Source organism: Schistocerca americana, chromosome 1 (genome assembly GCF_021461395.2).
Source record: "Schistocerca americana isolate TAMUIC-IGC-003095 chromosome 1, iqSchAmer2.1, whole genome shotgun sequence".
NCBI lineage: Eukaryota > Metazoa > Arthropoda > Insecta > Orthoptera > Acrididae > Schistocerca > Schistocerca americana.
In genome coordinates, this window is record NC_060119.1 from 186,435,556 (window position 1) to 186,507,644 (window position 72,089).

The window sequence follows — 72,089 nt, forward strand, 5'->3', positions numbered from 1 at the left end:
GTAGGTCTGCATCTTTGATGACCCACCATCACCATTATTTCTAGAAGGACTACAGTGGGTCTACACCTTCGCTGACTCACCAGTACCATTATTTCTACAATGACTGCAGTGGGTCTGCACCTCTGGTGGCCGAACCAATACCATAATCTCTACCAGGACTACAGTGGGTCTGCTCTGTGATGACCTACCTACCAGTATTCTTCAAAACTTCGACTGACTCTGCTGTGGGTTGCTCTGTTGTGGCCCATTACCTGTGTGCATGTCAAGAGTCAGTACTGTCTTCCTGTTGGAAGGACAACACTACTTCTTCAAGATTGCATGGAATTCCACTACTTCTATGTGCATTTTCTTTTAAGGCTCAGACTTTGAGAAAAACACTGCAATTTTACTGTGATGAACGATCAGCACTGTCTTTATGGACTGTGAGAAAATTTTAGCTTTTGACCAACATTGTATCAATAAGTGTGTGCATTTGATTTCTTTGTTATTGTAATTGTGAACAAATTTTAACAAATATGTATTGGCCAGTGCCCAAAACAATTTGTAAAATTTTTTGTGGGGAGCATGGGGGCTATTTAAGTAGGCTGTTTAGGTTCTTATATTGGTAACGCCACCACCACCTAGTGCTCTGTATGAAAATCACTAGCTGTGCTGTGTGCAGTCTGTGGCTGGGTGGCATTGTTGGAATTTGCTATTGTAGTGTTGGGCAGTTGGCTGTTAACAGCATGTAGCATTGCACAGTTGGAGGTGAGCCGCCAGCAGTGGTGGATGTGGGGAGTGAGATGGCAGAGTTTTGAGAGCGGATGATCTGGACAGAGACAGTAAATTTGTAATATTGAATATCATGGACTGATATAGATATTATGACTTTTGAACAGTATTAAGGTAAATACATTGTTTGTTCTCTATCAAAATGTTTCATTTGCTAACTATGCCTATCAGTAGTTAGTGCCTTCAGTTGTTTGAATCTTTTATTTAGCTGGGAGTATTGGCGCTCGCTGTATTGCAGTAGTTAGAGTAACAAAGATTTTTGTGAGGTAAGTGATTTGTGAAAGGTATAGGTTATTGTTAGTCAGGGCCATTCTTTTGTATGGATTATTAAAAGTCAGATTGCGTTGCGCTAAAAATATTGTGTGTCAGTTTAAGCACAGTCATGTATAATTTTTCTAAGGGGACGTTTCAATGCCATCATCTAATGCTCTCTATTTTAGGAGGATCCACAACATACCTAGTACGAAAGCCATGCTGAACAGTTATTACTGACTTGCACTGTACGAAAAATGGAAAAAAAAACGCTTTCTGTTGTCCTGACACCACTTTTACTAGAACTGAAGTGGTCATACACTGTTGCTACCTAGTGGGAACCATGAAAAAATTCTAACAGTATGTCGTTCGTGCACATATTCTCAAATAACATTGCAGTTATTATTTTTTAAATTGGATAACTCTTTTTGATACCATCATAATGAACTTCATTTAACAAATACCCTGTTTTTAGTATTACAAATTGAACAAAATCTTTCAAATCTTTGTCCTCCATTTTTTGTTGTTGTTCTATGTGGGTGATGTGTTTCAGTAAATTCACTGCATTGTAAACACTGAATATAATTGAAAGATAGTTCAAAATGGCTCTGAGCACTATGCGACTTAACTTCGGAGGTCTTCAGTCGCCTAGAACTTAGAACTAACTAAACCTAACTAACCTAAGGACATCACACACATCCATGCCCGAGGCAGGATTCGAACCTGCGACCATAGCGATTGCTCAGCTCCAGATTATAGCGCCTAGAACTGCACGGCCATTCTGGCCGGCAAAGATAGTTGAGGTTATTCATGTACATAAGATGAAATTTACCGAATAAAAGTATTGAACAAATCCTTCAAATCTTTGCCTTTCATTTTTTGTTGTTGTTCTATCTGGGTGATGTGTTTCAGTAAATTCATAGCGTTGTAAACACTGAATATGATTGAAAGATAGTTGAGGCTATTCATGTACATAAGATGAAGTTTACCGAATAAAAGTATTTTCACTTCTTGACGATTAGTTTTAACTTCATCTTTTTACAGTTAGAAAATTTGATTTATACAATATTTTGATTGGTTTGTAGACAGTAGTTATTTTGTAAAAGTTATCAGACACGTTTCAGGAAATATAAAAATCATTAAGTGACAGATCTATATTTTTAACAATAGTAACATTTTCATAGGTAATTATGTACTCAGAATTATGTGTTTTTGATCATTTCCAGTAATATGAGATGAAAATTCAGATTTTTTTATACCAGAGCTTATTTTCTAACCCATTACACTAAGATATAACACATTTAGATAGTGTACTGATATTATTTATTTTTTATGATAATCTTCTATAGCACTATTACAAACTGTCTCTCTTTCAATAAAATTTATTTACATATTTTTAATTATTTTTCTAAATATTATTTGGTGACATTTATTAAATTCTATTAAAACATTCATAATTCACTTTAGAAACAAAATTTCTAAATTAATTTTCTAAATAATGTTTGGTGACAGAATCATAACCACTAATTAGATCACTCACTTCTACGAACTTTTATTTCGAAATGCAACATAAGTCTCAGTTGTTTGAAACATTTTACCTAATTCCTTTTGAGACTTAATATATAATTAAATATTCTATTTTTAGACCTATTTCATTTTTTATTTTTGAAATTTGTGCTTATTAATTTTTGTATTAATTTTTATTCTAGTTCTCCTAATTCCTGTTTATTAATTTTTGTAATATTGGTTATTCAATTTCCTATTCTTGTTCAGTTATCTTTTCTGTTATTAGATCTATCGCATTTTTTCCAATTCATGTTATTAATTTTTGTGTTAATTTCTTATTCCATTTTTCGTAAATTTTTCAATTAATTTTTGATTTTGAGATTTTATGGATTGTCCATATACTATTTTTATTTTATATCCAAAAATGTCCAGTTATTAAATTTAAATATATTAAAATTTACAGTAATAGGATAATAGTTATAACACAAATTAACTTAAATGATCTCAAATTAATTCACAAAATTTTTTTTATTTTTGGAATTTTATAATATGAATCATTTATCCCATATAATTAAGTAATTCTTCTGCTGCGTTTTCACCAAATGAATTAAAAACAATATTTGTATTATTTGTATATCAATATATATAATACGTAATTTATAATATCAATTATATCTATAATATCAAATCCAGTGAGTACCAACATTATAAGAAATACCTAAACTAACTATACCGCATTCAGATTGTTTTGATTTATTTGGCAATTCATTGGTCATAAAAATACACATAAAATATTTCATTATTGATTCCTTTGCACGATTTTCAGTAAAAATTTTTATAAATTTTTATCATTTTTATAATTTCTTGATATTTTCTTACATTCAGTTCCTTTCTTTTGCATTGTTAAATAAAGTCTTTGTGTTGTCAGGTTCTTCATCTTTTTATATTTTATTTATAGTTGTGTTTGCTACTGCACTGGCTTCTGTACTAGCAACCAATAATAATAGCAAAATCTATCTTCATGTTTTCTAAACCCATATTCGGTTTTTTCTTTTTTATAAGGTGTTCAATAATTCTTTTCCCAGTTATCATACCTGATGTTACAAGTAAATTTCTACCAGTTTTTCTTGTTCTTTATTTTGTCCATCAGTTAAAAAGTATCAATACTGTAATTGTTAATTACCTAGTTTAATTTTAGATTTTGTTATACCATTCAGTAGCTAAGACTAATCAACTGCAAAATTATTCATTTATTTGGCTTAACATTTATTAAAATTTTGTTTAAAGGATTTAGAAAAGAAATTTTATTCAGAAAATAGTTTAATAAACTTTGTTTGCAATATTTTACAAAAAATATTAAGTACAATGAAAATTTGCCAATTTTTTGTTAAAAATGTATAAAAATATTTTACTGAATTTAATTAAAAATTAATAATCCCCAAGTATTATCATCAAGACCCATTCCTAAATTTCATTTTCCATACATTGTTACTATATATGCTGTTGGTGCTAATTTTTTCCTAAATGAATAGTCTGTGCCAATCATTTGTCATTCATTTTAATTGAAGCTCCATGTCTACCTCATCTATTTTTTCTAAATATTTATTATTTCTATATGAAATATCATAATTTTTCTGAACTGTGTGTAATATGTAATGGGACATCTGCCTCTAGCTGTACTTTTCCTCAATAGTAGTTATCGATACCAGTACTATATTTTGGGCAAATCGATATTATATCAGTTGCTTTTCTCAAAACACTATGTCATATTTCAAGCTAAAATTTATAAAAAGTAATTACTTTATAAAACGTTTTTGATTCGATGTTATAATTGTAAGTACTATTAAAATTATTTTTAAGAAATATTTGAAACAAAAATATTGGCACACCTAAATTTTCTATTGTTAATTACATAATCTGGTACTGTTTACCACATTTATTTCTGGATTCATTTGTGAAATAATAATCGCAATTAATAGTGTAAAAGAAACTAGTAGAAATTCATATGGTAATAAAAATTGTGAACTCTTTGGAATATAGCTATTATTTATGAGTGTGTGAGTCATAAATTTGCCCCAGAAGTTACTATTTTTGTATTTTTGTGTGAACAATGTAATTTTGTCTTTACAATGTGAAAAATTAAAAGACTATGATATAGTAAAATGTGAGAAAATATACTTATATAAAAACAAAAATCCTTCAACAACAATCTTCAAAATTATTTAGTTCAGTCCAACTGTGAGGACCTAAGATGTCAAATTGTCAGTGTCAAGCATCAAACCTCTAGAGAAGAGGAACTGGAGCCATCTCAACATGACAAGCTAAGTAAACTAGAAAGTTGATTGAAGTCTTCATTCCTCTCAAATTTTCATAAAAGTCTTTCCTCATTATTTACTTGGGCTTTACATTATTTAATGTGGACAATAGATGGAAGTAGGAAGGAGAGGGAGATTATTACCTCAGCTAATATTTTTTCTGATTTTGTTCCTAAACTGTAATAGCTGTTTCCAGGAAGATTCTTTTTTGTAGGTACTTTATCAATTAAAAAAGTAAGTAATCCTTTTGTATATTTTTCTGGCATCCAAAATATGTGTGGTAAATTATCCAAAAATTTAATGAAAGTAGATATATCCCTGAATTATTAAGAATAAAATTAATAAGTTTGTTTTTTGGTGTTTTTGGTATTCCAACTTTTTCAGTACAGTAAATTTTATTTCCAGCTAATTCTTCCTTGTGAACTATGTTTAATCTATCGATTAATAGTTGGACATCATTTGTCCTAATATATTTGACTGGTTTTATTGTAAATTTTTAATAATACTTTGGCCAACTATTGATCTGACCTTGGCCTGAATCTTTATCTGCTGGTATTTTTTTTTTTGAAGAATTAAGCTCGATGATTTCTTTAATTATATATTTATAGTTCTTACCTTCACTTGATTTTATTTTATTAGGATTATTATGAGAATACAATGCACCTAAACTAAATAATATAGCTGCTTAATTTGATATATCAACAGCATATTTATTCAATGAACCTTGTTTTTCTATTTCACTTAAATTGTAACCTATAGCATACTGCTTGATTGGTGGTATATCATTAAATTCTTCAAAGTAAATATTGGTTTTCAGCTGCCCCCTTTTCTTCAATTGCTTTTTTATATTATCGCCCACTTTTACAGTTACATTAATAATAGGTTGTTCTACTTTATTATAGTATTCTTATTCGGCTCTAAATTGATTTTTCCATTTCTTAAAAACCCTCTCTTAAGTATTCCTTTATCTTTGTAATTCATTTAGCTATTTAACTGCTTCTGGGTCATAGTTTTCAAATATTTATTAATGATAACTCATTAATGACTTACTTTTTATTGTTTTTATCTACTGACTATGGTGCTTGATATTGTACTTAATGTTTTTTGTTTTGTTAATTTTGTTAAAAAAGTTATATTTAATAAGGAAATCAAGAACTTTATTGTTTTTATTTTTATCGTTTTATGATTAACGAGTAGTATAAAATTCTTTTACATTTTTTGCTTTGTACAAGTTTTGAAAACTGTTATTTCATATTTGTTGTTTAAAGAACACATTACTCTAATTTATTTTTCCCTTCATTAGGTTTGTATTCATATCTATTGAAATAAATCCCAATTTATCATTATTTTACTGTTTAGCACATTTTTTAAAAATCATCAGTTTTTAATTGCCGCTGAAAACTTCATGATATGTATAAACTAAATTTGTATCGTTCTATCTGAAAGTATTTTAATGTTAAAATTGTATCTAATTAATTTATGTATATTTCAATATGTTTGACCTAAATGAAAACTATCTATTCCTTTATGTCCACCCTTAGCAAAATATTCCTTAACTGTATATTGATTTTCAAGAATACAATCATCAAATAAAAGAACTTAACTATCATCACATTCATCTGATTACCTGCAAATAAGTCAGCGCTTTTTCCATTAATCAAATTTTCAATTTCTTGCGCCTTTTTAAAAATTTTAAGTATTTTGATTTTCAGGAAATATATAAATGACTAATAATAATACCAATTACCCTTTAAGCTGCTAAAATATCTTTATCAGTCATCAACATCATTTCCCCTCGATCACCTGGGCCTATTATTGCTCATCAATTAGAATATAGTAAAAGGTTATCATGATTATTTTTTAATTTTTCTATGTAATTCTTATTTTTGGTTCCCAATTCAGTTTAAATAACTTTTAATAATATTAAATGAGTTGACTATTTTGGTTGAAATAGTGATTCATCAATGCTCAGAGAAAGATTGACTGTTCCTATAAGAGATAGCAATAAAAACGTTACCATACTTAGCTTTTTCACTTCAAAAATAATAAATTATATTGTGGTGTTAAACTATAATAATTCCAATTCATCAATAGAGTTTAAGAAGTATAGATAAATTTATTCGTTCAAAAAAGTAAAATATTCACATTAAATAAAGTTGTCACTGAAAGTGCTGTTAAAATACACTCCTGGAAATTGAAATAAGAACACCGTGAATTCATTGTCCCAGGAAGGGGAAACTTTATTGACACATTCCTGGGGTCAGATACATCACATGATCACACTGACAGAACCACAGGCACATAGACACAGGCAACAGAGCATGCACAATGTCGGCACTAGTACAGTGTATATCCACCTTTCGCAGCAATGCAGGCTGCTACTCTCCCATGGAGACGATCGTAGAGATGCTGGATGTAGTCCTGTGGAACGGCTTGCCATGCCATTTCCACCTGGCGCCTCAGTTGGACCAGCGTTCGTGCTGGACGTGCAGACCGCGTGAGACGACGCTTCATCCAGTCCCAAACATGCTCAATGGGGGACAGATCCGGAGATCTTGCTGGCCAGGGTAGTTGACTTACACCTTCTAGAGCACGTTGGGTGGCACGGGATACATGCGGACGTGCATTGTCCTGTTGGAACAGCAAGTTCCCTTGCCGGTCTAGGAACGGTAGAACGATGGGTTCGATGACGGTTTGGATGTACCGTGCACTATTCAGTGTCCCCTCGACGATCACCATTGGTGTACAGCCAGTGTAGGAGATCGCTCCCCACACCGTGATGCCGGGTGTTGGCCCTGTGTGCCTCGGTCGTATGCAGTCCTGATTGTGGCGCTCACCAGCACGGCGCCAAACACGCATACGACCATCATTGGCACCAAGGCAGAAGCGACTCTCATCGCTGAAGACGACACGTCTCCATTCGTCCCTCCATTCACGCCTGTCGCGACACCACTGGGGGCAGGCTGCACAATGTTGGGGCGTGAGCGGAAGACGGCCTAACGGTGTGCGGGACCGTAGCCCAGCTTCATGGAGACGGTTGCGAATGGTCCTCGCCGATACCCCAGGAGCAACAGTGTCCCTAATTTGCTGGGAAGTGGCGGTGGGGTCCCCTACGGCACTGCGTAGGATCCTACGGTCTTGGCGTGCATCCGTGCGTCGCTGCGGTCCGGTCCCAGGTCGACAGGCACGTACACCTTCCGCCGACCACTGGCGACAACATCGATGTACTGTGGAGACCTCACGCCCCACGTGTTGAGCAATTCGGCGGTACGTCCACCCGGCCTCCCGCATGCCCACTATACGCCCTCGCTCAAAGTCCGTCAACTGCACATACGGTTCACGTCCACGCTGTCGCGGCATGCTACCAGTGTTAAAGACTGCGATGGATCTCCGTATGCTACGGCAAACTGGCTGACACTGACGGCGGCGGTGCACAAATGCTGCGCAGCTAGCGCCATTCGACGGCCAACACCGCGATTCCTGGTGTGTCCGCTGTGCCATGCGTGTGATCATTGCTTGAACAGCCCTCTCGCAGTGTCCGGAGCACGTATGGTGGGTCTGACACACCGGTGTCAATGTGTCCTTTTTTCAATTTCCAGGAGTGTATATATGGGTATACAAGATAGTACTGAAAAAATTTTGTGCTGAAATACTAACATTATTGATAATGAAAAATTGTTGGTAATAATTTACCAAAAATGGTACTTTTTAAATTAATAAATATAAATTTTAAATTAGCTGATGTAACATTTCTAGGAAGTGACATTCAGATCTGATAATTTGCTACACATAAATGAAATCATTTATGGAGATGATCAACGATGAAAAAACCGTATTTTGTTGAAAAAATTCGTGAGCTTGATTCATTTCATTATATAATATTATTAGCTATGTATATCTAAATACTAGATATGGTGAAATAAACTGTGGAACTTGTTGGATCTTGTCCACTCATCTATTATAATGTGCCTAAGGGATGCTGCATTCTCAGAATGCTATACAACAATTCAAGCAAATAACAATAGCAGCTTCATTTCTATATAGCAAATTGACAGTACTTAATTTTGGTGTTACATCTGTGTTGCAAGTGACATGCAAACAGTAATTTTTGGCGCTATAGATGAAGTCCAAGGTAGGAATGGATATGGATTGTGTCTCTCTCTTCTAGGCCGCACTAATGCTGATCTGAGAGTTTGAGGCTGAAAATAGTGGTGTGTATAATCACTTCCTGCAGGTGTCTCTCCTGTCATGGGGTGGTCCAGTTCTCTACACCACTGGATGATGTCAATTCACTGCCTTCTCTGGTTTTGTGTTCATCATCTTTGTTCCATCGCTTATGCTTATGCCTGAACAAAACTCAATATTGTATTTAAAATTATTTTGCCTGATAGGTACAGTAAACTAAATAGTGGATATGACTTTAATTATTTTAAAGTTGTAAATATGAAACTAAAATATAAAGGTATGGTAAAATAAACATTAATGGTATTGACAATCTTGTGTCTTTAAACTAAAAGACTCTCATTTTAGAATTGTAAGTAGCTTTTATTTTCAAAAAAATCAATAATTTTTTAGGTCATAATTTAATCCTACCAAATCTCATTTCTACATTTTTACATAAGTTTATGTTTTAAAAAATATAAAGATTTTTTTATAAATAACGATTGAAATAAAACTGGCTGTAATTTGTTTAAAAAATAGTGAGCTTGAATTAAATTCTTTATGCAGTAATCTTAACTGTATGTATTTAAACACTAGATATGGTGAAAAAGGCTGATAACTCAATAATAAATTTAAAATTATTTTGCCAGGAAGATGCAGCAAGGTTATTGGTGAATGTTACTTTAATTACTTTAATGTTGGAGATACAAAACTAAAATATAAAAGATCAAAAAATAAAAAATAATGATATTGACAGTCTTGCATTTTTAAATAAAAACCCTTACTTTTGAAAAATATATTTTTTATAAAATCTAAAAATTTTTTTTGCTTATAAATTATTTATACCAAATATCGTTTCTACTTTTTAAAAATTTATAATTAAAAAACTACAAATTATTGGTTTTTAAGTGATTATTGAAATGAAAAGTGATTCTAATTTGTGTAAAAAATTATTGACCAAAACTAAATTTTTTTATATAGTACTACTAACTCTGAAAGTTTAAGTATGGGAGAACAATTTGTTTGGAATTCAATAATAAATCTGTGATTATTTTACAAGAAAGGTATGAGAAATAAATTGTTGTACATGTGTATCAGTTTCTTGAGGAAATGATTGCTAAATTGAAATATATATGAATTAAAAATTATAAGTTTCGCTATCTAGTTTCCACTGACATACAGAATTCAACTGAAGCTCATGACTTTCTTTAAAGCATCTCCACTGGAGACGAACTTCATTATTTTTGTAAATTTAAACTAATATTATAAAGTAAACAGAGATGATTTATTTGTTTCAAGAATTAAATGCTTAGTTAGAAAGATAAAAGTCAAGGTTCACTTACCTTTCTGTATTAATGAAAACGTTTTTGAAACAAACCTTCTAGTACAAGATTTAAATACTATTTAGTTTAAAAACCGTTTAAAAGAAGATTACAAACTATATTGTTGATCATAAGCATTTCTTAAATATATCAAAAATTATAAAAAAATTAAGAAAATTTAAAAATATTGAATGAAAAAAATAAAATTATGTTAACTCATGTAATCAAGTTGGAAACAAATTTTATGCATAAGCAATATACACATCAAACCCAAAATTATTGAATGCTACAGGTAAGATATGACTACGAAATTTAAGCATATGAATCAAGAAAACGGACAAAATACTTGGTTTGACATTAAACAGTATGTTATGTTCCATTAAAAGCCCATATTACATCAAAGTACCAGGAAAAATAAAAGAACAAAAGCTTGTGTATAAAGTCAGCGTTATATCCTATAATTAAAAAAACGAATAGACTTATTAAATATAGAAATGCTCCCCCAGTGTTGATCTAAAACTTTAAAGATTTAGAATTATCAATTAAAATTAATGTTATTTCGAAAATTCCGTGTAGAATTAATGTATTTATTAATATATTTCCTTGTTCTTACCAATAACAAGTATGGCCATTACATTAAAAAAAAAAGAAGATTGAAATTACGTTAATTTGTCGTATTTTATAGAAGGAAATAATTTACTTTCGTGTTGGATAGAAGATTTATCTAGACCCATTTCACCTCAGATATCAAGACATAAGGAATGGAAATTTATTTGTAGTGTATGTTATTATATTTTAATAACAATTGTAATTTTGCAGATCTCCAATATTTGTTGTTACAATGGATAATTGTCAACCAAATCAGAAAATATGATACTATTTGAATTATTCACAAATATCCAGTATTAACATATACTTTTTCATAACGATCTCAGTGGAGTTTTGTCTTTACAATTAATATGTAAATAACCTCTGGGAAGAAGCCATTATGTGCGGATAAATTTGAAATGTTGGTGAAATTTATTCTGAAATTGAAGAAATGGAACTACTAATGACAAAAGCAAATCTTGATGTACTAATTGTGAAACATGTTCCTCATGTGAAAAACATTATACAAAGAATAAAAAAAATGTTTTTCGGTATGATTCTTTTACAGGAAAATAACTCTAATCTCGAACTAAAAACTCTTTGTTTTTTACCAATTTTCTTTACATAATTTATCAGGATCTGAATTCATTTAATTGTAAAAGAACTTGGCTATGATGAAAATGAAAATCATTTAACATCAAATAATGAAATTAATTAAATTAATTTTGAAAAACACACAAAAGATTTGAAACTGAGATTTATTGACAAATCTTGAACCGTGAATTTACTTCCAAAACCTTTTCTTAAGATTTTACTTTATTTACTAGTGATTCATCAAGAACATTAACACATTTAATCACACTATGTGATTGTGGAAGTAGTTGCCAATTGGTAACTGATGAAACAAACTAAATTTTTTTTTATAAATGGAAATTTTATTCCTAAAAGCCCCCTTTTTTTAAACAGATTTAAAATTATAATCAGGAAGCACCCTGTAAATATCAAGCTACATTTTATTCAGAGGCAGAAATAACAATTTTTATAATAGTTTGAGCTTTCTGGCTGAGAAACTTGCCACTCCCTTTTAACGTGGCCATAGTCACAACCACTCAGAACAACTTCTGAAAGATTACACTGGTGCAAATCCGCAACACACCAGATAACTTTCAACTAAACATTTTAACAACTCACACAAGCACATAAACTATGCACCCCATAAGAGGGTTGGAGATGGTAAAAAACACTCACATTAAATTATTTGCCACCAACAGTGCAACTTGCTTTTAAAAGAACTCTTACGGTGGAAGGGTGGCAACTTTATATACAAAAATGAACATTTAAATAAAATCCAAGAAATGCAGTTTTGCATAAAATGTACCAACATGCTCTACATTACACATATACCACCTCGCAAGATGAGAGGCAAGATAAAAGCATATTTCAGGAATTTTGCCGTATACCTTAAGTAATAAATTTGTTAACACCGTATCCAACAAACATGACAGAGGCAGCTATTAACGTACGCCGACCGACAGACAGACAGACACTAACTGCCTAACAAATGCAGATGAGAGACAGATGAGCAAGCTGGGGACGAAAGACTGACCCAGAACACAAGTAGATCATGAATCACTTAACTTTTAATAAACTGCGATGTTTGGCAGAGACCTGGCACTGCACCCCGCAAAACGCTCTCCCGAACCGTCCGCTGCCAGCCTCTTCAACGGACGCAGGAAGGTGCGCCGATCTCCCGTCTCACGGCGTCGCAGCTCGCCCCGAACAGACTGATGTTGTGAGTTGACTCCTGTTGCTCTCGTGTTGGCCATGGAGCCACTACCCCTCGCTATACAGAACGGGCCACTGGACTGTTGTGGCGACCTCACTTGCTCCAACGCTCAGGACAGACAAGTCATATTGTGTCCCAGTGCGCGACCGACCAACCGATCGATCGAACCGCCAATGCCTATTGCCTGAACAACCACAAGCAGACTGGTGGCCACCACATACTAGGACTCTGGACGACAGACAGACACTGACTGTCCCACACTGACCTGGCTGACCAACTAACCAGACTCGCCCAGACTGACTCAGACTGACTGACTACCGAGCTCATAGCACCCCTTAAATGCATGTGTACAGGCAACTTTTCCGCTTTCCCACCAGGGGGAGACACCAAAGCTGCGATTCCCACAGCGGTGCCACTGCCAGAAACGGAAGGCGACTGCTTTACACTACATGCTGTGGCACGCTCCTCAAAACAGCAAATTTTTCCACAGCTCACATCTACATTTATGGCTTTTAGCCTTGATAAATTTTTTTCAAATTTAGTAAAGTCTGAAATAAAAAATACCAGAAATTTTTTCTCGGAGAAACAAACAAATTTAGTAACTAGAAAAGGAGTTTATTGTAATGACTATATGGGCAATTGAGAAATATTTGAAGAAACAGAAACTCCCACCAAAAGAAAAACTTTATAAAAATCAAATGAATCTGATGTTAGTGATGATTATAAATAAACTAAAGTAATGTGGGAGAAATATAATATAAAATCATTTGGAAAATATCATGATTTGTATCTTAAAGCAGGTATTATATTAATAGCTGATGTTGTTTAAAATTTTAGAAGGACATGTATAAAATTTTAAGATTTAGAAACGTCTTGGTATTATACAACAGGTCGTTTACATTTTGATGCTTTGTTAAAAATTACTATACTGCCAATTCAATTAATATACGATTATGACATTATTTTAATGCTTAAGAAAGAAATTAGAGGTTGTATATCACAATGTCGTCAAAGATACGTTACAACAAATAATAAATACATGAAAAATTTGATAGAAACATGATTCTAAGTATTTAGCTTACTTAATGAAAAAAATTTATTTGTTTATGTAGTAGTCATTATTTACTGTATGGAGGACTTACATCGGATGAACCAAAGAATTTCGATTCTAAAAAAAAGTGTGAAATGTTGAACATTTCTAAAATTGAGTAACCAAGATGCGAAACCTGCCAACGGCGTGATAAGCAAAACTGAGGTAACTGCAAGAAATTCATCCTGTCCAAAAAGACTTAATTTATTTTTGTAAAAGTAATTAAAATGATTAATTACTCAGTGTTAATGGCTGAAATAAGTGTTTTATACACTAAAATCTTAAATAAATTATTGGCTTAGGGTCTTATACACCCAATTTATGGAGTTAGCCAGTGTTGCAAATGTGTCGATCCAATTACAAAAGAAAAATTTGTTTGCAAAACCCACCATCCAGTGTTATGTTAGGAATGACAGAATGATGGAGTCTAATTATTGCAAATATAAAGAGAATATGTTTTATTTCAAATAGAACTTAGAAAATTCTACATATTGGTACATAAAAATGTGAAAGTAATGCTCTTTCACCATGGACATATTTAACATCAAAAAGAGAATTTAACTAAACGTTCAACACTTGTTTTTCTTGAAAAAAATACACCATTTTGCTTTTGACACACCAAGATATTGCAGAAAATAAAATAAGCTCCAAACTGCATACTAGTAAAACATTAACAAAATGGAAAGATTAATAGAATGGTCCATCTTAGTTACAATGGCGACAAGAAAATTCTATAAAATGAAACTGGATGAAAACTGCTTTTAGGTGACATCGACCTCAAGACTATCCATCATTTCAAAATCGCTTGTGGCTTCTTCCTCGTTCTGAGGGTTTACAACAGCAGGAGTTTCTCTAGGAGTGCCTCCCTGCTGGTCAAACTTCTCATTATAGAATTTGAGTTTGTTGTTGGTTGCCCTGTCCTCCCCCAAACAGGAGCTTCAACAGCTTTTTGACCAAGTTTGACTTCTGGAAGTTCTACACCAGAAGTGATTGGTGTTTGCTGAAATATTTTCTCTGTTCAGGATTCTCTTCCTTTCTTCGTCCTCAAAACTCTAGAAGGGCCCTCCACAATTTAGACAAATCTTTTTTTTCTTTTTCAACATTATTTTTTTGGATTTTTTAGTCTGCAAATGCCAGTTACCACTGACTTTTACTGAGCCTTTCGTGTATACCTTCCAGTCATGAACATGGCATTCATTTTGTCCTAGTTGTACTACTATTGGATATTTCTCAATGTTCTGAATGTATATAGACTGTTTCGATGGTAGCAAAAACCCTGTCATGTGGGATGAATGAGTTGTGTGCTATTGGGGAAGCACAGTTCTATTTCTTCTAGACTGTCAGGTGATTTGAGAAGAAAGCAGAGAAATAGCATGGGATCATTGTCCTGTTTTACGAGGTGTGGCTAGAAAAAAACCGGACTAGTACTGGTGAAACAATAAAACGAATGCAATAAGGCTGAAAGTCGCGTGGCCTGTCACGTGACTCTCGCTCCGCCTACTGCTCGAGTTTCATCTGCCTCCTGCACTCAGTCTGCCCGTGGCGTCTGTTTTAAGTAGTTGACGTTTTGTCTGTGCGTCGGAAAATGTTGAGTGTACAGAAAGAACAGCGTGTTAACATCAAATTTTGTTTCAAACTAGGAAAATCTGCAAGTGGAACGTTTGTAATGTTACAACAAGTGTACGGCGATGATTATTTATCGCGAACACAAGTGTTTGAGTGGTTTCAACGATTTAAAGATGGCAGCGAAGACACCAGTGATGACACTCGCACTGGCAGACCATTGTCAGCAAAAACTGATGCAAACATTGAAAAAATCGGTAAACTTGTTCGACAAGATCGCCGTTTAACAATCAGAGCAGTGTCTGAGTTAACAGGAGTTGACAAGGAAAGTGTTAGGCAGGATCTTCATGAAAGTTTCAGCATCAACAAAGTGTGTTCAAAAATGGTTCCAAAGTGTCTCACAATTGAACAGAAGGAACGCCGAAGAATGATTTGTTCTGACATCCTGGAAAACATTGAAAGTGATCCCACCTTCTTACAAAATGTTATTACTTGTGATGAATCGTAGTTTTTTACTTACGATCCCGAAACTAAACGCCAATCGATGCATTGGAAAACTCCTGGTTCTCCACGACAAAAAAAGCACGAATGTCAAAATCGAAATTCAAGGCAATGATGATTGTTTTTTTGACATCAAAGGGATTGTGCACATTGATTGGGTACCAGAGGGACAAGCAGTGAATCAGCATTACTACATTAGCGTCCTGGCTACCCTACGTGAGCGAGTACGGAGAAAACGGAACGATTTGTGGAGAAAAAAGTCATGGATTCTTCACCAAGACAATGCCCCAGCTCACAGTGCGTTGTCAGTGAAGACGTTTTTGGCAAAACACACCATTCCCATCTTAGATCATCCACCCTACTCACCTGATTTGGCCCCCTGTGACTTTTTTCTTTTCCCTAAAGTCAAGTCAGCTTTGAAAGGAACTAGATTTGAGACTGTTGAAGCAGTAAAAGAAAAAGCGACGGAAGTAATGTATGGACTTACCGAAAATGATCTGCAGCATTGCTATGAAGAGTGGAAAATTCGTGTGGAGCGGTGTAGAGACCGAGGAGGAGAGTACATTGAAGGAGATAACATGAAATTGTAAATAATTGTAAATAAATGTTTTTTCCAGCATCAGTCCGGTTTTTTTCTAGCCGCACCTTGTATTCTCACTCCACCACTGTTGGAAAAGAACCGAAGTTTTTACACTTTTCGAAATTTAGGTCGGTTAGTATGTGATGAACCAACAGTGATATTTGATCTGAACCTTTGGAATATCATCTCACAACGAAATGTACGAAAACACCGTTTCGTTTTTATTGGGGCAGGGGGGAGGGGCGACTCTGAGGAGCCCTGGCAAACTGTAAAATTGTAAAGTTGTAAAGGAACATATGCTGTGAACAGGAGGCCACTTCATTTGGCATCTTTTACAGTACTAGGTTCTTTTGACACTCGTGGGTGAAAGTTATTTCACCCTTGATATTTTAGTTCAGCTTTGTGTAGAGTATGGCAGTTCTCATTTTGTGGACTTTGAGTGGTTTTGCATGCACTCCTTTCTGGCATTTCGTTTTTCCGCTACAGTTCGATTTTCCAGTGATGAGCATGTCGAGTGGGTATCAACAATGGGGCACCAAAGCCAACATTGAAATCGTGGCAAGAAATGCACCAGTAGTAATTGTATTTGACAATTTTTCCGTGGTTCTCTTCACAATAAATGCCATGCATCTTCGTTATGCTCAGTTCGCTACTGAAATAGACTTTTTGAGTGTTGATTCCTCGTGAGTGACATTCTAAGGGGATGATCTTCTTAATGTGACTTTTCACATGCCGCTTTCTTGCTTCATACAACTTGGTTTTTCTGTTGCCGCCTCTTGTCTCACTGAGAAATGGATGTTGGTTTAAAATTTTGTGGCACAACCTGATAACTATTTCTTTCTTAATTTGTAAAACTGACAGAAAATCCGCTTTGCAGACATTTTAGATCTCCTCACCCCCTCCTTATCTTTCAGTAAAGAAAAATGAGTGTTACGGTACCTTTCCCGGTTTGGTCCTCGCTGCATCTTTTAGGGGTTGTTGCCAAGACCTGTTGAGCTTCTGAGTTGCTCTGCCACCCTTGGGTTCTCTTTTTGTAAAACATCTGGAGAATTTTTCTTATGTCTGGCAAGGTAAATTTCTAATACCTTAATTTTATGTAGTGATGTTTACAATAAGGCATCGGCCTTCGGACTGTATCTGAAATAAAGTCCCAAGTGCATAGAAGCGGAAAAAAGTGAGGGGGAAGACCACATCACAGGTCTTGAAAATTAGGAAGAAGTCTGTACACACTGATAAAAGAAAAGGGATGGAAAGTATGATGAGCTAATTTAAAAAACCAAGTTGCATACATAAATAGGTGTGTTCAAGCGATATGACTAGTAGAGAATTTCCTTGTTTACTGCCAACATCCGTCCCCCAGAGGTTGCTTAAAATCCTGTTCAATGGACAATTTCTGCGAAATTGAAACTGAGAGCAATGTGGCAACAGTGTAGGTCTAGTGCATAGCAGACCTACACGCTGTCATGTGCTCTCCTTGCTGCTCCCTGCAAGGTGTACTGCATTGAACACAAATTTTTTTAGTTTTGGTGTGAACTACATTATTACTTTGTTGCCAGATAGCTACAAATTTCAGTTTTCCAGGAAATGTGCATTAAATTGTTCACTCTATGCCACTCTGTGGAGGATAGCATAGATCATACCACGAATTTTTGGATGTTATGTCATAACAACTAGTGGCAATACACTTTCCATTGCTTAGCATTGGAATGTTCTTACCTTTCCAATTTGGAAACATTTCTCTTCCACTGATCAGAACGCCTCTTCCTTTTCCAGGAGTGACGATTGCTCTCAGTCTTATTCTGATCATTTGAAACTACTACAATTGATACAACTTCTTGCAGAATTCCTTCTACTCATATTTCAGTCACTCCCATTTCGTTTGTATCATCCTTTGCATCTACACCACCCACCAGTCACTCGTTTTCTTCAAGACATAAATACATCAAAGAAAACCCAGCTGATCATTGACCGTGCTTGCTGGCGTAATTTCGACAGTGCATTGGAAGTGCATGTATTCGCTTCAGCACAGCCATCCTAACTCTGAATCAGAAAAACATCCTTTTTAATTATAACTGAAAGGTGTCCGACCCTGGTAGCTGAGTGGTTAGTTGAAGGAATGTCATACCTAATGGCCTGCGTTCGATTCCTGGCTGGGTCGGAGATTTCCTCCAGCCAGGGACTGGATGTTGTGTTGTCTTGATCATCTTCTTTTCATCCCCATCGACACACAAGTCGCCAAAGTGGTGCCAACTCGAAAAACTTGCACCAGGCAAACAGTCTACCCGATGGGAGGGTCTAGCCACATGGTATTTCCATTTCCATAACAGAAAGGTAGCTTTGAATTTTTAGATTGGTAAATCAGCTGTCAGTTGTCATGCCTTGCATTGAGACATGTTATGGCAACTGTCATACTTATGGAACTTGGTGAGTTTTGCAAATGTTGGACATTTAGCAGGGTTTCTATCTGAAGACAACATGCAGTTAGCAGCTTTTGCAACCAAACGCTATTTTCTACTGCCATTTTCAATGTTTTATAGCCTGTTTTGCACCATGGAACTTATTAAAGTGTGTAGGTGGCAGAGAAATCTATACAGCAGCGTACCCAACTCAAAATCTACAAGAAATGACTGTGGTGGGTTTTGTATTTGGGTTGCTCAAATGGTTATATTTTTCAAGTAGAGTTACAGAAGGCAAAAATTTTACATGATTTACATAAAGATTTACCATTAGTTACCAAAAAGAAAATAATGTCAGGAACTAATGAAAAAATATTAACTATTTTAGATAGTAACTGTAGTTATATTGCCCATTATAGAAATCTTAAACAGTATTTGCCTCTAGGAAAGCAAATAGAAAAAAATCATAAAATTTAAACATTCTGACTGGTTAAAAATGTATGCAGATTTAAATACAGAAATGAGAATGAGAACAAAAAAGAGTTTGAAATATATGTCTACAAATTAATGAAATATTCCATGCTTGTAAAAATGATGGAAAATATAATCAAGAGAGTAGATATAAAATTAGTCTCAGATAAATTAATAACTAAACCAAATATTAAGAATAGAATGGTATGCAATAAAAATTTTGTTTCTATGTATATGAATAATATTAAAATATTGTTTAAAAAACCTATTTAGACTGGAATGTCTATACCTGATTTATCAAAAGAACTTACATATGGAATTCACTATAATGTTATGAAAGAAATATTGAACTATGTTATCAAGGTACTGATAGTTACATCTATAGTATAAAAACTGAAGATTTTTATGAAGATATAAAATCATTGATTGACGTTTTTGATACAAGTGAATATCCAGAAAATAATATTTGTAATCAACCTCAATTCATTAAGATGTATTATGAAAAATGAAAGATGAATGTAAAAATCTACTGGAAACATTTTGTGGCTTAACAGCAAAAATATATGCCTGTACAGTTGTGATAAGAAAGAGAAAATCAAAAGGAGTATGGAAAGGTGCAGCTAAAAATTATATATGATTATCAGATTATAAAAACTGTTTATTTAACAATAAACAACAGTATAGTAACACAAACTGAATAAAAAACCTTAAAAATGAAATTTATCCTATTGAAATCAATAAAAAATCATGAAGTTCCTCACAGTCATAAAAGATGTTTTTAGAAAATAAAGTAGATAAATACCATATGGACATTATTTAATGAAATAAATAACTTTTAATTTATCTAATTTTATAAAAAAATATATTTTTTTATAAAATTCACATATATTTATGTTTTCCATTAAAAAATAAATCATTTATTTTTATTCCAATGCTATATTGCTAACCACCATAATCTTCTTTTAAACTCATAACATCAACAATATTTGAAAGACTGTTTATCATAATTCTCAGTGAATAAGTTATGTGTGATAAATATCATTTTCATAGATTTATGACATAACAGTATCGATGTTTCTTTTGAGATATATTTTGTGTTATAATTTTCTAACTTTTCTCAATATTAAAAAGATCCATTTATATAAAATTAGTTTGTTGATTTATCATATATTGTAAAACACAGTTATGACATTTATTTGAATAGTTATCTTTGGTTGTTGGTTTGCTGTATAAACAATTTAATTCTTTTATTTCTTGTCAGCTAAAAATGACTGATCTTTCTTGCGTTTTTCACTGATGATAATATTTTTGAGTGTTCTTCAATTGGAATTCTACATATACAAATAATTCATTTTTATTATATGTATTTTTATGTTATGCATTTACACAATGCCTATACATTGTTCTATAATCAGATTTTGCATATTTCTGTGAAATCAGTTGATTTGTCAGCCTTAGAATTTTTGCAACTCTTAGGTTGAACAACTTCCTTTCATACAGAAAAAATTATTAGCGAAATTAAGAAATGAGACACATACTTAAATTTAGAAATGGATTACAATAAATGAAAAATAAAATAAAAATATAACAATAACAATGAAAAAATAAAAATGGAAAAATAAATAAAAATGCAGAATGAAAAAAAAATAGAAATGAAATACATATTTATATGTTTAAAATTTAATGTCAAAAATTTAAATTTTTTGACATGCAGATTTTTTCATTTAGTTAAGAATTTGTGATTAATTGATTTTCAAATCTTTTCGTATTCAATTAAGATTTATGATTTTTCTGATTTTTATTTACTTTTATATTCAGTTAAAATATTCATTTTTATGAAACTTATTTATTTTTGTTAGCTAATTTCAGTTTTTTATCTTATTTTTGTCGAAATAAAAATGGTGTGCATGAAATTGTTTTTAAATTCAATTTAATGGGGCTGCATGCAAAATTTTGTGCTGGTAATCCAATTTTCTATCTACTCTAAGTGTATTCAAATCAGGGCAAATTGTTGGTGCTTGTGTGGTGGGTGCTTCCAGAACCAAAGTAGCTGAAGAGTTTGGTGTTTCAACAGGCACCATATCGACAATATATACCATATACAGGTAAAACGAAGAAACATAATCCCCTAAGTTACTATTCAGATGAAAGTGTCTGTTGACTGATTGTAACAGACAGTCACAGGTTGTGATGAAAGTAATAGAATGACCATTTCAAAGGACTCAGCAGAACTGAATGTCGAACTTGAAAACCCAGTTGACACAGCATATACACAAAAAATCATTCAATATGAAGGGAGTTTCATAAGCAGAAAATGGCTGAGCAAGATGATATTCAAAAACCACTCATCACTGATGCAAATGCCTGTTACAGGATAACATGGTGCTGAAGTCATAGGACCAGACTGCGGAGTAATGGGTGGAAGTCATTTGGTCTGGTGAGTGTTGTTGTACACCGATTTTAACTTCAGGCCGAGTTTGCATAAAAAAAGTGAAACATGGTAGCAGACTGAGATTCGGTGATGAATCGGGCAGCCATCTTCTGCTATTCCATGGGCTCCATGGTTACTTCTCTACCCACACAGGTACAGCTAAAAGGCTGTCAGTGTTATACTGATGTCACATGTCTGTGTAAATAACAGCCATGAATCCCTCTGGACGTGCTGTAGAAATCTTCTGCCTAGCTTTCAGAAACTGTTAACGGATATAGTTCAGAATAAGACCATCTGCATTCTTCCTTACGCTCCTAATGGCAGAGCCTGTCCATCACATACCAGCCCCTCACGGAAATCGTAAAGTGTTGCGGTAATAGTTAATGGTCGGTTTTGTTATTGTTGTAGGAGCTTTTGTGATGTTTCAGATTGTCTACATAGAAATTCTTGCCCTGGCAGGAGCTGTTCAAGAAAACAGTTCAGAAGAACACCGAATGCTTCCTTCCTGGTGGTGCTAAAGAGACATTCTGTGCTACCCTTCCCCCAAATCATAATGTCCTGCTTTCAACATACATCTCAGAAACGGTAAATGCTCTCACCACTATGTAGGGACTCCTATTTCCCAGCACAAAGGGTGTCTTGGGAATGAATGGAGCATTTTGATTGGCTCTTACTGAATTTACCCACCAAACTGCTGCTGCTGGTGCGGGAGCACTGTCCGCAATTTTTTTCTGCAGATGGGACTTTCAGCAGCAAAACTATTTTGTACAAATCGCCATATTGCACTGACTGTTAAACCTTGCAAAACTGGTCTACAGATCGTCAAATACGTAAAGACACTTTCTCATACTTTGCCACTGAGAACGGAAGCTTGAATATTTCAACCTGAAACCGATCTTCACGTACAATATCGATGTAGTAAACATACGATTCGTATCCTGCACCATACAAAATCATCCCTTCTGCGTCATGCATATAGCTATCGACTACCAGACACTCGTACACATAGTGCAAAGACACACAGCATGAGGACATGCACCATATATGCTCCTCGCAGCACTAGATATTTCCCGTGAGATAGGGCAGTCATCCACAGCAGCCAACGGTCACGTCATCCGCCACCCAAAACGCGACCAGAGCACCCTCAGCAGACTGAAGTCACTTTCCGAACTGTTGTACGAAGTTGGGGTCAGCTCCTCTCGGTGCAAAGGCATTACTGTTTCTGTCTCCGACCTGCTTGCTTGCTTGCTTTTGCCCCCATCTCCAGACTCTGGGATAACAAGAACATATGCAATTTCACATGATTTTCCAGGATAACATACCAATTTCGCCATACTTCTTGATATCAAGCACATAGCAATATCGTTTGCATACAGTATCGCTTGCACAGTATAACTGCGAAGATATAGGCTGGAAATTATCTCTCTAGAAACTCGAAATTTTAGCGAGGTATAGCATGCTGTACACCACTGAGTAACTAGAAACTTATCTCGTCCGCAAAGACCTTCACGTGAAACCTCGAAATAAAACAGAGGTAAATGATATTTCCACTCGTGAATATTGATGTCGGCGATATAACAGATTCCAAATCATCCTTATAATTTAGAGTCTTCCACCTGTCCTTCACCTGCTAGATGCACGTAACACACGCCGCAATCGATGTTCTCTCAACCAAATAAAGATGGAAAATGTGGCCAGCCGCTGTGGCCGAGCGGTTCTAGGCGCTTCAGTCTGGAACCGCTCTGCTGCTAGAGTCGCAAGTTCGAATCCTGCCCCGGGCATGGATGTGTGTGATGCCCTTAGTTTAGCTAGGTTTAAATAGCTCTAAGTCTAGGGAACTGATGACCTCTGATGTTAAGTCCCATAGTACTTAGAGCCATTTTTTGGAAAATGTGCCGAAGCAGTCAACTGGACAATTTACAAGGGAGGGAATAATGGTCCAGGACAAACACACGTCCGTATTGAATCTTCTCACATACTGAGTATTAGTTCGCTATTCAGCCGTCTAGAGGACGACACAGTTAGGTCAGGTACATTCCTGCATCCCAACAGGCCTTTCCATTTGGATAGATCCTGCCGTTAGTGGGGAAAGTGAATCGTTCCCACCACAAGCCACAACCCCCACACTCCATGCACCCCCATACAGAATCGTTCTAGGAAACTGGCTACATATACATTTTACCACTGTACTAACAATTAAATATTACGATTGCGGTCTCTATTGAAAGACATTCGACAATGAGCAAAGTATGTGTCTCTGGAAGCAGAAATATATATACCATTCTTATGACTTGACACACTTTTCCATTTACTATCACAGTATTCCACATCAAATCCATACCTTCCTTACGACTCGACATAGTCATTTCCTTTGAACATGTCGGAAGACACACACATACTTTATAAGCCTGATGCTCTAGGTGAACCTATCCCGCATCCTCTACCCATAAGTATAATACTTCGGCAGTAAATGATTGCTGACAATACAAAACAATGCTGACCGAAAATCAGCGATGGGTGGACATGTCTCATAAATTTTTCTTGGGAGTGGTACCACTGTGTCTTAGAAAGAGAGACGTAATCGTCTTACAAACCTCCAGATGTTAGAAAACACGACCATGTTACTATCACAAGCGCTCTTGGTTCTTCAGGTGCACACAAGTACCCATGTTAAAAGCTATACTGGCTTTATAAATCGAGGTATTGCATTACCTCCAAATGAAGTGGTTTTTCCAGACAAATACGACGACACTGAATATAGATGGTAATCGTTGGAGTGTATATTGTCATACTTGCAGTGCAGTTACACGTGGCCAATGGTGCAACCTCGTAATAAAATTACCAAATTTAGAGAGTGATTTGGCTAAGGAATGTGGTATGATGCCGGTATTTGCAACTACCTCGTGCCACCGCTAGATATTTCTCCAGTATTTGTAACGCATTGTGTCTCGATGCCGCATCAGAGGTTCGGTAATATATCCACTGGATAATAGGCGATGGTTGATTGAGAAAGATCACAAAGAGTAGAGGTGTGCTGATTGAGGTTATGAGAAATATACACTAGCTTTTCAGATCTCCAGTGCTACGCTTATGGTAGAAATGATGTCTGTGATTTGGAACCGAGTTCAAACGGCTCTGAGCACTATGGGACTTAACATCTGAGGTCATCAGTCCCCTAGAACTTAGAACTAATTAAACCTAACTAACCTAGATAGACATCACACACATCCATGCCCAAGGCAGGATTCGAACCTGCGACCGTAGCAGTAGCGGGGTTCCAGACTGAAGCGCCTAGAACCGCACGGTCACCGCGGCCGGCTGGAACCGAGTCTTCCCAGTCAACCACATATCTGCGTTATATCCTATGGAGAAGTGTTTTAATGATTACACCCACTAGTGAATCATATTTCTAGCATTCTCATATCTCGAAAGGAGGCACTTTTTTCGAACGTATTTGCTGCAGTAAAATTTTAGATAATCCCTATGCCTCTTGCAGCTGCTGCCATTTTTGCAGCTTTGTGCATGTGCTCGTTCCAACTGTCGGAACTGAGCAAAAGTTGGAGACCCGTGTAGAAACAGAGTGACCTGAGCTAGTGCAACAGGACTGTGTTTTAACCATTCGATGGAAATAGGATATGTTCTCATAGCTCCGCCAACAATGTACGTTGTGTAGGGTCAGCACCAAACAAATCCTGCTCCTACAACACGAGATAGTATAAAAGACAGTATGGAAACTGGGAGAAGGACGCGGATTTTGCTACTGCATTTTGGTGCTACTGCAAACTACATACAGGTACGGCAGTCCGAAGTAGATCCACAGCCTTCAGAGCCCCTTCACGTCTATCATTCCAGCATGCTATCATTGTTATTCTGTTCCATCCAACAAAGAAAAATTACAAACTATAAAAGCTCCACTATCTTCATCCGATAGAGAACTCGATATAATTTGCACCACATCTCTCTCCTCCCATGTATCGGAAACGAATACCGTCTGCATGCCGGCCTTGAGCACATGACGATTCTATGAAATATACAGGTATTGATCCATTGCACAGAACAGTGTGAAGATGCATCGCCTGTACTGTGGGAGGATGATTGTATCCTACAAAATATACTATAAGTCGCAACAGACGCTCCCCATGATACTGTATCATTGTTTGAAACATTGATTTTTCTGCTGTGACAGGCTTTGTACACTGTGTAATATAATAAAAAAAATATAATTAAAAATAATTAAAAGGAAAAGCAATGATAGAAATTGTTTGGTAATTGTCCTTTCGCTTTCAATGAAGAAAGAATATTAGTACAATTGCATTATTATGAAATGTTCTGCATGTACAAAACTGTGCGTTTCTTTTTCTGTGTGCATCCTTATGCATATATCAATTATATTTCTCATCTTCTGAAAGCTTCTCTTTCTGTTAATTTTACGAAATTTGACCGTGGACTTCTTTCCCTCCATTTCAATTGTAGATGCAGGCAGCCGACTCCAGGAAAAACCAATGACTCCAAAGATGATGCAAAATATGAAGGAATTTTTCTTGACTTGGTTCTATTTCACTGTAATAAAAATGCTTAACACTGTTATTAAGTCCTCTCTTATTCAGAAACACATATGATACAAAAGACTCGTAGCCTGCCATACTCTGAGCTGTACAGGGTAGCAAAACTGCTAACAGATTGCCAAAAAAAAATTAAAACCATATACAAATAATTGAATGCAAGTCCCTTCATTTGTCTGCGCCCCATCACGCATTCACAATTAACATCTTTGCCAATGCTTATGATCGATCGGTGTTTCAATTTTCTTTTTAAAATAAATATTAAATTTAGTGTATCCTGAGTTTCCTTCATCACGTACCTACACAATTGCCCCCACACTGTATGTTGACATAATATGGAGAGATACAGTGTTTCTTTTTTTTGCTTGTTTGTATTTATATTTGCCAATAGGGGTCGATGCCCTTTATTTTTGGCTTCTTTTTTTATTTAATTGAATGGATATGTCAGCTTGTCCTATTAAAATATTATATACATAATATGTGAGTCCATTACATATTTAAATTTAGGATACTAAAATAATGTCCCGTTTGTTCCATTCTCACTGCCGGGTTTTACGTTGGTGCACTGGCTGATTTGGCTGCAACAACTTGTTGCCAACAATCAACATGCAATATGCTACCATTGCACGTGCGTACAGTTGTTTTATTGGTGTTGATGTCACACTGTCAAACTTTCACTTGAGCGCCACATGGCGTTTGTCTTAATTCTGGGTGCAGTGAGCATGTGCTTATTGTTCTAAAATCCGACGCTGTGGCAGAAGGTCTCCAATTCTATGGGCCGGGTGTCATTACTACCTGTCATTCTCGCATTTTCAGCAGAGAGAACCCTGATCAACAGCAGGGTTATTACCGGCTGGAACAACTATAGTTTACTTGTCCATGTATCAAGCGTTGTGAGCCACAGTATTCATAAGTTATTTCGTTGCACATGTATGTTCATGTCCCCACACCTGACTGTGAACTTGTTGAAAGACACATATAGCCATCCAAAATCTTGTATAAATTACTTGTCTTTGAAGTTGATTTCTTCATATAGAGTTTGGTTTCCGATGAAAAGTCATACAAGTATTGAGCTACAACAATATACATAACATGATAACTTATACCTAAGATTAATATTCCATCCATTGGTTATATTATGAACATAAATTAAAACGTCATAAAAATTTTCATTAACTGAGTTCTGCTACTGCAGAAGCATATTTCACTTCTCATTTGCCTTATGACATTTATTGTAAATATTCTTATAACTAAAATGTTTAATCAAGGTGTGGCTCGTTTATTCATTTGGTACCGGCTACTCTCGACGTCATTCTCTTCTTCTGCTCCGTGACGCAGTGTCACTTAAAATTAACTTAAAGCTAACTGCATTTCGTAGCTTGGTGGCCACTGATACATATGGTCATTGAATACGTCCCCAGATATTTTCATATTTTGTCTAAATTCCTAGACATTCGTTTATTCTGTTATCCATTATGATCATTTACTCTGGAAAGGAAATTATCTGACATTTATTTTGTCGTTAGTCCTTAGCTTACACATCTCTTATAATCTTTCATAATGCTCCGTTTTGATTGTAAATATGTTGTGTATAACTTACTATTTAATTAAATCTCTACACATATATCAATAGGTTCCTTAGTTTCTTAGACAGTAGATGTACTTGCGCAGTATTTCCGTTTACTTTGTATTTAGGTTAAGTACACATTGCATTCCTATTTTGGCTGCGCCTTCAGACAGTCTGTCGCGCATGTGCAGAGGTCAATGTCTCAAAAAATGGTTCAAATGGCTCTGAGCACTATGGGACTTAACATCTGTGGTCATCAGTCCCCTAGAACTGAGAGCTACTTAAACCTAACTAACCTAAGGACATCACACACATCCATGCCCGAGGCAGGATTCGAACCTGCGACCGTAGCAGTCCCTCGGTTCCGGACTTAGCGCCTAGAACCGCTAGACCACTGCGGCCGGCTCAATGTCTCATCTCCTGCTACTGACGTCAGAGCGTATTGTTGAGGGGGTGACAACTGAGCCATAAGCTAATTTCATTTATTCGAGTACTTTCTACACTGCATGAAGCGGTGTGTTACTTCTCATTGCTGTTAATTTTTATGCCTCAGTGTACAAATCAAAAGGATTACTTATGCCTATACACATTACTTTATCTTAACATACACTCTAGAAGAAAAATTACGCTTAGAATTATGTTCACTATGTACAATTATCTTGTGATACCAAAAAAATTGTTACCACGCTTCGTCATTCTACAAGGGCTTTAATATCTTTGTGAGGGTAGAGACCCCTGTCTCTTCTTGTTTTCTCATACGCTAATCTGTACGTACCAGGATATGGTATTTTGGAAATTACATATGGTCCTAATAGAGTAATTGCCACTTCTTATTCAGTTTGCCAAATTTTGTCGATTTATGGCGAGTCCGTAAGTGGACTCGTTGCCTTTCAAAAAATTGTGTAACACGTTTCAGTTTCTTGTTATAAATTTTCTTTCTATACTCGGCGCTGTTTTCTAGTGTAATCATGGCTTGTTTGATTTTGCCTTGTAGTGTGATTTCTGTAGTGGGTACATTTGGTAGGGCGACTCCCCCTCATTCGTTTGCTTTGCATGGAACATCTGTTCATTAGGTGTGAAACCTGTTGAAGAATGTGGAAGGTTATTAACAACTTGCATTGAAGGAGTTACGTATTCAATCCACTGCGTATGTTTTTGAGGGGTGTATGTCCTAATATACCGGTTAAGTTCTTTAAAGACTCGTTCAGCTGGGCTTGCTTCTGTGTGAAAACAGCTTACTAATATGTGCTTTATGCACTGTGAGATCGTAAATTGTTTCCACTTCTGCCCAACGAAATATGAAGCATTATCAGTTAGTAGTACCTTTGGTTTACCTACTCTTCTCAAATAGTCTCCCTCAATTCTTTTTCTGATGTTTGTGGCTGTTGCATTTTTAATGGCATACATTGTGGCATGTTTCGAGAAAATGTCGCATAGTGCTACTACGTATTTTACTCCTTATTTACTTCTTGGATATGGACCATCTATGTCCAGGGATACAATATCTAGAGGTTTTTTTTGTAAGTATTGGGTGTAGCTCAATATATTTTGACACATTGGTCTGTTTTTATTTTTGACATATTGGACACTTTCTTAATACCTGTAGGACTCGCCTTCTCAAAATTGGAAGGTAACAAAGTGATGCAATTTTTGCAGTACATTTGCTCGCTCCATAATGTTCCCATACTTCACATGTGTGTCTTATAAATTCGTCGATATAATCTACCGGGATACACACACACACACACACACACACACACACACCACTGATCAGATTTTTCATGTTTCCTATGAAACAAAACGCCCTTATACTCCTGATACGATTTACTTACCTTTCCAGCTTTATCTTGCTTTAGGTTTTGCATGACTTTACTCCATCTGCGATATTGCTGTTGTATACTTTTCATCTGCTTACAAAAGTTATGATAATCAGACTGTTGTGTTGTACATTGAACTAATAACGTTTTGATTTCTGCATCTTGCTCTGTTACTTCACTAAATTCCTATAAACATAGTGGTAGCCTAGACAAGGCGTCTGCAACAACGTTGTAACTTCCTTTAATATAAATGATCTCAGAATTGAATTCTTGTAAATATAGACACCGCCTAGCTAATCTACGGTGCAATAGTTTACATGTTAAAAGAAATGACAGTGACTGGTGACCACAGTAAATTTTGGTGTTCTTGCTCCACAAAAAATATTCAAACTTTTTAAATGCCCACATTACCGCTAAACTTTCCAATTCTGACACTGAGTAAGACCTTTCTGCTTCTGATAACGTGTGACTAGCAAAGCTGATGATCTTGGCTACATCCTTACCTTCTTCCTCTCGCATCTGGAATAAGCATGCAACTTACTCTTGAGAAGAGGCTTCTGTGCATAGACAAAAATCCTTGGACATGTCAAGTTTTTTCGGATCAGGTTATGTACCTTGTTCTGACACAACATGTCCTAAAAATTTGACTTGCACCTAACCAAAACTAGACTTTTCTAAACTGGCTGTTACTCCATAATCTGCAAATCGTTAAAGCACTTGTACAATGCGCCTAATATGTTCTGACCAAGTGAGTGTGGCTATTAGCAGGTCGTCTACATAGACAGTGACTTTGCTAAGCAATTCTGGTCCTAAAACCTTGTCCAATGCAGATATAAACACTTCTACGCTGATATTCAGTCCAGGTAGAACACAGAATTCGTAACTTCTGCCATCACAAACAAATGCAGTATATTTTCGACTTTCTTCGTGGAGCTTTATTTGCCATTAGGATATTTTGAGGTCGAGTATACTAAAATATTTTGTATTACAAAACTTTAGAAGCTGTTCGTCCAAGTTGTCTGGTCTTATGCGTACTGGTACTATAATCTTATTGATAATTCTAGCATCGAGAACTAATCTTACAGAACCATCTGGTTTGCTTACTGGTGATATTAGACTACAATAGCGTGAAAATGAAGGTTGTATAATTCCCCATTTAATTATACGATTGATCTCTTCCCTTACTGCCTCTCGTTTTGCTTGTGGAATAGGATATGACATTACATAAAATGTCTCATGTGGACGTTGATTACTCCTTGCTCCTTACTGAACACATTGGCATACTTAAACAACAAGTTAGATAGTTCTTGTCGTTGCATCTCATTTATTACCTGTGATTCACTTAGTTTCTGCTCTACAATTTCGCAACTAACCTCAGTGTTTGCTTCTTGTTCAGTATAAAATTTGTTTGTGAAATACTCAGCTAGAAAGGAATATTGTACTACGACATTTGACTCTGGTTTGTTTTTGTTATTTTCATCAGGTGTTTTGACTAAATCAATAGACAAGATCTGATCCTTTACATAAAAGTGGCATTTACCATTACCTATGTCAATCTGTTTTGTACGTTATAAACCGCGTCCATGCCAATAAGACAAAGCATAATAAGTTGGTCAATTGTAAGAAAGTTGCACTCCACTGTAAAATGCTCAATTTGTACTGGAATAAATGACTGATGCTTAACCAATGTAGTCTTACTACCTGTCGCAGTTGGCACCTTGCAATTTTGTACAGGAAATGTTGGGAACTTGCCTCTCTTCTTCAATTCACAAAAAAATGCATTTGACATTAGGTTGGTAGTTGCACCTGTATCTAAAATTAACTGTGTGTCAAAGTTAAATATTTTCACCTTAATGATAGCTTGTACTTGTTCTTCCTTGACTTTATCTACTATATCTAACTCATGCTGATACAAATCATCTTTGATGTCACCTCGTTAGTCAAACCTTATGAAACATGTTTGTAGTTCTGCCTTGCCACCACTCCCAGAGAGGTCAATAGCCTGGGGCTTAACTACAACCGGTAGGTGTTTTCCGACAGCGTGGCGTGACTTAGTTCATTACCTGGAGAAATTTCAGTGAGTTGCACTGTGTGTGTACTTCGCGAATTTGTATCGTTAGCTGCTATGCAGTTATTTTGCCGCCCAGAAGTCACTTGCGATACAGCATAAGGCATGGCATTGATGCCGCACGTCGGCCACTACTGTGACTGACTGTTTCTATTCATATTCGGCATAGGGCCTTGAGATGTTGAATTTTAATTCGCTTGTGCGTTGAAATAACCCCTGTTGTTTTGGAAATTTCTTTTAAATCGTTTGTTTTTTCCATTCCTGTTACCTTACTCATTACCTCTGGGTATGTAATTTTGCTGTTGTGTGTACCAACCTTGCTGTTTGTTTAAATCACGTTTTACTGACTGATTTACATAATTACGTTGTTGTGCCTGGTTTTCTGTTGCTCTATGGGGTACAGGTCTTTCCGCATAGATTAAGCCAATAGAATCGAGCACTGACAGAAAATATTCAGTATCATGCTAGGGCGTTGTGACTAAATTTTCTTTGATGTGTGAAGGTAAACGACTTTTCAAAATTTTTACACGTCTACCTGTGATATTGAGTTCGTCCAGTAGCGTGTCTTCTTCACGTATTTTTCAAAGTATCCACGTAGACTACCGTATGTGCCATTGAATGTTGCAGGGTTGAAAACCTCTCGTCTGAGTTTTTCTTGTACTGCCTCAGACCAGTATTTGTCGAGGAAAGCTCTTTCTAATTGGGTATATGTGCTGCAGCGTTCGGCCACTTCAGTTGCCCATAAGAGCACATCGCCTTGCGTATATCCCACGACAAATCTGATTTTCTGTGCTTTCGTCCAGTTGCTTGGTAATACATGACGAAAAGCACTAATAAATACTACGGGATTCATTCTTTTACCTTCGGTAGTAAATGTAGCTAATTATCGATGTTTCAGCAAACCTTCGTCTGCAAAAATAGTCGATAGACTCGTGGCATTTTCGATCGTATTCATTTTGTTACTGTAGTTACCTGTAATTCCGGCTGGTAATTGTTCAGGTATTGGAGTTGTGGGTATGTTTATATTTTGCAATCTACAATTGTCACTGGTACCTGCTGTGGGACTCGTGACAATTTGTGAATAGATACCAACAGGGTGTGGTTTGTTCACTGTGTGTTATTTACATTTATATTTCGAGATCCGATAATATTTTCTTCTAAAACATTGCGGATCCTATTTTCCGCGGCTTGTAGGTTAATGTTTACCTTGTTCACGATTTCCTTTTCCTTTTTCTGAATAGCCCTTTCTACAACATTTGTGTGTAACTTACAATCGGTTACTAACTTCTCAGCGATGGTATCATCCTTATCTAATGTACCTACTTCAGCATGACAAATGGTATCAATCAGATTTTCATTGATCTTCTCTCTCTCCTTAGCACATGCAGAGTCAACTTCTAATGTTGCTATCCTTAAAGTTTGCTCTTCTACGGGTAGGGGTGCACCTTCATAGTCTTTTTTAGTTAGTTACCTACAGCGGTTACCATTTTTACTGTCGAACACAACTGGTTTTGTGATTTTCTTTATCTGTTGCTCTACTAGATCGTCATGGTCGTTAAAAGAATCCATCTTCTGTCTTAACTCCGTAATATTACGGTTAACTACAGAAAGTAGTTCATGCTTTACTTTTTTTTCATATCATTCAATATTTTGTCGATTTCATTGCGAACATTTTTGGCTAAGTCACTGAATTTCTGCGAGAATGTGTCTTGCAAATCCTTGAATACTTGTTTTTGTTCTTGTTTCATTATACTTAGATCTTGCTTGACGGTGTTCAGATTGTGTGTCAATTTATCAGTTTTGGTGTTCATATCTTGCTTCATATCAGTGAAACTTATGTTGATGCTACCTAATTTCATGTTTATGTTAGATAATAGCTGCTATAACAGTGCGTCAGTTGTACTGCTGTGGTTGCTGTCCGCTGCACTTCCCAACTTAATGTTTGTGTTGTGACCATGTGGTGTTCGTAACGTGTTGTCTAGATTTATATTTAGATCGCTCTCCGAAGTTTCATTTATGAGCAGTTTGTGGTGCGTGACATTGTCTCGTCAATTGTAATCATTGTGTCGTCAAGGTTATTCTGTTGTGGACCGTCGCTATTATTTGTCACACTTGTGACACTCATCACTGTCTGATCTTGAACTTTCTGCAGTAGGCATGCATGGCGCCTGAACTTCAATTGTCCGATCACGCAATTCTACACCATCTTGGCTGATTGTGTTATCGCTATCAGCAATGGGCATATATTTTTCAGCCTTGTTATATGAATTTGCAAAAAATGGAAATTTCACAAAAATGTTAAAAATTTCATACACTGACTAGCTATACCCGGCGACCTTCGGTCCGCCTCTGAAAATCTTTATATGTTATAGCTGACCCGGCAAACGTTGTTTTGCCATATAAATTATCTCTAGTCTACAAGAATAATGTATACGTGTAACACAATAGCCGTTGTTGGCGGGAGCTCGTGACACAAACAATAATAATGGCCGAAAACTGTGTAGAGAGTGAGAAAAGGCTTTGGGGGTAGTCCGGCCGTATCGGCCACTATTAGTTCTAGCGTTTCTACGGTAGATCGCGCGGATTTAACAATTGCAGCCGGTACAGGGCTCGTCCATGAGTGTACAAACATATCGGCAATTTCGTGTCGAAACGTGTTCGCCAGCATCATGAATAAGGCCAAGTGCACACGCATCGATTTTTATCGTACGTAAAACTATTGTACGATTAAATTCTTTCAGAGGAACAAAGGAGAGCATAGGAACTTCCTTGTTCCACTAAAAGAGTTTGATCGTACGATATAAATCGATGCGTGTGCGCTAGGCCTAAATGTCGGTTTGGCGAATGACGCGTGCTACCTAGTTAAACTTCTCTGCCTACTTACGTCTATTCAAAGAGGGATATTCGAGTCGTTGCTTTTGGTACGTTTTCTTCGATTACCTATCTATCGAATAGTGAAAGACTATCATCAGTAGACACCTGGTGGGGATGATTGATCAAGTGTTTATTGATCAGTTATCAATCGTGGTTGAAAATCATTAAATTAATAAAATCGCTATTAAAAATAGGTGTTGGTGGAAAAAGCTGAAAATTTAGGGTTGTGTGTATTTTTAATGCCACAGCATAAAAAAATAAAAAGTTCTATCCAAAAAATAAGAAACATTTTTTGGGGTGGACCACCCTTATCACTTAGGGGTATGAAAAATAGATTACAACCGATTCTCAGACCTACCGAATATACATGTAAAATTTCATCAGAATCGATCGAGCCGTTTCGGAGGAGTGTGTTGTCAACTAAGACTGTGACACGAGAATTTAATATATAAAGATTGTTACACTTGATAAATTAAATTACGTAATGTCAAAGCCTGTTTCATGTCTATTGAGATGCTCAAACTATCGTGTTACAAATCTTTATGTTTTACTGACAATGTGTATCACACTGAAAAATTTCTGTAAATTTTTCGCTAATAAAATCCAAGGAAGAAATAATGAGGAAAAGACTTCTATCTCCATCAGAAGAGGCGCTATCTAGCGTAACCATGCAAGCAACTTGCGTAGCCGTCCTACCTTTGCTGCACCGCATAAAACAACTTACTATGGAAAATTTTACTTGACTTGGGTCCAATTCTTATTCCTTTCAAAATTTTTCTACTCCACTGTTGCCTTTCTGTAATACTTGCTCCCATTCATGATTCATGCAAATAGAAAATACAGGCAATTAGTTTTTATGACTAATAACAATGTCATAGAAATTTCTTACGATAACAATGGTTAACAGACTCTACTTACAAGTGGGTTCCTAAAGTCATGGCACTTAGGTCGCCAGTTGTAATATAATAAAAAATATATAATTAATTTAATAAATTATAAAAGGAAAGGGAATTACATAATTTGATTGGTAATTGTCTTTTCGCTTACAATGAAGAGAGAATATTAGTACAATTGCATTATTACGAAATGTTCTGCGTGTACATAATTGTGCTATTGTTCATTCACTTTACCTTGCGTCGTTTTTTTCTGTGTGCATACCTATGCATATATTAATTATATTTCTCGTCTTCTGAAAGCTTCTCCTTCTGTTAATTTTACGAAAATATGATCGTGGACTTCTTTCCCTCCATTTCAATTGTAGATGCAGGCAGCCGAAATGTTCTGCGTGTACATAATTGTGCTATTGTTCATTCACTTTACCTTGCGTCGTTTTTTTCTGTGTGCATACCTATGCATATATTAATTATATTTCTCGTCTTCTGAAAGCTTCTCGTTCTGTTAATTTTACGAAAATATGATCGTGGACTTCTTTCCCTCCATTTCAATTGTAGATGCAGGCAGCCGACTCCAGGAAACATCAGTGACTCCCAAGATGATGCAAAATATGAAGGAATTTTTCTTGACTTGGTTATTTTCACTTTAATAAAAATGCTTAACACTGTTATTAAGTCTTCTCTTATTCGGAAAACACATATGATACAAAAGACTCGTAGCCCATCATACCCCGAGCAGTACAGTGTAACGAAACTTCTACATACGAGAGAGTATGACTGAGAAAAAAAAAAAAACAAAAAAAATCATACACAAATAATTGTGATGATAGCACAAGAGGTGAGCAGACTCAGATGTAGTAAAACAGTATACATCTTATACCATAGTAAAGTGCATACATAAAATTACCTTGCCAACTGTTTCATAAGGACAGAAGATACTTCTGGCCAGTGATGTGTAAGGGATTAAACAGAACACTAATGTACCTCTCGTCCCGCCCCCCTTTTTTAATTAGCTGTGAAGTTAATTCCTCTCAGTGGTATACAGTACGGTACAGCAAGGCCCAATTCTGGGCACCTTCTTGGATACAGTACAATAATAATTACAAAATGCCCATTAGCTCCCCTGCCGCATACAAACCGCATTAATCCAAGTACAAATGGAACAAGAAAACATGTGCACCAAAGAGTGGGGCAAAGTTGGTGAGCTCATCAGGTCTGGATGGAATCCCAGTTCGATTCTACAAAGAGTACTCTATGGCATTGGCTGCTTACCTAGCTTGCATTTATCATGAATATCTTGCCCAGCAAAAAGTCTCAAGCGTCTAGAAAAACGTGCAGGTGACTCCAGTATATAAGAAGTGTAAAGAACGGACCCGCAAAATTACAGACTAACTTCTGTTTGCTACAGAATCCTTGAACATATTCTCTGTTCGAATATAATAAACTTTTTTGATATTAGAAGCTTATTTCCACGAACCGGCATGGTTTTAGGAAGCATCGCTCGTGCTAAACTCAGCTTGCTTGCCTCTCACATGATATACTGGAAACTACGTATCAAGAGCAACAGGCAGATTACATATTTCTAGATTTCCGGGCAGTATTTGACACAGTGCCCCTTTGCATGCTGTTAACGAAGGTACGAGCATATGAAATAATTTCACAGATATATGAGTGGCTCGAAGACTTCCTAAATAACAGAACCCAGTATGTTGTCGTCGACGGCGAGTGTTCATAAGAGACAAGGTTACCGTCGGGAGTGCCCCAGGGAAGTGTGATAGCATCGCTGTTGTTCTCTATACACATAAATGATTTGGCGGACAGGGTGGACAGCAATCTGCGGTTGTTTACTGATGATGCCGTGGTGTACGGTAAGGTGTCAAAGTTGAGTGATTATAGGAAGATAAGACGACTTAGACAAAATTCCTAGTTGGTGTGATGAATGGCAACTAGCCCTAAATATGGAAAAATGTAAGTTAACGCGGATGAGTATGAAGATCAAACCTGTAATATTCGGATAGGGTAATGCTAGTGTTCTGCTTGAGATAGTCTAGTCTTTTAATATCTGGGCGTAACGTTGCAAAGCTATATGAGGTGGAACGAGCATATGAGAACTATGGTAGGGAAAGAGAATGGTCGACTTCGCTCTATTGGGAGAATTTTAGGAAAGTATGGTTCACCTGTAAAGAAAACCGCGTATAGGACGCTGGTACTACCTATTCTTGAGTACTGCTCGCGTGTTTTGGATCTATACCAGGTCGGACTGAAGGAAGACATCGAAGCAATTCAGAGACTAGATTTGTTACCAGTAGGTTCGAACAACAAGTAAGTGTTACAGAGATGCTTCCGGAACTCAAAAGGGAACCGCTGGAGGGAAGTCGACATTCTTTTCGAGAAACACTATTGAGAAAATTTAGAGAACCGGCATTTGAAGCTTACTGCCGAAAGATTCTAATGCCGCCAACATTCATTACACCTAAGGAACACGAAGATAAGATACGAGAAATTAGTGTTCATACGGCGGCATATAGATAGTCGTTTTCCCGTCTCTCTATTTGCGAGTGAAACAGGAAAGAAAATGGCTAATTGTGGTACATGGTACCTTCGCCATGCACCTTGCGGTGGCTTGCGGAGTGTCTTTATAGATGTAGATTGTGTATAACTTTTCGTTCCCTATCTTTTTCCCAGCTACCTTCAGAATTTGAAGGAGTGTATTCCAGTAAACGTTGGCAAAAACGTCGTCTAAATCTGTGTTTTTCAAACTCGCTCCTGCGCCCCCCTCCCTCCCACCCCTCATCTGTCTCGAAATTAACTGTAAAATGAAAGACTTTCCTTGGAACATTTTTATTTTGAAAATGATGGCGACTGAATGGCATTTGATTGTGTGCATGTCTGAATGAGGAAGGAATTCGTGGTGCATCCCAAGTGCTACCCACAATTCCTTCTCAGATAAGAAAGCTGACTATCCACTAGACACTTGTTACAAAACATATTTCCCTGCCTCACTCCTCTCCACTGCGATACTTGCTTGACCTACACACTGTAGCCCCATTTAAAATAAACCAAGTTAAAATATGTGCACTATACCTACTGTTTGTAAATCCTGTGACTGCTGCACTCCTTACTTGTGAACCGACAGAAGTTGGAAGACTTCAGGCTCTTAATGCTTTGTGTCTAATCACAGCCACTGATAATAATAATAATATTATTATTACTAATAATAATAATACTGCTTACGTCACTATAGTAACACTTACGTAGTTATGCTCTGTCATGCTTTCAATTAACTTTTATCTGTTTCCAACTGAGTAATGAAGCAATTTCTGGACTATTGCAGGTACTGTATACAACTTGGAAAAGACATTTTCTTGAGATATTTAGCATTTATTACTTATGTCTCACTTTTATCACCAGCGATGTACAGGACAATGCACAACATATGCGTGTAGTGGATGGACTGAATGAGGAAACTGTAACCTCCACTGCATTAATAGTACTAACTGAGAAAAAATGATTATTGATAACTTACATAATCAGTATTAGAGTCTCACAAAATTGTGGTAATAGTAATGATCTTTTGAAAATAACTTAGATTCATGACTGAAACAATCGAATCATTTAGTTTTTTCCCCTCAGAAAATTTCGTTTTACGCCTCAGGGCATAATCACCCCCAGTCTGGCAACCACTGCTCTAAGTCTACAAATGCCATAAACGCAGGTTTGCTTTTCCTTAACCTATAAGGGTGTCTAATTTCGTATAGGCTGTACTTATGTTTCAGTTAGTTATATACGCTTGTGTAAACTTTTTCTCGTCCGCCAGCCAGTCCTGCTTAGCCATTTTCCACTTTCTGTCAATCTCACTTTTTAGACGTCTGTATTCCATTTTAACGGCTTAATTTGTTACATTTTATGTTTTCTCCTTCCATCAAGTAAGCCCAGTATTGCCACTGATATCCAGGAATTTCTACTACACCTTGTCTTTTTACCTGTTTGGTCCCCTGCAGCCTTCACTATTTCATCTTTCAAAGCTAACCATTTGTCTTCTAATGTCCTTTCCCCTGCTTCCGTCAACCATTGCCTAATGCTCCTGAGATCCCCTGCTATATCCGCAGGACAGAACAGATAGCTTAATTCGTGGAAAGGGGCCAAAATGAGTGGCTGTCAGTTGCTCTCGAAGATACCATTTTATTCGTTTGACAAATATTACAAGAGTAAAGAAAACATTAAAAACAGAGCAAGCCAATCAATTTTAGAACTTAATTCCCGGTTCAATGCGCATTCAATCTCACGCCTCAAAGGCAAACCAACTTTAATTTAAAACCGGCTGAAGGCCAGTCACTTAAGACTCAAAAACGGGAATTTGAATTTATAAGGCAGAAGGCTTTATCTTAAAACATTTCTCTAAATTAGGCTGAAGGCCCAAACAATCTCACTCCTTAGGGGCAAAATAACTTTAATTTAAAATCGGCTAGAAGCCATACATAAACAAACAACAAGGATAAATAAGAAAAGCAGCACATCAAACGGCGCTCAGAAGTTTCTAAGGGTCGGCCTGGAATTCAAACACTAACCTCGCTTAGGTGAGAAGGCAGTCAGTCCAACAAATTCTCAATCCAACAGCAACCCAACCGACAGACAGTCCACAGACTAAGCTACAGGATAACTTCTGCTCCACCCGACCAGCACACAACAGGGAGTTCAATGGAACAACGCAGAAGATATCGGCGCCCACAACGAATTGCACATTCAGCTGTCAAACTACACGCCGTGCTGGACAGCCACAACATGATGAGAAAAATACACTGCCTGAATTTAAGTCAACGGCCAGGGCAGGTAACCGGATGTTAACGCCCACAAGATGGAAGATTCCGCTGGTGCACTTCAGTTCAAAATAATCAAGTTAAGTTAAACTCCACAGGAGGGTGGCTAGAATTTCGCCAACTTGAAAACACATGTTGTTTCTCGCGGGAATGTCCCAACAGCCCACAACAAAATTCAAACGATACAATGGGAACAGTTGGGGTTGGCTGGTAGATTAAGTAAGACTCAACTTTCGTGTCTGGGATCGGTGAGCCACAGACCTCGTAGCAATGGGAACAGCCCATCACACTCCGACCGTGCGTGGACGCCATCAGGGGGGCCGGCCAGACATGCGTCACGGAGACTTCCTCGCTGCTCCACGCCAACCAACCAACTGCCCAGGCCCGGAAACGGTGAAAGGACCAAATACACATCGGCCGATGAGACGACCGACCGAACGACCAACCAATCGTCGTCCCGCTCCAATCTCCCTCCGTCAGACAGTTCATGTGTGTCGCCAGCGGTCGGCGAGCACTGGCTGTCGGCGCCTCACCGGCGCTCCGTCCCCGACTTCACTGCTGCTGCGTCCTCACTGCGCTGCTGGTCCGTCTCCAACTGACTGCCAGACACACGACGACCCAGAAATACTATCGGTTGCTCCAGAGATGGTACGGCAGTGCACTTGTCGATAAGCGCTGCTGCAGCCACTCACGGGCGAGTAAGGCAGGAAGTCAGTGACGCCAGTAAATCGAATAAGAAAACGAGGCGGCAATACCGTAATAGAAGAAGACAAACAATAAATGGCATGAACACGAACCATACACAGCTCAGTTCCCTTTGAAACTGTCAGTAACCTCTGCTTCTTTCAACTTATGCCCTAGGTCCCGTCTTTCCAATTTCATATCTTTTTGCAATTTCTTCAGTTTTAATCAACATTTCACAACCATTAGGATATTATCAAAGTCCCCTGGAAACGTCTTACAGTTTAAAATCTGGAACCGAAATCTCTACCTCATAATTACACATTCAGTCTGAAACCGTTCAGTGTCTCTAGATCTCTTCCAGGTACATAGCCAATCTTCGTGATTCTTAAACGAAGTGTTACGCTCTGTGCAAAATTATACCAGACAGCTTCATCTTTCATTCCTTCCACCCAGTGCATATTCTTCTCCTGCTTTTCCTTCTCTACATTTATCTACTGTCGAATTCCAGTCTCCCATCACAATTAAACTTTCGTCTTCCTTAACTATCTGAATAATTTCTTTTGTCATCAAATATCATTTCAATCTCTTTAACTTCTGCGGAGCTATTTGGCATGTAAACTTGTACTATTGTGGCGGTTCTTGGCCTCGTTCTGTCTTGGGTGATCAGTTTGCTGTTCGTGGTAGCTTATCCGAATTCCTATTTTCTTATTCATTATTGGACCTGCTCTGACATGGTTTTGCATTTATAACCATGCACTCACTTGACCAAAAGTCTTCTTGATCCTGGCACCAAACTTCACTAATTCCTATAATATCTAACTTCAACATATCCCTTTTCCCTCTCTAAAATTGTCTGCCATCCTACCCGATTCCATTCTCCGATGTGTAGAGCGCCAGTTTTGTTTCTTCTGACAACGACCTCCTCCTTATTAGTCCCCGCCCAGAGATCCGGAAGGGGGACTATTTTACCCCAGGAATAATTTGCAGAAGAGGGTGCCATCATCATATAACCAGACAGCAGACCTGCGTAGCCTTTGGCAATAGCTACAGCTGTAGTTTCTCGTTATTTTCAGCCGTTCGCAGTACTAGCACATCAAGTACATGCTGGTTGATGTTACATGGCCAGATCGGTCAGTCACCCAGACTGTTTCCGCTGAAACTACTGAAAAGGCTGCTGCCCCTCTTCAGGAATCATATGTATGTCTGGAATCTGCACAGATATTCCTCTGTTCTGGTTGCACCCATGTTACGACCATGTTGTAGATGAAATATTAAGAACAAGCATACTTAAATTTATTGATAAACAAGATTACATACCAGAGTCAAGAACTTAATACTGAGTATCGTCTAAGGTGGTCTAGAACCCACGCCTCCTCTCGCACACTTATGTGATTTTCTATTTTCCTGACAAGCGTTGATTGCTGTTTTATATTTTACGGATGTTTCTGGTACTGATTTTATTACTAATTGTCCATTGACTTATAATGTAAGGTGCCAACACTGCAGCTAACTATCTGGTGGTGTAATAGCTGGTTTCTGTAATGGCAGTACACTGTCAGCTGAACGCTAATGCTACGATAGATATCACGCGGCGCGGTACCATTATTAACGTCTTTTCCCTGGTGTGTAAATTTGTTTCTCGATACTTATGAATTTGTTTTCTCTAAACATGTCATCTGTAAGATAATGTGATGATAGCCTGTGCCCGAAACATCTACTGCAAAAATAAAGTTTTAAGAACAAGCAGGTTCTTGTTTTTACCGGACAAAAAGCAGTGATAAGGTCGAGTTTGTGGTGTCACCACCAGACACCACACTTGCTAGGTGGTAGCCTTTAAATCGGCCGCGGTCCGTTAGTATACGTCGGACCCGCGTGTCGCCACTGTCAGTGATTGCAGACCGAGCGCCGCCACACGGCAGGTCTAGAGAGACTCCCTAGCACTCGCCCCAGTTGTACAGCCGACTTTGCTAGCGATGGTTCACTGACAAATTACGCTCTCATTTGCCGAGACGATAGTTAGCATAGCCTTCAGCTACGTCATTTGCTACGACCTAGCAAGGCGCCATTATCAATTGCTATTTATCTTATGATGCATGTACCGTCAGACCGATGTTCACCAATTATGGATTAAAGTTAAGTATCCCAGAAGCTACGTACTATTTTTGTTACTATAAAGACCTTGTCCTGTTCCAGACCTCACGCCATCCTGCGTGAGCTTAAACGCGTGCCTTTCGGCTTCCTCATAGTGGCTTGGCCTTCTTGCCAAGTCACAACAGAGTTCAGAACAACAAAGTCAGGAGGACTTTCAAAAATTTGTCTCACTACCGTGAACAGTATCAATTCAACAATAACTTTGATTTCAGATTATTTTTGCAAGACAATGCCTTTTCCGCTCTTACTCTACCGCCGACCCATGAACTGCAGTCAGGACTGTCGTCGATGCTTCCAGCGAGGTGAAATTATGGATTCGTCACTAATATCGGACGATCGCAATTATTTCTTGTCAGACCTAAAAAGAGAGTTATATCACTAAACCTTTCTCACAGAGATCTGTTATTCTGGTACGGAAAAAAAACAAGCGACTCTAAAAACAACCAACGCTGATGCATGTATCTCAGCGTCGCTGTCAATGCAACTCTATGCAGTGTAGATGCTCAAGAAACGGTCATAATACACTCTAAGAGTGGCGTGCACCAAACTAGTAGAAATTACTCTTGCAGTAACTCTTACTTCTGTATTCTGGACCACTTTAGTAAACTACTTCTGTAGTGATATACTCTTTTAGTAACTGTTGGAGAGCTCAGTTTCTATTTAATTCTTTAGTTGTAACTAAAGTAGTAACGCCGTTTTAGAAAAGAAGTAAGCCATTTCTGCTCACTGCTGGTACGTCCCCTCTCGGTAAACATTGATTGTCGGCAGACGTTACTGCATCACCTTTTACGTAATTTATGTTCATTTCTATAATTTTAGAAGCGAGAAAGGATTACGAAATTGAATTCTTAAAATGGGAAAATCTAAATGATATTGTACTAATTAATGATAAGATCTGTGTATTATGAAAAAGGAACGTGATATTAATGGATGAATCTACTGTTATCCCCGCCATCTACAGCCACCAACGTCCATTATTGGTTGGTGACAAGTATTAATTTAAGCGCCAGTTCGAGATACGAGCTAGCAGCAGCACGAAGGTAGTCAAGAAACGTTCAGAGAACGTACCAGAAAATGAAGAAGAGCGGTTTTGTTGAAATAATTAAAACGTACATAACTACTATTGAATGTTTTTAAAAAAAACATGATGTCAACACGCTAAACAGGAAAAAGGGTGCTTGGGAAAAAACGCACGTTGAATACAACGCAGAAGCTCTTACAGGAAGATAACAAGAACAGCTTAATGTAATCTGGAACGACATGAAAGCGAAAGCAAAGAAAATGGCAGCTAACTGTAATCGAGAACAGTTTCAAACTGGTGGTGGAGAAGGTGAGACGAAGATCAACGATATAAGCCAAATAGTTGTTGATATGATCCCACAAGTTTTCGCGGGGATAGCTGGAGTTAACGACAATGACACATCTGAAGATAACCTGATACTTTCAACCAACTTCGATGATGATAACTGCTCTGAAGGTAGCAATGAAACTGCAGAAGGTGGATCTTTATCCAATAGCCATGAACCTCGGCCTACATTCTCTGGTGGGAGCTTATCAGAAGATGCGCCCAGCAAAAAAGGGAAAGAACATGCGGTTTTAGTGAAGAACCGAGAGTGGTTGAAAAAACGCTTTTAATACGAGAGGAATAAAATGAAAAAATGTTATTAATAGAAACACAAAGAGAAATCATGGAAGAAGTGGGCAATCTTAAAATGGAAATTACGAATAAGTTCAAGAACGTAATGGAGCAAACCTCAGGTTTCAGTTCTTCAGCCAATGAGTTCGAGAAATCTGAGTTCTTGTGAATGAATAAGAAAGTATTCATATGTATAAAACATCTTTTATTACTTTGATATTTTTTTAAATGGGTAATATGTGCTTGTTTCTTGTGTGGCATAATATTTGTGTTTATCATATCAGCATCGGTTCTAAGTTTTGTTAATACCACGTTCTAATATTTATCTGAATTTGCAATATTATAAAAGAAGTTTTTTTAGAAGTAAACGAAACATTGTACGACATTGTATACTCAATTAAGAAATAACATGGGAATGTTAATCCCCTAGCAAAAAAGGAAAAAAAGGAAAAAGAACATAACTATAAAATTACACATAAACAAACTGAAACACTTTTCACTTCAGTAGTGACAATCTGGAAGCTTTTTTGTTCATTTAAGAAGGAAAAGTGTTTACACTAACTTCTAATTTTACTAGAATACTAGGTATAATTTTAATTAAAGTAATTAATTGTAATCGACCTTCTGACAGGTTGGCCTGCAGCATCTGCTTCTGGCTGAAATGCGTATTGTTTGATGTCATTCACCTCCACAGCATCAGGGTGAAACACATTTCCAACTCCTATTCCAAAGTTTTGAACAACTGTTGCAACCACAATAACATTCCCACACTTGTTTGTTTTAAATCGCATTGTGTTAGTGAGAATTTGGAAACGTTTCTTCCAAACACCGAACGCTCGCTCTATTACACATCTGGTAGCAATATGGGCTCTATTGTGTGGGCACGGAATACAGGCGTCATAAGATGTTTGGAGGGAGCATATTCACCATCTCCAACAAGCAAACCCACCATATTGTCCAACTTTTCAAATTCTGCAGCAACTCTACCATTGTCCCATATGCGTGCATCTTGCGTGGAACCCTGCTAACAGTTTACCACGTTCAAAATATTCATATTGGCATCACAGATGATTTGTGTATTGATAGAAAAGAAATTCTTACAATTAATGTATAGTTCTACTTGTGCTCTAGAGTCTAGAAGGACAAAGTATGGGTTGTTGTTGTGGTCTTCAGTCCTGAGACTGGTTTGATGCAGCTCTCCATGCTACTCTATCCTGTGCAACCTTCTTCATCTCCCAGTACTTACTGCAACCTACATCCTTCTGAATCTGCTTAGTGTATTCATCTCTTGGTCTCCCTCTACGATTTTTACGCTCCACGCTGCCCTCCAATGCGAAAATTTGTGATCCCTAGATGCCTTAGAACATGTCCTACCAACCGATCCCTTATTCTAGTCAAGTTGTGCCACAAACTTCTATTCTCCCCAATCCTGTTCAATACCTCCTCATTAGTTATGTGATATACCCATCTAATCTTCAGAATTCTTCTGCAGCACCACATTTCGAAAGCTTCTATCCTTGTCTAAACTATTTATCGTCCATGCTTCACTTCCATACATGGCTACACTCCATACAAATACTTTCAGAAACGACTTCCTGACACTTAAATCTATACTCGATGTTAACAAATTTCTCTTCTTCAGAAACGCTTTCCTTGCCATTGCCAGTCTTCATTTTATATCCTCTCCACTCCGACCATCATCAGTTATTTTGCTCCCCAAATAGCAAAACTCATCTACTACTTTAAGTCTCTCATTTCCTAATCTAATTCCCTCAGCATCACCCGACTTATTTCGAATACATTCCATTACCCTCGTTTTGATTTCGTTGATGTTCATCTTATATCCTCCTTTCAAGACACAATCCATTCCATTCAACTGCTCTTCCAAGTCCTTTGTTGTCTCTGACAGAATTACTATGTCATCGGCGAACTTCAAAGTTTTTATTTCTTCTCCATGGATTTTAATACCTACTCTGAATTTTTCTTTTGTTTCCTTCACTGCTTGCTCAGTATACAGATTTAATAACATCGGAGAGAGGCTACAACCCTGTCTCACTCCCTTCCCAACCACTGCTTCGCTTTCATGTCCCTCGACTCTTATAACTGCCATCTGGTTTCTGTACAAACTGTAAATAGCCTTTTGCTCCCTGTATTTTACTTCTGCCACCTTCAGAATTTGAAAGAGAGTATTCCAGTCAACATTGTCAAAAGATTTTTCTCTGAGTCTGCAAATGCTAGAAACGTAGATTTGCCTTTCCTTAATCTAGCTTCTAGGATAAATCGTAGGATCAGTATTGTCTCACATGTTCCAATATTTCTACGGAATCCAAACTGGTCTTCCCCGAGGTCGGCTTCTACTAGTTTTTCCATTCGTCTATAAAGAATTCACGTTAGTATTTTGCAGCCGTGACTTATTAAACTGATAGTTCGATAATTTTCAAATCTGTCAACACCTGCTTCCTTTGGGATTAGAATTATTATATTCTTCTTGAAGTCTGAGGGTATTTCGCCTGTCTCATACATCTTGCTCACCAGATGGTAGAGTTTTGTCAGGCTCCCATGGCTGTCAGTAGTTCTAATGGAATGTTGTCTACTCCCGGGGCCTTGTTTCGTCTTAGATCTTTCAGTGCCCTGTCAAACTCTTCACGCAGTATCATATCTCCCATTTCATCTTCATCCACATCCTCTTCCATTTCCATAATATTGTCCTCAAGTACATCGCTCTGGTATAGACCCTCTATATACTCCTTCCACCTTTCTGCTTTCCCTGCTTTGCTTAGAACTGGGTTTCCAGCTGAGCTCTTGATATTCATACAAGTGGTTCTCTTTTCTCCAAAGGTCTCTTTAATTTTCATGTAGGCAGTATCTATGTTACCCCTAGTGAGATAAGCCTCTACATCCTTAAATTTGTCCTCTAGCCATCCCTGCTTAGCCGTTTTGCACTTCCTGTCGATCCCATTTTTGAGACGTTTGTATTCCTTTTTGCCTGCTTCATTTACTGCATTTTTATATTTTCTCCTTTCATCAATTAAATTCAATAATTCTTCTACTACCCAAGGATTTCTATTAGCCCTCGTCTTTTTACCTACTTGATCCTCTGCTGCCTTCACTACTTCATCTTCAAAGCTACCCATTCTTCTTCTACTGTATTTCTTTCCCCCATTCGTGCCAATTGTTCCCTTATGCTCTCCCTGAAACTCTGTACACCCTCGGGTTTAGTCAGTTTTTCCAGGTCCCATCTCCTTATATTTCCACCTTTTTGCAGTTTCTTCAGTTTTAATCTACAGTTCATAACCAATAGATTGTGGTCAGAGTCCACATCTGCAACTGGAAATGTCTTACAATTTAAAACCTGGTACCTAAGTCTCTGTCTTACCATTATATAATCTGTCTGAAACCTGTCAGTATCTCCAGGCTTCTTCCATGTATACAACCTTCTTCTATGATTCTTGAACCAAGTGTTAGCTATGATTAAGTTGTGCTCTGTGCAAAATTCTACCAGACGGCTTCCTCTTTCATTTCTTCCCCCCAATCCATATTCACCTACTACGTTTCCTTCTCTCCCTTTTCCTACTACCGAATTCCAGTCACCCATGACTATTAAATTTTCTTCTCCCTTCACCATCTGAATAATTTCTTTTATTTCATCATACATTTGTTCAATTTCTTCCTCATCTGAAGAGCTAGTTGACATACAAACTTTCACTACTGTGGTAGGCGTGGGCTTCGTATCTATCTTGGCCGCAATAATGCGTTCGCTATGGTGTTTGTAGCAGGCTACACGCACTCCAATTTTTTTATTCATTATTAAACCTACTCCTGCATTACCTCTATTTGATTTGGTATTTATAACTCTGTATTCGCCTGACCAAAAGTCTTGTTCCTGCTGCCACCGAAATTCACTAATTCCACTATATCTAACTTTAACCTATCCATTTCCCTTTTTATAATTTTCTAACCTACCTGCCCGATTAAGGGATCTGACATTCCACGCTCCGACCCGTAGAATGCCAGTTTTCTTTCTCCTGATAACGACGTCCTCTTGAGTAGTCCCCGCCCGGAGATCCGAATGGGGGACTATTTTACCTACGGAATATTTTACTCGAGAGGACGCCATCATCATTTAATCATACAGTAAAGCTGCATGCCCTCGGGAAAAATTACGGCTTTAGTTTCCCCTTGCTTTCAGCCGTTCGCAGTAGCAGCACAGGAAGTCCGTTTTGGTTAGTGTTACAAGGTCAGATCAGTCAATCATCCACACAGTTGCCCCTGCAACTACTGAAAAGGCTGCTGCCCCTCTTCAGGAACCACATGTTTGTCTGGCCTCCATTGTGGTTGCACCTACGGTACGCGGCTATCTGTATCGCTGAGGCACGCAAGCCTCCCCACCAACGGCAAGTTCCACGGTTCATGGGGGTAAAGAATGGGTGTATGTACACAACCTATGGCCCCTATGACATTTGGGAATCCACCAGTTCGATAGAAGTGCCTTTTGTTCTTTGATATATTTTCTTGGTTCTGTGGCATGGACACATACAGTGATTTAAGGCAATTAAACTGTTTATCACAGGTCTTCCAGCGCTTCCAGCCGTAATACGATGGATATTGATGAGATTCCCTGCTCCGATTTGATAAGTACCTGTGCATAAGATTCGCAGTCCACAAATAAGTTGCAGCCTTGGAGACAAAGGACGGTCCTGTCAGAATTATGCTGCAGTAACGGCTCCAGCATACCAAGCAGCAGCTCAAAAGATCCTTTACGAAGCCCAAACCTCTCTTTGAAACCACTGTCGCTGTTGTTGTTGTGGTCTTCAGTCCAGAGACGGGTTTGATGCAGCTCTCCATGCTGCTCTATCCTGTGCAAGCTTCTTCATCTCCCAGTACCTACTGCAACCTACATCCTTCTGAATCTGCTTAATGCATTCGTCTCTTGGTCTCCCTCTACGATTTTTACCCTTCACGCTGCTCTCCAATACTAAGTTTGTGATCCCTTGATGCCTCAGAATATATCGTACCAACCGATCCCTTCTTCTAGTCAAGTTGTGCCACAAATTTCTCTTCTCCCTAATTCTATTCAGTACCTACCCAGTAGTTATATGATCTACCCATCTAATCTTCAGCATTCTTCTGTAGCACCACATTTCGAAAGCTTCTATTCTCTTCTTGTTCAACTATTTATCTTCCACCTTTCACTTCCATACATGGCTGCACTCCATACAAATACCTTCTCTGTCTCTATGCTGTTCATTTTTGGATAACAACCTACGACCAGCTTAGAGATAGAACTGATGACACTTTCTGCAGGACCTGACCGTCATTTTGCAGGACAATGCTCAAGCATGTACAGTGCAAGCTGTTACTGATTTGTTTGACTGATAGGGCTGCTAAGTGCTATACCACCTACTGCACTCCCCTGACTTAAGTCCTCGGAGTTCAACTCGATTTCTAAACTGAAGGAAACACTTCATGGCATTCGCTTCAGAACTGCTACAGATTCGTCGGGCAATAGACCGCGCCGCTCGAGCTGTCACCACAACTGGCACCACTAAGAGTATCCTACGACTTCCACATCGCTGGAAACTGGTTATACACAATGCTGGTGACTACTCTAAAGGTCAGTAAAACTTTGAAACACGTATCTGTTTTTTACGAGCTGTAAGTAAATAGTTGCAACTATTAAAAGTTCAAACCCTCGTATTTGCACTTCTTGGTGTCAACGCTAGTGGTATTGTAATAACCCTAATCTATATGATTTTCACAAATGCTCACAGATCACGTATGATATTGTTGTTGTTGACTTTAGTTCGAGTACTGGTTTGCTGGAGTTCACCACGATAGTCTATCCCGTGAAAGGTTCTTTATCTATGAATAACTACTGCAGCCTACATCCATATTGATCCAAGTCTTGGTTCTTCTTCCAACACCAAACTAACAATTTCTTCATGTCTCAGGATGTGTCCTATCAGCCGATCCCTTCTTTTAGTCATGCTTTGCCATAAATTCGATTTAGAGCCTCCTCGTTGGTTACACGGTCTACCCATCTGATTTTCAGCATTCTTCTGCAACACCACATTTCAAAAGCTTGTACTCTGTTGTTGTCTAAGCAGCTTATCGTCTACTTCGATCACTATTAGATATTTTCCTTCCCGAATAGTAAAACTACTTATACTGCAATCTGCAATGACGGACTGTAGACACTCTCGTGATATGTCACAGTTATCTGACAGCTGTGTCTGTGTTATCCGACGATTTTCTCTGATGGGCTCATCAACCAAATTGTGATGAGTCTCGTCGTTTGCCGTGTGCGGTCGTTCACACCGATCCCTGTCACTCACACACGCTGAGGTTGGTACCACTGTTTCCTTCATTACGAGCACGAACCACCCAGTGTCACACATTACTGATGACGATGTAGACAACTCTCATTTTTCTGTGGATTTCAAGTTGCGGCACGATTTCTGAGGTTAGAAAGTCGGTTACAGCACGATGTTTATGACGCCGACATGCGTAGTTACGTTACGCAAGGCCATGTTACACGTTACAATTCGGAGTCCTGTAGCGGTAGAGGATTGCCATTTGTGTCAACGAAGCGAGAAGTTTGACCGAGTAACATGCATGACATGTAATACGTCAACCGATATTGATAACAGAATAAAAAAGTGGGAGGCACTACTTGTGTACTTCGCTTGTCCACCCTCTTTTGGAATACTGCTGCGCGGTCTGGGATCCTTACCAGATACGATTAACTGGGTACATCAAGAAAGTTAAAAGAAGAGCAGCACATTTTGTATCATCGCTAAATAGCCTCAAAGCTGGAGGCAGTTTGTATAATGAAATAATTTTTATTCAAGCAATTATAGTATAAAGAAGCAGAGTAGTGTTACCCTCTGAGAGGAATTTTGTTGTGTTGACCGTGTTGTACCTAACGGAGGTGGCTTATCGGAAGTGAAAGTAGAAATTACGTAAATATGTAAACAGTAAAAAACAATGTTTTACCTATCTACACTGTTCAAAGAATAAAGAAAACGGTCGCCAGCCTGATTAGGCATGAGAATGAGTAACATTCTTATTCAAGAACTGAAAATAAGTAACTTCAATGGGCAAACACTTCTGTCACTCGAGAGCGCAATGAACTCTGACACCTGCATATGTTCACGGTAAGGTTGGATCTGACAGAGCAGAACAAACTATTTGCATAAATATAACACATAACCATACACACTATTACTTTCAAGGCTTATTCAAGCTGAATGGTCTTTATAGCATTACTATTAATATTCACTGCAGAATCATAAATTGGACATAGTTTCAGTATTACTTTTCAAACATTTTCCTGTCTGACAAAATTTGTAAGTGTACTTCACTGCATTATTATGAACTGGTCATAGGTTAAGTCTCTCTCAGCTAAATACTTTTCTACGTAGAATGAAAGTTAAATGTATTTCACTAACAAACAATTTATCACTGAATTTTGAACAAAAAAAAGTTACTGTTTTCATTGATAGTGGTCTTTCTATGAATTGTTATTTATCATGGGCATAAAGGATAAACTGTGGATCCTATTACACTATTAATATGCACTTTGAATACACAAAAGGAACCCAATATTGTACAGAATTTGACTTGAATAGCAATAGTAGTTAAAACTTTCTGTAATTAAGTAACTTTGTGCATTTGAACTACTTTCAATGGAGGGGGGGGGGGCTTAATCTTGACCAATGTAGCAGAGCAAACTAAACACACTTTCAATACACTAGAGAAACAAGTACTTAGCAAGCATGAACATATGACTCTCAACAGTTGCCGTTCTGAACTTTTACTGCAGTGAAACACAAATATGAGATATTTGTAAGATCCTTTCAACAAACAATATTAATTTTAGCACACTCTAATGCCATATTAGTTTTAATATGCGTTCAATAAAGGGCACTCGGTAAACAGTATAGCGTGGGAGGGACCGTAAGTGGATATGTGACTGAGGATAAATCACGGTAGGTACAAGAGTTCAGTCAAATTTACTTATATTTGGGTACACTATAACATCCTATGAGCTGATCCTTCACTGTACATTACTATAGTGTTCCATTACAGTGATTGCACAATGTGGTGGCGAATGCATGTTGGTAGGTGGATTTGCAGGTAGAACTGCTGGGCTCTGTCATTTATTGGTGGCGATGATAGATACCAATTTCAGAGTAGTTCCAGCTCTTTATCCATCCATCCCAGGCACTGGAAAGCGTCAGGAAAAACCTCTCTCGGAACCAACACAATACACAACTTTTACATCAATAGTTGATAGTTTGGTAACTCGTCCCCGACTGACTCTTGGTTCCACCTTTCCTAGCTAGGCCAACCACAATTTGCGCGCGCTACACAGTTCCGTTCCCGAGGGGAACCACAACACCTTTTACATACAAAATAAGAACCCTAAGTGAATGTCAGCAGTTTACACAACAGCAACCAAACATATTAAATAAAACAGAACCTTTGCACATATTGACATTTCTATAAAAAATTATTTAAACAAAATTATTCAACCTCAAAGATAACCAAAGAGATTATGTGAGAAAGAGAAAACATATCATTTGCTTATATTGTGCATATTACAGAGATTACACTTTATTACAGTATAGAGTTAATCGTACACTAATTACAGAAGTTCAACGATGGGATGTTGAACAAAACAGAAAGCTAAATGAATCAACAAAGCGTATGCAGTGCGTAAGCTAAGGTGTTACACAGGTAACACAGTAGAAATACATCGTTACTTGTATAAAAGCTGCCAGTCTCATTGCTTCATTTTTTGTACTCTTTGTTCCGTGACTCAAGGCATTGCATTGGCAGTTAAATTCAAAATATATCTCAGGCGTCCTCTCCATGGTATAAATATTCATGGTGAGATCGAAACAGGTTTGCAATAAAGAATTATTCGTTAGCAGCTCTTAGTGTTGAGCTGTAACATTTCTTATGTACTCATGGGCTGTGCGACACCATGTTCACAAAATATGGTGTCAAAAGCTATTTGATTTTTTGGTGCAATAATTTTGTGGTGTCACCGCCAGACACCACACTTGCTAGGTGGTAGTTTTAAATCGGCCGCGGTCCATTAGTACATGTCGGACCCGCGTGTCGCCACTGCGTGATCGCAGACCGAGCGCCACCACAAGGCAGGTCTCGAGATACGGACTAGCACTCGCCCCAGTTGTACGGACGACTTTGCTAGCGACTACATGGACGAAGCATTGCTCACTAGCCGAGCCAATAGTTAGAATAGCCTTCAGCTAAGTCAATGGCTACGACCTAGCAAGGCGCCATTAGTAACATTGCATGTATCTATGGAGTCTCACTTATATCGTCAATAGCGATGTACCAAGGATGGATTAAAGTTAAGTATTCCAGAAGCTACGTACTTTTCTTTATAGCATTCATTACGTATCCTGTTACAGACCTATCTCTTGCCTGCTAAACGCGTGCCTTTCGGCTACTTCCGTGGCGTGGCTGTCTTGCTACGCCACAACAAATTTACCAACAGCCGTATGTATTGTAGACATTAATTTTATGAACTTCTTATGTGCTACCAGTTTCGGCATTACATTGTTGCCATCTACAGGCCCAACACATCATAGTCGTAAAATCGCTGTACGCGGAAGAAGCCATATTACTGGATCCGTGAATCAAATCGTTATGCAACAGCTCTGTGTCGCCTGGCAACCAAGAGCTGTTGCATAGCGATTTGATTCACGGATCCAGTAATATGGCTTTTTCCGCGTACAGCGATTTTACGACTATGACGTGTAGGGCCTGAAGATGGCAGCAATGTAATGCCGAAACTGGTAGCACATAGGAAGTTCATAAAATTAGTTTCTACAATACACACGTCTGTTGGTAAATTATTGCATCAAGAAATACATGCCAGCCGTTGTCCCACAGTCCATAATGGATCCCCAAAGATTAAAGCTTTTTCAGGTCAAAAGGCATAGAGGTTGTTAGGAAGCGAAGAAGTGCTGAAAGACTAATGAACGACTCATGTTTTGTACAAGCAGTACTACAAACTCGGTGACTCTGAGAACTGTACGTCTGTTTCTCGCCGCTCGTGGACGAGAGAGAGATTCGAGGCGTGAGCATCGGCCGCTGCGGCGGCGTGGCTGCCTGGCGGCCGCGGCGTGCTGGCCTATCGCGGCTGCAGGGCGCGCTAATTGCCTTCTTTTGTGCTACCTGCTGCCTCCTCACACACAATGCGCTGCATCGCTTCGCCTTTCGTCGCTTCCTGCACTACTTTCGGCTGTCGCGCCAGACTTCAGCAGCCAACTTTCTGCCTTCATCGCGGTGTCACTGACATATAAACGACGCCGAGAACAGCTCATTTAATTTATACAGGGAGCGTGAAAAAGGACTTTACAACTTTGGAATGAGATAGAAAGTTATTGAGATAACTTACAGAATCAGTAGTTGTGTCAAGAGCCTCAAGTCTGATTCACGTAATGCATCAGTACCGTATTCCGTCACCACGATTGCAGCGTAGTTCAAATGGTTCAAATGGCTCTGAGCACTATGGGACTTAATATCTGAGGTCATCAGTCCCCTAGAACTTAGAACTACTTAAACCTAACTAAGCTAAGTACATCACACACATCCATGTCGGAGGCAGGATTCGAACCTGCGACCGTAGTGGTCGCGCGGTTCCAGATTGAAACTCCTAGAACCGCTCGGTCACACCGGCCGGCCACAGCGCAGTGCTCAGTTGAAGTGGCTACTTTCACTAGTGCGGAGCGCTATCACTGTCTGTTTTGGTTTCATGAAACGAACTCTGCAGCAACTGTTCGATGTAAATTTCACATCGAATACGCTAAAGAACATCGAAGTAGGAGTGCGATTTACTCTTGGCACAAGAACTTCGGGATTTCTGCAACGAGTATGGGAAGAAACTGACACTCGAAACCTTTCTGTGCACCATGAGGTTGTTTGCTACAAAATGACACATCTACCGATTCTTTAAGTTATGTCAGTAAATTTCTATATCATTCCGCAGTTGTAAAGCTCCTTTTGACACACCCCGTATATTTCTGGCGTCTGTTCTTTCGGACACGTCTGAAAGAACGGACACCACACATGTACGAGGGTCACTCCAAAAGAAATGCACACTATTTTTGTAAAAATACACTTTCCATTCTGCATGTTTGAAAGTTTTACAGTGTGTATATACATCCTTCCCGCTTGTTTTCAAACTTGGTTCAACCTATTCCCGTGAGTGGCACCGTCACAGCATGTCTTCAAGATGGTTGCTACACTTGACGTTCGTCAGAAGCAACGTGCTGTCATAGAATTCCTGTGCTGTGAAAACGAGACGGTGGGAAACATTCACAAGAGGTTGAAAAAGGTGTATGGAGATGCTGCTGTCGGTTGCAGTACAGTTAGTCGGTGGGCAAGCAGGTTACGTGATGAAAGCGGGCACGGCAATATTGAGGATTGTCCTCGCAGCGGCAGGCCTCGTACTGCACACACTCCAGACAATGTGCAGAGAGTTAAGGAATTGGTGACTGCTGACAGACGCATCACAGTGAACGAACTGTCACGCTACGTTGGGGTAGGGGAAGGAAGTGTTTGCAGAATACTGAAAGTGTTGGCGTTAAAAAGGGTTTGTGCCAGGTGGGTTCCCAGGATGTTGACAGTGGCTCACAAAGAAACAAGAAAAACGGTATCCAGCGAACCTTTGGAACAGTATGAGAATGGTGGTTATGAATTTCTTGGAAGAATTGTGACAGGTGATGAAACATGGCTCCATCATTTTTCACCAGAGACGAAGAGGCAATCAATGGAGTGGCATCATGCAAATTCACCCAAGAAAAAAATTCAAAACCACACCTTCTGCTGGAAAAGTTATGGCTACGGTGTTTTTCAATTCCGAAGGACTCTTGCTTGTGGACATCATGCCAAGTGGAACCACCATAAATTCTGATGCGTATGTGACGACACTGAAGAAACTTCAAGCTTGACTGAGTCGTGTTCGACCACATCGGCAAAAGCAGGATGTTTTGCTGTTGCACGACAATGCACGACCACATGTCAGTCTAAAAACCATGAAAGCGGTCACAAAACTCGGATGGACAACACTGAAACACCCGCCTTACAGTCCTGACCTGGCTCCATGTGACTATCATCTCTTTGGGAAACTGAAAGGCTCTCTTCGTGGAACAAGGTTTGAAGATGATGACTCCCTTGTGCGTGCTGCCAAACAGTGACTCCAACAGGTTGGTCCAGTATTTTGTGGTGCGGGTATACAGGTGCTGGTTCCAAGATGGCGTAAGGAAGTTGATAGGGATGAAAATTATGTGGAGAAATGAAAATATTGTTGCTAAAGGATGTATCTTTTTTTTGGTCATCAGTCTACTGGCTGGTTTGATGCGGCCCGCCACGAATTCCTTTCCTGTGCTAACCTCTTCATCTCAGAGTAGCACTTGCAACCTACGTCCTCAATTATTTGCTTGACATATTCATATCTCTGTCTTCCTCTACAGTTTTTGCCCTCTACAGCTCCCTCTAGTACCATGGAAGTCATTCCCTCATGTCTTAGCAGATGTCCTATCATCCTGTCCCTTCTCCTTATCAGTGTTTTCCACATATTCCTTTCCTCTCCGATTCTGCGTAGAACCTCCGCATTCCTTACCTTATCAGTCGACCTAATTTTCAACATTCGTCTATAGCACCACATCTCAAATGCTTCGATTCTCTTCTGTTCCGGTTTTCCCACAGTCCATGTTTCACTACCATACAATGCTGTACTCCAGACGTACATCCTCAGAAATTTATTCCTCAAATTAAGGCCGGTATTTGATATTAGTAGACTTCTCTTGGCCAGAAATGCCTTTTTTGCCATAGCGAGTCTGCTTTTGATGTCCTTGCTCCGTCCGTCATTGGTTATTTTACTGCCTAGGTAGCAGAATTCCTTAACTTCATTGACTTCGTGACTATCAATCCTGATGTTAAGTTTCTCGCTGTTCTCATTTCTACTACTTCTCATTACCTTCGTCTTTCTCAGATTTACTCTCAAACCATACTGTGTACTCATTAGACTGTTCATTCCGTTCAGCAGATCATTTAGTTCTTCTTCACTTTCACTCAGAATAGCAATGTCATCAGAGAATCGTATCATTGATATCCTTTCACCTTGTATTTTAATTCCACTCCTGAACCTTTCTTTTATTTCCATCATTGCTTCTTCGATGTACAGATTGAAGAGTAGGGGCGAAAGGCTACAGCCTTGTCTTACACCCTTCTTAATACGAGCACTTCGTTCTTGATCGTCCACTCTTATTATTCCCTCTTGGTTGTTGTACATATTGTATATGACCCGTCTCTCCCTATAGCTTACCCGTACTTTTTTCAGAATCTCGAACAGCTTGCACCATTTTATATTGTCGAACGCTTTTTCCAGGTCGATAAGTCCTATGAAAGTGTCCTGATTTTTCTTTAGCCTTGTTTCCATTATTAGCCGTAACGTCAGATTTGCCTCTCTCGTCCGTTTACTTTTTCTAAAGCCAAACTGATCGTCACCTAGCGCATTCTCAATTTTCTTTCCCATTCTTCTGTATATTATTCTTGTAAGCAGCTTCGATGCATGAGCTGTTAAGCTGATTGTGCGATAATTCTCGCACTTGTCAGCTCTTGCCGTCTTCGGAATTGTGTGGATGATGCTTTTCCGAAAGTCAGATGGTATATCGCCAGACTCATATATTCTACACACCAACGTGAATAGTCGTTTTGTTGCCACTTCCCCCAATGATTTTATAAATTCTGATGGAATGTTATCTATCCCTTCTGCCTTATTTGACCGTAAGTCCTCCAAAGCTCTTTTAAATTCCGATTCTAATACTGGATCCCCTATCTCTTCTAAATCGACTCCTGTTTCTTCTTCTATCACATCAGACAAATCTTCACCCTCATAGAGGCTTTCAATGTATTCTTTCCACCTATCTGCTCTCTCCTCTGCTTTTAACAATGGAATTTCCGTTGCACTGTTAATGTTACCACCGTTGCTTTTAATGTCACCAAAGGTTATTTTCACTTTCCTGTTTGCTGAGTCTGTCCTTCCGACAATCATATCTTTTTCGATGTCTTCACATTTTTCCTGCAGCCATTTCGTCTTAGCTTCTCTGCACTTCCTATTTATTTCATTCCTCAGCGACTTGTATTTCTGTATTCCTGATTTTCCCGGAACATGTTTGTACTTCTTCCTTTCATCAATCAACTGAAGTATTTCTTCTGTTACCCATGGTTTCTTCGCAGCTACCTTCTTTGTACCTATGTTTTCCTTCCCAACTTCTGTGATGGCCCTTTTTAGATGGTCCTCTTCAACTGTACTGCCTACTGCGCTATTCCTTATTGCTGTATCTATAGCGTTAGAGAACTTCAAACTACACTCCTGGAAATGGAAAAAAGAACACATTGACACCGGTGTGTCAGACCCACCATACTTGCTCCGGACACTGCGAGAGGGCTGTACAAGCAATGATCACACGCACGGCACAGCGGACACACCAGGAACCGCGGTGTTGGCCGTCGAATGGCGCTAGCTGCGCAGCATTTGTGCACCGCCGCCGTCAGTGTCAGCCAGTTTGCCGTGGCATACGGAGCTCCATCGCAGTCTTTAACACTGGTAGCATGCCGCGACAGCGTGGACGTGAACCGTATGTGCAGTTGACGGACTTTGAGCGAGGGCGTATAGTGGGCATGCGGGAGGCCGGGTGGACGTACCGCCGAATTGCTCAACACGTGGGGCGTGAGGTCTCCACAGTACATCGATGTTGTCGCCAGTGGTCGGCGGAAGGTGCACGTGCCCGTCGACCAGGGACCGGACCGCAGCGACGCACGGATGCACGCCAAGACCGTAGGATCCTACGCAGTGCCGTAGGGGACCGCACCGCCACTTCCCAGCAAATTAGGGACACTGTTGCTCCTGGGGTATCGGCGAGGACCATTCGCAACCGTCTCCATGAAGCTGGGCTACGGTCCCGCACACCGTTAGGCCGTCTTCCGCTCACGCCCCAACATCGTGCAGCCCGCCTCCAGTGGTGTCGCGACAGGCGTGAATGGAGGGACGAATGGAGACGTGTCGTCTTCAGCGATGAGAGTCGCTTCTGCCTTGGTGCCAATGATGGTCGTATGCGTGTTTGGCGCCGTGCAGGTGAGCGCCACAATCAGGACTGCATACGACCGAGGCACACAGGGCCAACACCCGGCATCATGGTGTGGGGAGCGATCTCCTACACTGGCCGTACACCACTGGTGATCGTCGAGGGGACACTGAATAGTGCACGGTACATCCAAACCGTCATCGAACCCATCGTTATACCATTCCTAGACCGGCAAGGGAACTTGCTGTTCCAACAGGACAATGCACGTCCGCATGTATCCCGTGCCACCCAACGTGCTCTAGAAGGTGTAAGTCAACTACCCTGGCCGGCAAGATCTCCGGATCTGTCCCCCATTGAGCATGTTTGGGACTGGATGAAGCGTCGTCTCACGCGGTCTGCACGTCCAGCACGAATGCTGGTCCAACTGAGGCGCCAGGTGGAAATGGCATGGCAAGCCGTTCCACAGGACTACATCCAGCATCTCTACGATCGTCTCCATGGGAGAATAGCAGCCTGCATTGCTGCGAAAGGTGGATATACACTGTACTAGTGCCGACATTGTGCATGCTCTGTTGCCTGTGTCTATGTGCCTGTGGTTCTGTCAGTGTGATCATGTGATGTATCTGACCCCAGGAATGTGTCAATAAAGTTTCCCCTTCCTGGGACAATGAATTCACGGTGTTCTTATTTCAATTTCCAGGAGTGTATCTCGTCATTCCTTAGTACTTCCGTATCCCACTTCTTTGCGTATTGATTCTTCCTGACTAATGTCTTGAACTTCAGCCTACTCTTCATCACTACTATATTGTGATCTCTGCTCCTGGGTACGCCTTACAATCCACTATCTGATTTCGGAATCTCTGTCTGACCATGATGTAATCTAATTGAAATCTTCCCGTATCTCCCGGCCTTTTCCAAGTATACCTCCTCCTGTTGTGATTCTTGAACAGGGTATTCGCTATTACTAGCTGAAACTTGTTACAGAACTCAATTAGTCTTTCTCCTCTTTCATTCCTTGTCCCAAGCCCATATTCTCCTGTAACCTTTTCTTCTACTCCTTCTCCTACAACTGCATTCCAGTCGCCCATGACTATTAGATTTTCGTCCCCCTTTACATACTGCATCACCCTTTCAATATCATCATACACTTTCTCTATCTGTTGATCTTCAGCTTGCGACGTCGGCATGTATACCTGAACTATCGTTGTCGGTGTCGGTCTGCTGTCGACTCTGATTAGAACAACCCGGTCACTGAGCTGTTCACAGTAACACACCCTCTGCCCTACCTTCCTATTCATAACGAATCCTACACCTGTTATACCATTTTCTGCTGCTGTTGATATTACCCGATACTCATCTGACCAGAAATCCTTGTCTTCCTTCCACTTCACTTCACTGACCCCTACTATATCTAGATTTGCATTTCCCTTTTCAGATTTTCTAGTTTCCCTACCATGTTCAAGCTTCTGACATTCCACGCCCCGACTCGTAGAACGTTATCCTTTCGTTGATTATTCAATCTTTTTCTCATGGTAACCTCCCCCTTGGCAGTCCCCTCCCGGAGATCCGAAAGGGGGACTATTCCGGAATCTTTCGCCAATGGAGAGATCATCATGACACTTCTTCAATTACAGGCCACATGTCCTGTGGATACACGTTACGTGTCTTTAATGAAGTGGTTTCCATTGCCTTCTGCATCCTCATGTCGTTGATCATTGCTGATTCTTCCTTTAGGGGCAATTTCCCACCCCTAGGACAAGAGAGTGCCCTGAACCTCTATCCGCTCCTCCGCCCTCTTTGACAAGGCCGTTGGCAGAATGAGGCTGACTTCTTATGCCGGAAGTCTTCGGCCACCAATGCTGATTATTTATCAAAATTCAGGCGGTGGCGAGGATCGAACCCGGGACCGAAGACGTTTTGATTATGAATCAAAGACGCTACCCCTAGACCACGGGTACTTCTACACAGTTTAAAACTTTCAAACATGTAGAATAAAAGATGGATTTAAAAAAAAATAGTGTGGATTTCTTTTGGACTGGCCCTCGTACACTGAAAATCCAAAGAAAATGTTACACCTGCCCAATATCGTGTAAGGCCCCCGCGAGCACGCGTAAGTGCTGCAGGACGACGTGGCGTGAACTCAACTAATTGTCTGAAGTAGTGCTGGAGGGAACTGATACCATTAATCCTGCAGCGCTGTCCATAAATCCGTAAGAGTACGAGCGGGTGGAGATCACTTCTGAACAGCACGCTGGAAGGCATTCCAGATATGCTGAATAATGTTCTTGTCTGGGGAGTTTGGTGGCTAGCGGAAGTGTTTAAACTCAGAAGAGTGTTCCTGGAGCCACTCTAAAGCAATACTGGACGTGTGGGGTGTCGCATTGTCCTGCTGGCATTGCCCAATGCACATGTGTGGATGCAGGTGATCAGACAGGATACTTACGTACGTGTCACCTGTCAGAGTCGTGTGTAGACGTATCAGGGGTCCCATATCACTCCAACTGCACACGTCCCACACCATTGCAGAGCCTCCCCCAGCTTGAACAGTCACCTGCTGACATGCGGGGTCCATGGATTCATGACGTCGTCTCCGTACCCGTACACATACATCCGCTCGTTACAATTTGAAACGAGACTCGTCCGACCAGGCAACATATTTCCAGTCATCAACAATACAATGTCGATCTTGACGAACACAGGCGAGGCGTAAAGCTTTGTGTCGTGCCGGCATCAAGCGTACACGAATGGGCCTTCGGCTCCGAAAAACCATATCGATGATATTCCGTTTAACGGTTGGCACGCTTACATTTGTTGATGGCCCAGCATTGAAATCTGCAGCAGTTTGCTGAAGGATTGCACTTCAGTCACGTTGAACGAGTCTCTTCAGTCGTCGATGGTCCCGTTCTTGCAGGATCTTTTTCCGGACTCTGTGATGTAGGAGATTTGATGTTTTACCGGATTCTTGATACTGGTGGTACGGGGAAAATCCCCACTTCTTCGCTACCTCGGAGATGCTGTGTCCTATCGCTCTTGCGCCGAAAATAACATCACATTCAATCTCACCTAAATCTTAATTACCTGCCATTGTAGGAGCAATAACCTATTCAACAACTACGTCAGACATATGTTATCCTCTATAAGCGTTGCCGACCGTAGCGCGACATTCTGCCTGTTTACGTATCTCTGTATTTGAACAGGCATGTCTATACCAGTTTCTTTGGCTATAGGGTGGTCCATTGATCGTGACCGGGCCAAATATCTCACGAAATAAGAATCAAACGAAAAAACTACAAAGAACGAAACTTATCTAGCTTGAAGGGTGAAACCAGATGGCGCTATGGTTCGCCCGCTAGATGGCGCTGCCATGGGCCAAACGGATATCAACTGCGTTTTCTTAAATAGGAACCCCCATTTTTTACTACAAATTCTTGTTGTACGTAAAGAAATATGAATTTTTTTAGTTGGACCACTTTTATCGTTTTGTGATAGATGGCGCTGTAATATTCACAAACGTATGGCTCACAATTTTAGACGAACAGTTGGTGACAGGTAGGTTTTTTAAATTAAAATACAGAATGTAGGTACGTTTCAACATTTTATTTCGATTGTTCCAATGTGATACATGTACCTTTGTGAACTTATCATTTCTGAAAACGCATGCTGTTATAGCGTGATTACCTATAAATACCACATTAATGCAATAAATGCTCAAAATGATGTCCGTCAACCTCAATGCATTTGGCGATACGTGTAACGACATTCCTCTCAACAGCGAGTAGTTTGCCTTCCGTAATGTTCGCACATGCGTTGACAATGCGCTGACGCATGTTGTCAGGCGTTGTCGATGGATCACGATAGCAAATATCCTTCAACTTTCCCCACAGAAAGGAATCCGGGGACGTCAAGTCCGGTGCTTCGACGACCAATTCACTTTTCATGAAATATGCTATTCAGTACCGCTTCAACTGCACGCGAGCTATGTGCCGGACATCCATCGTGTTGGAAGTACAACACCATTCTGTCATGCAGTGAAACGTCTTATAGTAACATCGGTAGAACATTGCGTAGGAAATCAGCATACATCGATAAAATGGGGGCCAATTATCCTTCTCCCATAATGCCACACCATACATTAACCCGCCAAGCTCGCTGATGTTCCACTTGTCGCAGCCATCGTGGATTTTTAGTTGCCCAATAGTGCATATTATGGCGGTTAACGTTACCGCTGTTGGTGAATGACGCTTCGTCGCTAAATAGAACGCGTGCAAAGAATCTGCCATCGTCCCGTAATTTCTCTTGTGCCCAGTGGCAGAACTGTGCACGACGTTCAAAGTCGTCGCCATGCAATTCCTGGTGAATAGAAATATGGTACGGGTGCAATCGATGTTGATGTAGCATTCTCAACACCGACGTTTTTGTGATTCCCGATTCTCGCGCAATTTGTCTGGTACTGATGTGCGGATTAGCCGCGACAGCAGCTACAATACCTTCAATGGGCATTATCATTTGTTGCAGGTCGTGGCTGACGTTTCACATGTGGCTGAACACTTCCTGTTTCCTTCAATAACGTAACTATCCGGTGAACGGTCCGGAACTTGGATGATGTCGTCCAAGACACCGAGCAGCATACATAGCACACGCCCGTTGGGCATTTTGATCACAATAGCCATACATGAACACGATATCGACCTTTTCCGCAATTGGTAAGCGGTCCATTTTAACACGGGTAGTATATCACGAAGCAAATACCGCACTGGCGGAATGTTACGTGATACCACGTAGTTATACGTTTGTGACTAATATAGCGCCATCTGTCACAAAGCGAAAAAAGTGGTCCAAGTAAAACCATTCATATTTCTTTACTTACTACACGAATATGTAATAAAAAATGGGGGTTCCTATTTTAAAAAACGCAGTTGATATCCGTTTGATCTATGACAGCACCATATAGCGGGCCAACCATAGTGCCATCTGGTTTCCCCCTACAAGCTACAGGAGTTTCGTTCTTTGTAGTTTTTTCGTTTGACGCTTATTTCGTGAGTTATTTGGCCCGGTCACTATGAATGGACCATCCTGTATATGTGCACCTTGATGGCGAACCTGATACCTTCAGTGAGGATGCAGTTCACATAGTCTGACACCTGGCAGGCATTAGCGAACTGCTGCGCGCCATGAGGCGAATGCACGTGGACGTTAAATATGTAGTGTGCGACAAGTAGAGAATTACGGCTGAACGCGAAGCGTGCTTGGATAGCCAAATTGCTCAAGGCGGCCTCTCGAAAAAAGTGGAGAATTCCTGTTTGAGTCGCAGCACACATTTTCACTTCTTGCCGTTGAATTTCTTTCCATGCCCAATGGGAGCTGTCAGAAAATATCTCTTTCATCATTTACTTATGTCAGAAAAATGTACATGTGATTAAGAGCGACAAAATGTTTGATTTGCAGACATCGCGGTCAAATTTGACATCGCGTCTCTTTTCATTGTAGTACCACTGAAGGAGGCACTTGAAATGCTAGGCAAGAAGTTTGACTATGAAATATCGAGTCCATTGGTCCGAAAGGAATGCAAAAAAAAAAAAAAAAATGAAATTAAATCACACATGATGAGAGTTATTGTATTTTCTCCAACTGCCTCGAAGAAATGTCTTTACTGCTTGCACAATCATTTTGAAATCCCTTACCTATTCCTTGCACAATCATTTGCAAGTTCCTTACCTACTTGCCTTTACCTTTGATGGCAATCGCATTCATACTCACTGTGGTGTGCAGGGGGTAGGTCAACTCCCTCCTTCTGAAAAGACTCAATATAAAAAATATTTATTGTTATTAGGCGTGACTGGATGTTATCGGATCACGCAAAGCTATTACGTTTCAGTCTTCGGGATTTCCGGGAAGCTCTCATTCTGTATCTTTTTTCAGTTCGATTTGTCCCTGGTTCTGGAATTGGCTTCATCCTGTGGCAGTAGTGCGTATTTGGTACTTTTTTGTCTGTAAAAGTTCATGATGAAACTTTCTAGTTGACTTATATGAGGCTTATTTAACTCCTATTTGACTTGCTTGATCCAGGGTATGGTTTTGGGTTGTTCTATGAACGTTTCAGTGTCGTGAATTAATCTTGTTCGGACCCTGTGGATGTGCCCATAAAATCTATTTTTTTATGTCTGCCATCGGATTCTATACTTTTCCGATTGTCTTTAGGCATCCGAGTCTGTACCCATCTAGATCAGTTGTGTCTAATCTTTTTGAGACCATTACCCTTGAGAGTAACCAGGTGCTATTTGGTACCAACTGCCCCATCATCATCGACTTTTACCGTCTCCCTGCAACATTATCAGCATTGGCCTCTAGCTAAATGTTGAAATGAAAAAGAATTTTCTTAGCACTTTTATTGTTAAAAAGATGAAAGCTAAATGGTAATGAATGCTAGTAGATATTTTATTAAACCACACACTAAAGAGTCAATGAGATAATCTGGTACTGCTTATTTCTCACATTCTTATTCTATACAAAGATGAAGCAATTCTCAGTCCATCGTGATTACTACTTGCAACTCCTTCTCAGAGAAGAAAGCAGACTGTAGGTAGACCCTTGTTGCAAAACATGCTTCCTCTGCACCACTCCTCTCCCTAGCGACATTTGCTACACCTGCACACTGCAGTCACATTGGATATCAGCCAAGTTAAAATCTGTGTGCTGTACTTATTGTTTGTTAATCAGTAGATTACTGAACTCATTACTTCTGAAGTTCCAGAAATTGGAAGGCTTCACGCTGCCAATACTTTGTGTGTGAGCACTGCCACTAACAACAACAACAACAAGAATAATAATACTTGGTATGTCCTACAGCAATGTAGCCGCAATTATGTAGTCATACTGTGTTTTCAATTAGTTCGTGTATCTGTTGTTAAGTGAATAATGAACAGTGTTTGGTCTATTGCGGGAACCACCTACGAGTCGCAAAGGCATTTTCTTGAGGTATTTAAGTATACGTCACGAACATGTTGAAAAGCGCCGAAGCAGATTGCCACCGCTCTTTTCATTCCGGGAATTAGTTATTACACAAATTAACCACATTTTTAAATGAAAATTAGAATCAGTTTGATTTCCATACCAATTACATTTCATATAAATTGAAAGTGGAGCGGGGAGAAAGGAAAGGAAACGGAAGGAGCTATTGATGGCAGCTGCATCAGAACTTTATGTGGTGTCAAAGGCGACGAGTGAAAATGCCTGCCGGGCCCAGATTCGAAGCTGATATCTCCTGTTTACTAGGCACCTGCGTTAATTACTGCGCCACCCAGAAACAAAGTTGTTGCAATTGTCGCGGACTATGTCACTACGTCCCTCGGCCGACCCACACTCCCACCTAGCGCCACCTGTCTACAGTGCCTCCTCATGTCCCCCATGCTCTCTACTCTCAGGTTTCCGCTGGAACTCGAACATGATTGTGCATTCGCACTGAAGGTGGTGGGTTCATAGCCCCCGAGGCGACGCAGTTATATGAAAACGTGGTATCTGTTCTGTTGAACATGTCACAACTGCATGCAAAATAATCGTTCAAATGGCTTTGAGCACTGTGGGATTTAACACGTGAGGTCATCAATCCCCTAGAACTTAGAACTACTTAAACCTATCTAACCTAAGGACTTCGCACACAGCCGGCCGCGGTTCTAGGCGCGCAGTCTGGAACCGCGCGACTGCTACGGTCGCAGGTTCGAATCCTGCCTCGGGTATGGATGTGTGTGAAGTTCAAAAATGGCTCTGAGCACTATGGGACTTAACAGCTGTGGTCATCAGTCCCCTAGAACTTAGAACTACTTAAACCTATCTAACCTAAGGACTTCACACACAGCCGGCCGCGGTTCTAGGCGCGCAGTCCGGAACCGCGCGACTGCTACGGTCGCAGGTTCGAATCCTGCCTCGGGCATGGAGGTGTGTGATGTCCTTAGGTTTCGACAAATTGCCACATGAAATAAGGTGTCTGACAGACAGCTGTAATAACTTCAAAAATAAATTGAAATCATATCTCCTTGACAACTCCTACTATACCATAGACGAATTCTTCAATAGGAATAAATAAATCTATAAATATAGTATATGTATTTTGTGCCATTTAAGGGAATGGGGTAAATAATAGAAATGTTAATGTTTAACTCTGTATTGTAATTTATATATATATATATATTGTTTCATATATGCATTTCTTGTGCACTGGACACGCTCCACATCATAACGGCTAAGGTACCGTGCGATTGATCAATGGAACACGCAACTAACGACGTGAAGTTTTTGGACTCATGCTTGTGGTAGCGGGGTTTCAGTACACTTGATTGGAAAGACCTCATTTTTCCTACGGTGGTGGGAGTTCAGCCGCGTCTGCTTCATTTTTTCATTGCCAGAACAAAATTGTTACTTTCTGATTGGCAATCGCTGCTTCAGACGCGGGAAACGTACGCGGAACTGACAAGTTCTGCGCTTTTAACTTTCCGTTTGCTGACGGGGTCCCTCGGCCTCTCTTGGCAACAGAGTCACTTCGCTTCTTATACCCGGTAGAGATACTTCGGGTTTCCCTAGCACCTGGGACACTTTGTGATCACGACGCTCTCCAGGCGGAGGCTTCGCCATCAGACCCCTGGATCAGAGCTCGTCTGAGCGGGATGCATCGGCGGCGCTCACACAGCCGCTGCTGGAAGAAGACCTCAGAGTGATCTTTGACAGGCATCAAAGGGTGGCGTTGGGCGGGGACCTAAACGCTAAAAATCCAGCGTGGAATTCCCGCACAACGAACCCGAAAGGAACAAAACTCCTGCAACTGGAGGACGCCTACCACTACATCGTCCGCGGCCCAGACGACGCGGCAAATGTCCTAGCCGGACGCAGACCGGACGTCATGGACGTCCTGCTGACGAAAAACATCGGAGACGACGTCACGCTAGATACGATCCAGGATCTAACGTCTGACCACAATCAGGTACTAGTGAGGCTCCGCGGGATGAACTCCCTCCCGGATGTCCCGAGAAAAGTGGTAAAAATGAACTGGGAACAGTATCGCAGGGTCCTCACAGGCACAATAGACCCAACACTGGACCTGTCGTCAGAGGAAAAGCTGGACGATGCTGTCGATTACCTGACATCCAAAATACAGACAGCCATAAAACAGACCAGGATAACCACAACACTACCGGATAGACATGAGACAGAACTCCCTCCGCTACTGCGGGAGCTCCGATGCCAGAAAAACAGACACAGAAAACTGTGGCAAAGAAGCAAAGACCCGCGGGAGCGGAGAGAAATGAACAGGCTGTCTCGTGAACTCGAAAAGCGGCGGAAAGAATGGCGCCCAGAAACCTGGGAAGACAGATTGGAGACATTCTGCCTCCAAAACCAGGACGAGTGGCAACTGGTCAAAAACATTCGACAGCAGCGACCAGCCAAAAGGGCTATGCTAGGACCCCAGGGAACCCTGTTTGATGCCTTGTCGAAAGCCGAACTGTTTGCGGACACGTACGAGGAGCAAAACACAACACCACAGATCGACCTCACAGCCGCTGAACAGCTTGAGGAAGAAAATGTCACACAAACAGTTCAAAATCTCCGAGACACACCGACACAAACAGCACCAGAACTCACAACACCGACACATGTAAGGAAAATAATAGCCTGCAGAAAGGGCAGATCCGCACCAGGACTAGACAAAATTTCAAACATACATCTAAATAACCTCTCTAGGAAACCACTAGTCCTACTAACACGCATAATAAATAGCTGCATGCTGCTACAAAAATTCCCTGCGGCCTGGAAGGCAGCAAAAGTTATTACAATCCCAAAGGCAAGGAAAGACCCAAAACTACCGGCGAACCATCGCCCTATCAGTTTACTCTCCACAATGGGGAAAACACTTGAAAGAGTAGTATTGGACAGGATCAACAAATGTCTCATAGACGATGAAACCATCAGATCGCAACAATTCGGGTTCCAGGAAAAGGTCCTTCGACTAACAGAACACATTACACACAATTTCAACTACACAAATTCAACAGCAGCAGTATTCCTCGACTGGGAAAAGGCATACGACAAGGTTTGGCACGACAACCTGACCTTCAAGATACACCACACTACGACGACCCCCAATGTGTACACAAAATTAATAGACAGCTTTCTGACAGACCGGACGTTTCTTGTTGAGGTAGACGGAAAACGCTCCTCAAGAAAGACCCTGAGGAGCGGCATCCCCCAGGGGTCGGTACTATCACCCACACTTTTCAACATATATGCAAACGACATCCCCCTGTCACCGCCTGCCAGGATAGCCCAATTCGCGGATGACACAGCCTTCTACACGAGTGGCAGGCAGCACCATTCAAACATAGCACGCCTCCAAAGGCAGCTAGACATGGTAGAAGACTGGTGTAGGGGAAACAAAATGACATTAAACGCAGACAAAACTACAGCTGTCTACTTCACAAGAAAGCGGCCGGTACTCAGAAACCAGCTGTCTCTAAACGCCCAGGAATTACCGTGGAGAGACTCCGTGAAATACCTGGGTGTAACACTAGACAAAAAAATGTTGTTTCACCTTCACATCGGGGAGAAGCGGAAGAGAGGTATAAACCTCGCAAAAGCCCTCCTGCCCTTCTTCCTCAGCAGGGAGATGTGGATGGAAACAAAAACAACACTGTACAAAACAACAGTCCTCCCAGCACTAACGTACGGGTGTTCTGCGTGGGGAATCATGTGCCAGACCAACCACAAAAAGTTGCAAAGGGTGCAAAACAAGGTACTAAGGTGGATTCTGGACGCCCCACCATGGACACCCGTACGCGAGCTCCACGAAACAGTGGAAATCGAGATGATACAAGACACAGTTAAAAGATTAGTAACCACACTATTTGACAAACTAGAAGCCCTAAGAGAAAATTGTAGACAACTCAGGGGCACAGGTACTGTGATACCCCGAACGTGGCATAGGCAGAGAGTGCCACGCCAAATCATACAAGACCCTGTAGATTAGATGAGTAGATTAGTAAGCAATAGTGAATAGCCTAATAGTTTAATATGATGTTATTTCTAGCTTAGTCCATTAGCACTTCCCTTTAATTTAAGGTACCCTTGTTATTTGTCCTTGAAAATCCTTGCTCCCTTGTTGGGAACCAATAGGAAACAGATAAATGTTTAAATTGTTTTTGCCTTGGTTAGTAGTTAATTTGTCTAGCTGAGTTGTGCTCCCTTGTTGAAATCCAATAGTGTTTAGATAAATGTGTAAATTGAGTACCTTTGTTTTACCGCTTTTATACCCAAGCAACTTTGCATAGGACCCAGTTAAAGTAAGACGTAGAGACTAAGCCCACTCCCCCCCTCCCCCCCCCCCCCCCCCCACTCTCTGTCGGCTGTGCGACCACCCTTAGCATCATAGATCAAACTAGAGTATCAAACTAGAGTAAACCACACTAGACTAGATGGTTGAGAGTCAATGTTAAAGAGAGACGCAGACCTGCTGCAGACCAACAAACGCACGACGCCTGTACCCAGCGGGCAAGCGGCGGGAAACAACAAGCACAGCGGCCGCCACGGAACGACGACATCTCGCCGAGCGGCCGACTCGCGCAACTGTACAAAACGAAAGCAGTGGGAAGCAGCACCCGCTGCCCCCACTGCACAGAACCAAACAACTATAAACCCACGCCTCATAAATCGAGGCCTTATTGTTACCGACCATGCCCTCCAAGGCCCACGATTTGGTTTTTGTCAATAAAAATTGATCACAGAGAATAACAAAACAAACCACACACAAATACACGTAGATTCGGCGAAGCCGAAGGAACTGTAAACACCACGTGACACAAAAAAAAAAAAAAACAGCCGCGCTTAGCGAGATATCGACGCCCCCCGTAGCTGGCGCGTTCACATTCCAACGATGGTCAGATTTATGGGCAGCACCGGCGGTATACGTCGCGATGAATTTAATAAGCTTTAATAATTTCACAAGTGGGCTCTACCTAGACACTGGGATTGCACAGTTGCAGAACTTCATTTGTATTCCGAGCATGAATGCAAATCACTACTATCGAGTCGCGGATTTCAGTATGTTAAAATTTATTATGTTAGAGAGCTGAACATAGCATTGCGTGCTTCCCTTCCTGAATTCTGGTAACCGTA